Source organism: Stenella coeruleoalba (assembly GCF_951394435.1).
Source record: "Stenella coeruleoalba genome assembly, chromosome: 17".
Taxonomy (NCBI): Eukaryota; Metazoa; Chordata; class Mammalia; order Artiodactyla; family Delphinidae; genus Stenella; species Stenella coeruleoalba.
In genome coordinates this window covers 1190145-1250235 of record NC_137163.1, presented here as the reverse complement: position 1 = coordinate 1250235, position 60091 = coordinate 1190145, and the positions used below count along the sequence as shown (strand labels likewise).

At 55.3% G+C, this 60091-nt stretch overlaps 2 protein-coding genes and 2 long non-coding RNA genes across 21 annotated transcripts; 2 read left to right on the top strand and 2 right to left on the bottom strand.

Annotated features, from left to right (window-relative positions):
- The first annotated feature begins 3622 nt into the window (after positions 1-3622).
- On the top strand, positions 3623-17651 carry ZNF696 (zinc finger protein 696). 9 transcript variants are annotated; one of them, XM_079902099.1, is made up of 4 exons: positions 7907-8264; positions 8946-9006; positions 9244-9347; positions 14988-17651. In XM_079902099.1, the coding sequence occupies exons 3-4, from the start codon at positions 9332-9334 to the stop codon at positions 16091-16093; spliced, it is 1122 nt and encodes a 373-aa protein (XP_079758225.1). In that variant the 5' UTR covers positions 7907-8264; positions 8946-9006; positions 9244-9331; the 3' UTR covers positions 16094-17651. The 9 variants fall into 9 exon arrangements, with proteins under 9 accessions (XP_079758218.1, XP_079758222.1, XP_079758226.1 ...); XM_079902095.1 differs by having other exon boundaries at positions 8887-8999; positions 13672-17651; XM_079902092.1 differs by lacking the exons at positions 7907-8264; positions 8946-9006 and adding an exon at positions 3623-3774.
- A 5262-nt stretch (positions 17652-22913) lies between these two features.
- LOC307176181 lies at positions 22914-35554 on the bottom strand. Its single transcript, XR_013824635.1, has 3 exons — positions 33079-35554; positions 32521-32615; positions 22914-23119 (listed from the first exon to the last, which is right to left on the bottom strand). It is a non-coding gene; the product is annotated as an uncharacterized lncRNA (long non-coding RNA).
- Positions 35555-37471: 1917 nt separating this feature from the next.
- LOC307175970 lies at positions 37472-43313 on the bottom strand. 2 transcript variants are annotated; one of them, XR_013824576.1, is made up of 4 exons: positions 41962-43313; positions 41457-41556; positions 40924-40970; positions 37472-37920 (listed from the first exon to the last, which is right to left on the bottom strand). It is a non-coding gene; the product is annotated as an uncharacterized lncRNA (long non-coding RNA). The 2 variants fall into 2 exon arrangements; XR_013824577.1 differs by having other exon boundaries at positions 43038-43313.
- A 6708-nt stretch (positions 43314-50021) lies between these two features.
- RHPN1 (rhophilin Rho GTPase binding protein 1) lies at positions 50022-59753 on the top strand. Of its 9 annotated transcripts, XM_079901900.1 has the most exons (15): positions 50022-50143; positions 53049-53164; positions 54178-54306; positions 54651-54726; positions 55334-55411; positions 55722-55846; positions 55945-56111; positions 56364-56557; positions 56903-57059; positions 57134-57247; positions 57594-57788; positions 58146-58222; positions 58435-58581; positions 58680-58841; positions 59210-59753. In XM_079901900.1, the coding sequence occupies exons 1-15, from the start codon at positions 50063-50065 to the stop codon at positions 59372-59374; spliced, it is 1983 nt and encodes a 660-aa protein (XP_079758026.1). In that variant the 5' UTR covers positions 50022-50062; the 3' UTR covers positions 59375-59753. The 9 variants fall into 9 exon arrangements, 8 of the variants coding, with proteins under 8 accessions (XP_079758026.1, XP_079758031.1, XP_079758030.1 ...); XM_079901905.1 differs by lacking the exon at positions 50022-50143 and having other exon boundaries at positions 52908-53164; positions 56900-57059; positions 57594-58222; XM_079901904.1 differs by lacking the exon at positions 50022-50143 and having other exon boundaries at positions 52908-54306; positions 56900-57059.
- The last annotated feature ends 338 nt before the right edge of the window (positions 59754-60091 follow it).

Here is a 60091-nt window from a genome sequence, read left to right as displayed (position 1 = left end):
GCGCGGCGCGGGGCGGGGCTCCCTGTGGGCGCGTCGCGCGCTTCCGGCTCTCCCGCCGGGGCCCTGGGGAGCGGTGGGTGAGAGGCCCCGCGGTGCTGGTCGCTGGGCCCTGCAGCCGGGCCGGCGGGGGACGCGGCGTCGCGCCCGGCTCCCTCAGGCCTTCCCTCCCGCCGTCAGCACAACCAGCCAGCCGCGCCCCCTGCCGCTTTCGGTACCATGGCCGGCGGCCTCGACCCCCGGCGCCCGAGCTTCGTCCGTGCGCGAGGAGGGCGCCCCCGGCCTGCTGGGCCCAGGGCCTGGACGGCCACAGGCCAGGTTCCCAAACCATGCTTCTCCCACTCCTTATTTTAGGGAGTCCGCTGGAAGATTTGAAAATCCCGGGAAAGCCCGGGTTTCCCTTTCAGAGAAGCTCATCCTGGAGTGTCCAGGTGCACCTTGCTAAGTCCAGGCCAATGTGCCCTTGGGGAGAGCATCTGGCTCTGGGCACGGCCCCGTCTGCACAGCTGGGGTGTGTTTTCCCCAGGACCTCTCCACGGATCAGCACGAATCCTCATCTCACCGATGGCAGCGCCGCCACCCGCTGCGACCTCACCCCCCCCACTCTGCCTGCCGAGGGGACCGGGCCAGGCTCTCCCCTTCCGGAGGCGGGGACCCAGGGACATGGTACACCCCTCTCGAGCCCCAGTCTTTGTCCCTTGGGCCACAGATCCTGACCTTAACATCTGTCATTCAGTGTGCAGCCTCCTCGGGCTGTTCCCAGCGCCCCCCCCCCCCCCCCGGCGCCTTGCCACAGGGATCAGCGAGGCCCCGGATCTCAGGGGAAATGGAAGGCTAGTCCTCAAGGAGGACAGGTTTTAACAGAATTCTTTTCTTTTTTTAAAATTTTGTCTTAACTTTAAGAGTTTTTGAGCAAAAATCGTTTGGAATCAGAGAGCACCAAACTGGAAGTGGTTAGGAGCGCTCCCAGATTTCTTTTTCTTTAAGAGTGTTTTGGGAGTTTGTGTCCTTCTAACACCCTTCCGCTCCCTGACCTTGATCCCTGCATAACCCCATCCCAGACAGAGGGCCTAATTTCCTTGTTCCCGCCCCGCTGATTTAAATGAGATGATGCGGCCTTTGTCGAAGTCTCTCCGTGCTCTGGTTCAGAGTCTGGTGTCATTTGCTGCCTCCCTTTCTGGTTTCAGACCATGAGGACGGAGTTCAGAGTGAGGAGCAGATTCCGGGCAGAACCGCAGGGTGTCCCGGGGACCAAGGTTCTAAGGTCCGGGCCACAGGTCCAGGGACCTGCCGGGCCGTGCAGAAGCCATCGGGGTTCACAGGGGCGGGCAGGGCTGCCACACAAGGCCTGCGTGCACCAGGCAAGTCCCGAGGAAGCCAGCCTGGTGACCCGCCAGGAAGACCGCGCAGGAGGGAGCCCGGGTAGCTGCGACCCAGCTGGAGGAGCCGCTCAGAATCCAGCAGGCGTGGGGAGCCCCGGCGGGCGAAGCAGCACTGCACCGGGCCGTGCGCCCCGAGGCCGCCCCGTGAGGGGCCCACATCCTGGAGCAGTGGCAGCCTCCAAGCAGGGAAAAGCCTCCCCAGTGCCGCAAGTCGGACCTGGTGAAGCACCAGCGGGTCCACACTGGCGAGAAGCCCTACGCGTGCGGCCACTGCGGGAAGACCTTCGTGCAGAGCTCTCACTTCACGCAGCACCTGCGGTTCCACAACAGCGAGAAGCCCCTTGCGTGTCAGCAGTGCGGTCAGGCCTTCAGCCAGAGCTCCAGCCTCGTTCAGCACCAGCGGGTCCACACCGGGGAGAAGGCCTACCAGTGCGGCGAGCGCGGCCGCGCCTGCAGGGCCCTGTCGGGCTGCTTCTGGCACCAGCGCGTCCTCACCCGGGAGAACCCTTTCCGCTGACTGGGACCGCAGGGGTCCACCGGGGCCTGTGCCGCGCCAAGCCGACCTTCCACTAGAGGGCGCTGTGGACGCCATGGATGCCTGCCGCGCGCTGCTGGGGGCGCGGGGAGAGCAGCACGCGGACCATCGCTGAAGGTGGCCCCTGCACCCCAGTTAAGATGCCGGCGCTCGCCCCCTCGCCCGCACGCTCCCCCAGCCCTCGCCGCCCCAGGGCCGCCCAGGGAAACAAGTGCGAACAGAGTCCCGGTCGCGGGCGGGACAGAAGGTCGACGCGAAGCGGCCACGCCCTTTCTCTTCCTGGGAGACCTAGCGGCTTTGCTGCTGACAGACACGAAGGGAAATGTAGGGCCTGAGCGCCCCGTGGTCCCCCTAATGGTAGCCCTGGCCGAGGCCTACAGGAGAGCTCAGGCACTAGGGAAGATGGTGTACAGCTGTCAGGCGACCAACGGACTTGCATGTTAAGGGTTATTTTAAAAATAGGATTAATATGCCCAGAAGACATGTACGAACGAACACATGTCCTGAACGAAATATTTGCGGGCTTGTACTACGGGTACTTATCCCCGACCCGAAACAGTCTTGTCCCTTTCAAAAAAATGCACGGGGTTAACCGACACTTGGCAGCGAGCACTTTGCGCTCTGAGGCCAGGGCACGCGCGGGGGCGCCGCAAGGGGCGGGGCGCCGCAAGGGGCGGGGCGCCGCAAGGGGCGGGGCGCCGCAAGGGGCGGGGCGCCGCAAGGGGCGGGGCGCCGCAAGGGGCGGGGCGCCGCAAGGGGCGGGGCGCCGCAAGGGGCGGGGCGCCGCAAGGGGCGGGGCGCCGCAAGGGGCGGGGCGCCGCAAGGGGCGGGGCGCCGCAAGGGGCGGGGCGCCGCAAGGGGCGGGGCGCCGCAAGGGGCGGGGCGCCGCAAGGGGCGGGGCGCCGCAAGGGGCGGGGCGCCGCAAGGGGCGGGGCGCCGCAAGGGGCGGGGCGCCGCAAGGGGCGGGGCGCCGCAAGGGGCGGGGCGCCGCAAGGGGCGGGGCGCCGCAAGGGGCGGGGCGCCGCAAGGGGCGGGGCGCCGCAAGGGGCGGGGCGCCGCAAGGGGCGGGGCGCCGCAAGGGGCGGGGCGCCGCAAGGGGCGGGGCGCCGCAAGGGGCGGGGCGCCGCAAGGGGCGGGGCGCCGCAAGGGGCGGGGCGCCGCAAGGGGCGGGGCGCCGCAAGGGGCGGGGCGCCGCAAGGGGCGGGGCGCCGCAAGGGGCGGGGCGCCGCAAGGGGCGGGGCGCCGCAAGGGGCGGGGCGCCGCAAGGGGCGGGGCGCCGCAAGGGGCGGGGCGCCGCAAGGGGCGGGGCGCCGCAAGGGGCGGGGCGCCGCAAGGGGCGGGGCGCCGCAAGGGGCGGGGCGCCGCAAGGGGCGGGGCGCCGCAAGGGGCGGGGCGCCGCAAGGGGCGGGGCGCCGCAAGGGGCGGGGCGCCGCAAGGGGCGGGGCGCCGCAAGGGGCGGGGCGCCGCAAGGGGCGGGGCGCCGCAAGGGGCGGGGCGCCGCAAGGGGCGGGGCGCCGCAAGGGGCGGGGCGCCGCAAGGGGCGGGGCGCCGCAAGGGGCGGGGCGCCGCAAGGGGCGGGGCGCCGCAAGGGGCGGGGCGCCGCAAGGGGCGGGGCGCCGCAAGGGGCGGGGCGCCGCAAGGGGCGGGGCGCCGCAAGGGGCGGGGCGCCGCAAGGGGGCGCCTGACCCTGGGAGAGCAGGAGCAGAAGACCGGTCAAGAGTTTGGAGCTTCCAGCTTAGTTGAGACTAGTGGGTGTTTTCTCTGGTTGTGGTGCCGTGAGAAGAGGCTAGAGCACAGGCCCGGACATGGATAACGTTCGTGGGAAGTGGCCGCAGTGGCTCTCCGGATGCCTGCGCTCAGGTGAGTCCCCTCGACTGCCTCGTGGCTTGTGGGAGCGAATGTTCAGGAGCGGAAGTCGGGCTGGCGTTTTCGGAGTGTTGCTTTTGCTAAGAGTAGCCCTCACGATACTGGAGGTTTTCCCTTGTGATGCGTCGGCAAGCTTATTTCTAGTTTTTGGATCATTTTTTTTTTAATATTTATTTATTTATTTACTTATTTGGCTGCGCCATGTCTTAGTTGCAGCACACGGGATCTTAGTTGCCTCGTGGGGGATCTTTTTGTTTCTGCACGGGAGATCTCTAGTTGCGGCTTTCCGGCTCTTAGTTGCGGCATGCAGGATCTAGTTCCCTGACCAAAGGTCGAACCTAGGCCCCCTGCACTGGAAGTGCGCAGTCTTAACGACTGGACTACCTGGGAAGTCCCTAGATCATCTTTTTAAGATGTTTTAATTTTTATGTGTGCTTTATGATTTTTATAATTTGTTACAAATAAATGCAGTGCGTGGTGGGCATGTACTCAGCGTTTACTGATGCCTCTGCAGTGAAAAGCCTCAACACATAGGGTGGGCTGGCAGGAGACTGGTGCGGGGAGCCCCGTTTGGGCGGGATTGCGGGAGAGGCTCCAGAGGGGCCCCGGGGATGGCGGGGAGTCCAGAGTTGGGAAGGTTGCGGCTTGCAGGTTGCAGGTACTGAGGAAGCTCAGGGCTACTCCGGCATCAGCTCTTGCATTCTGAAGCTGCTTTTGGTCCCAAAGAGAAAACTGTTTAGGCTGTTGGTGGGGGTCCAGACTACCTGGTTCCTCCCCTCCTGGCCCTGCTGCTGCCACCCAGCCGCCCGCTGGAAGGCCTGTCCACTGTGCTCGGCCCTTCATCTCTCCCCAGCTGCTCAGGGCAGTAAAAGGGAACTGGGAAGACCCAGCGGGCTTTGTCCACCTTTCTGTCCTGCACCCGCAGCGACCAGCAGCAGCATTCCAGTGGCACCTGTTTTGTTGGCCCTGGATGGAGGAAGACGGGCAGAGCAGAGCCGCTGACCAGTGGTGAACAGGGACCCCTGGCTTCCAGCGAGGAGATTCAGTGCCCATCTGTCAGCACAGCGCAGTCAGGCTTGACTGAATGAGGTGTGGTGATTGCCTTCTCCATGTCCCAGCTCCTTCCTCTGGAAACACAGCCTCTCTGGGGGTTAATATCAGAAGAGGAGATGAACACAGTGCAGGGCTGTTCAAGGAGAGTGTGGCTGGGAGCAGGCAGACTGAGTGGTATCTGCACCGTCCCCCTGGGGCTGTTAGTGGAGGGACAGACCACATGCGCGCTTGGGGCCTCAGGCCAGCTTGAGTTCAGCCCTCCGCACCTCGTGCCGGCCCAGCCCTGGCACCACTGAAGCCTGTCCGGCCCTCTGGGCACCGGCCAGGGCCTGGTCCTGGAAGCTGAGTGGTCCCACTACCCATGAACAAAGCAAGCGACAGAAGCCCCTCGGCACTGGCTCGGGCAGCGCGCAGGATTAAGGAGCTGCTTCAGGACCCCCAGGAATCTGGATTTTCTAGGCTGTCTGAGAGGTCTCTGGCCCCTCCCTGCCTCTCATCTCTGCAGGCCCCATGTGGCCTCGGGCTCCAACCGCTGACCGGCCTTCCCCAGGTCTGACACCATCTCAGCCCGGGCTGCAGAGTACAGCGCCCTCTCTCGCCCCAGCTCCTGGAGAAGCGGGTGGTGGGGGTTCCAGAGTGACCTAGGGGAAGAGAGGGAGAGGAGCATTCCCAGAAGGAAGGGGTCCCGAGCAGAAGCAAGCCACAGGCCCCCAGATGCACCCCTGAACCTTTCGGAAAAGAAAAGCCAGTGTGTGTCCCATGAGGAAGCCGTCGTCGTAGCCTCTGAACAAGAAAGCTCCCTCCGGGCACCTGGTTGTAGAAGCGACACGTGCGTGATAGGAAACTGGGACACGTGGGAACATCTGGAGAAAAAAACCTTTCGCCACCTGCGTCCTGGGGTGTGGTTGTCGGCCTCATCTGCACCATCGGAAAACAAACTCAGTATGCAATTTATGATCTGCTTTGGGGCTTAAAAACAAAACAGGCTTCTCCGTGTTTTACAAGATCATCAATGACTGCTGTTTGTCAGGATTTCACTTTTTGAGAAGACTTTTGACAAAGCCCGTTTTCCCTATTGTATAAACAGAATATGTCGTAGAAAATTTGGGAAATGGGGAAAAGTAGAAAGAAATCACACTAGTTCACACCACAGGGCAGAAATGTACCTTTTAGTTTTTTTATATCTATACAGATTTCTTCCCCGAATCTTTTTAGAATGGATTGCATCCATTATGTCTCTTGGTACCGTAACCCTTTAGTGTGTATTTCCTATATTCAACGACATTCTCTTACAAAACCACAGTGCAGGTACCAAATCCAGGTAATTGGACATTGATACAACGCTCAGCAAAGCAAGCCTTCTCGTTGTGCTCGTGGCATTTTCCCTCCAACCCAGCATCCATTCTGGGATCCTAGCCTGCCTGTGGTCACTGTGTCTCCTGAGGAATCTATAGTGTGGAGCAGTTCCTCAGCCTTTCTTTTCTCCCGAGATGATTTATTCCTTGCAAGGGGAAAATGGTGCCCACATGGTCAAAAAACCAGAGGACACTGACCGTGTGATCAAAATGGTCACTAGCCAGTGAAGAGCCCGTGGACACCATGTCCCTCCACGTGACGCCCAGAGGACACGTGGTTGCAGGATTCCAGCTGGAGAGGTGCGACCTGTGTCCAGTGATGCGGAAAGGGAAGGGAATGGGCAAAGCTCAGAGGGAGGCGAGAACGAGCCTGGCGTGTTCAGGGAGCGGTGACTGGTTTCACAGTTGGGGGGAGCTGGAGGAAGAGGTGACACTGGACAGGTGGGTGGAAGCTGATGGAGGTAAGGTCTGCTGCCATCCGGGCACTGGGCCACCATCAAAGGCCCAGCCCAGCTGTGAGGGTGCCAGTCTGCACCCGTGCTTCTGTCTGGGCTAAGAACCCGGGGTGGGTGCCAGAGCAGCGACTTCCGTAGAAGGAGACTCTTGCGGAGGGACATTGTCAGGGAGCAGGGAGTCATTTCAAGGGCTCTCTGGGCTGTGGGGTTTCTGGAAGCAGGTTAGAATGAGGTGGCTGAGGAGAGACCACAGGAGTCATCTACAGGAAAGTGCCCAGAGCACGGAGAGACAACTCAGCGATGGGCTGGGGACAGGACATTCGTCGCCTAAGCCCCACGACACGTGTTTAAGGCAGACGCTGTGAAGGTTCCTCAGCCGGGATTAAACACAAGAGTACCCACTCTGCAGAGGACCCCAAGGCCACCGTTCCTGTGGGAAGCCTGCAGCCCCACGTCACGTGTGGAGCCCAGAGAACTCCCGACCTTGGGAACTGAATCCTGCCCACCGCCACGTGAGACCCCAGGGGAGACCCCAGTCGTGGCCAACACCTTGCCTGCAGCCTAGGAGAGACCCCAGCCCAGGACCGGCCAGGCTGTGCCCGGACTCGTGCAACACAAGGAAGCCGTGAGATCATAAACGCACGATGCTTCAAGCCCTTAAGTGTGTGGTCACTGAAAACCAGCGGTGAGGGAAACCCGGAGAATGTGGCGCAGCGGCCCGACGCGCGGGAGGAAGGGGATTTCTGCGCTGCCCCCGGCTTAGGAGGGGGATCCACCTGCGGAGGACCAGCCGCTGTGAGGCTCTGGCGCCCAGGCCAGGCAGGCTCGGGGCGCCCTCCCCTCCCCCCTTTCTCCACGGGTGCTGACTTCATGCGTCCGTGCATTCGCTTATTCCGCAGTCAGCAAGGTCACCTAACCCGGCTTACTCCCCGGACCACAGGCCTGGACCTGGTGGAGGCCACGCGGCCCGGGGCGGGGGTCCGGGAGGCGTCCCAGAGGTGCGGGAAGTGAAGCCCTGCAGGGGCGGGAGCGGTCGGTGTGAAGGTGGCCGGACAGCAACCGAGGGTCTTGCATGCGAAGCTAGGAAATCCGCGCATAGCTCGCGAAGGCAGGCCCACCCCCACCCCCACCCCGACCCCGCGGCCTCCAGGGCAGCTGAGTGCGGGTCCTCCGGCGCCCTAGAACGTCACCGGAAGTGCCCGAGCCGCCCGGGAGAGGGAGGCGGCGCTTCCGGCGGGCGGCGGGGGCTCCGGGTAAGTGGTGGCGGACCGGGGCTTGGGCAGGGGTTGGCAGACGATGGGCCGCGCCCGCGAGGGAAGTAGAAATATGGGCGCAAGGACGGGCCGTCCCTACGGGGCATGGGGCCCTTATCTGTCCTGGGCTCTCCCTGCGAAAGGGCTCACATCCGGGAGGAGAGCGGAAGCGAGGGGCGGCCCTACTCCCGCCGTGTGACGGCCCCGGGGACAGCCTTCCCCGCCCATTGTGACGACCGGTGTGAAGGCCCCGGGACAGCCTCAGACAGTTCCCTGAAGTGAAATCACAGTTTAATTTTAAGGCCTTTGTAAATCATCGAATTATCCGCCGTCCAGTGCACTTTTTCTTCTTCCAGCGGTGTATGAAGGTGCCTGTTTCCCCTAATTGTCTGTATGCTCATAAGGTGCCACTGTTTTTAAGCCTTATTGTTTTTTTTTAATATTTACTTATTTTAGGCTGCGTCGGGTCTCAGTTGTGGCTTGGGGGAACTTCCGCTGAGGCACGCGGTTCCCTCGTTGTGGCACCTGGGCTTTTCTAGTTGCGGGCGCATGGGCTCCGGAGTGCATGGCTCCGTACTTGTGGCGCTCGGGCTTAGCTGCTCCGTGGCATGTGGGATCTTAGTTCCCCGATCAGGGATGGAACCCGTGTCCCCTGCACTGGAAGGCGGTTCCTTAACAACTGGACCACCAGGGAGGTCCCAGCTACTTGTTTATTTTCTTCTGCTGGTTACCTGTCCATAACTTTAACTAGTTTTATCGTGCTTTTTCATGTATATATAGTGGGTTTTTAGATATTGAGGATATGAATCTTTGTGTTGCAAATATCCCTCCGTTTTTTTTTTTTTTCCTTTTGTTTTTGACAGTAAATATCCTTGTGTAGTTAGATCTGTCACACTTTACCTTTGGTGGCAAGCTTAGCAAAAGCGTTCCTCAATCCAGAATTGCGCCATTCAGATCGTTACTTTTTTGGTTTCATATATTTATATTCAGATCTTTTGTTATTATCAAGAAAAAATATAAATGCATAGAAATTTTTCCACACATCCGAGGACTGACTAAAGGTGCTCGTTGGTTCCTGGTGGAGCTGAGACCACAGTGGGCAGGTAACAGGTGCTGCCACCTCTCTCTCTGCTCCTGATCTGCTGGGGGGCGGGGGTGGGGGAGCCAGCATGGCCTAGACAGTTCCCAGAGGGTGTCCCGTGGAACACTAGTTTCTGGGATGTTTGCTTATTCAGACCTTGGTTTATAGTGAGGTGGCTCCTTCAGGGCCCTCTGGGCAGGCTCTGAGCCTCCCTTCTCTGAAGGCACTCTGACCTCACCCCCACCCTTCCTTTCTCTTTCTCCCAGGCAGGTGTCCTACTACTGGTGTTTCTGCGGCAAGCAGCAAGCAGAGCCCCAGCCTGAGTCCACAGAACGCCCCAGAGAGGCGACCCTGATGGACACGTGCACAGGTGAGGGAGGCAGGCAGGCCCAGAGGGCCATCCTGGGGTCAGGGACGTGGGGACAGCTTAGGAATCGGGGCTCCCAAGTCCATCTGCCTGGCTGCTACTAACCATCACAGCTTCTAACCATCACAGCTCCCCACCTCCATGCCTGCTGTGCTCCCTCAGCCCCTCCCTCCTTTGTTCTCCTGGACACACTCTATACCCTGCTCTCTCTTTCTCTGGTTCCCCCCACCTGGAGATCTCTGAGAACAAGAATTTTATTTTTTAAATTATAGTTGACTTACCGTGTTGTGTTACTTTCAAGTGTACAGCAAAGTGATTCAGTTATATGTACATGTTCTTTTTCGTGTTCTTTTCCATTATAGGTTATTACAAGATAATGAATATAGTTCCATGTGCTGTACAGTAGGATCTTGTTGTTTACCTGTTTTATATATAGCAGTGTGTAGCTGCTGATCCCAAACCCCTAATTTATGCCTCCCTCCGCTCCCTTTCCCCTTTGGTAAACATGTTTGTTTTCTCTGTGTCTTTCTGTTTTGTAAATAAGTTCATTTGTATCATTTTTTTTAATTTAATTTTATTTATTTATTTATTTATTTTTGCGGTACGCGGACCTGTCGCTGTTGTGGCTTCTCCCGTTGCGGAGCACAGGCTCCGGACGCGCGGGCTCAGCGGCCATGGCTCACGGGCCCAGCCGCTCAGCGGCATGTGGGATCTTCCCGGACCGGGGCACAAACCCGTGTCCCCTGCATCGGCAGGCGGACTCTCGACCACTGCACCACCAAGGAAGCCCCATATTTTTATTTATTTTATTTTAAAAATTATTTTGGCTGCATTGGGTCTTCGTTGCTGCGCGCAGGCTTTGCTCTGGTTGCGGCAAGCAGGGGCTACTCTTTTTTTTTTTTTGCGGTACGCGGGCCTCTCGCTGTTGTGGCCTCTCCCATTGCGGAGCACAGGCTCCGGACGCGCAGGCTCAGTGGCCATGGCTCACGGGCCCAGCCGCTCCGCGGCATGTGGGATCTTCCCGGACCGGGGCACGAACCCGTGTCCCCTGCATCGGCAGGCGGACTCTCAACCACTGCGTCACCAGGGAAGAGGGGCTACTCTTCGTTGCAGCGCGCGGGCTTCTCATTGCAGTGGCTTCTCTTTGTTTTGGAGCACGGGCTCCAGGCACGCAGGCTTCAATAGTTGTGGCACTTGGGCTCAGTAGTTGTGGCTCGTGGGCTCTAGAGTGCAGGCTCAGTAGTTGTGGCACACGGGCTTAGTTGCTCTGCGGCATGTGTGATCTTCCCAGACCAGGGGCTCGAACCCGTGTCCCCTGCATTGGCAGGCAGATTCTTAACCACTGTGCCAGCCGGGAAGCCCCTGTATCATTTTTTTAGATTCCACATATAAGTGATATTATGTGATATTTGTCTTTGTCTGACTGACTTCACTTAATATGATAATCTGTTGCTGCATGTTGCTGCAAATGGCATTATTTCATTCTTTTTATGGCTGAGTAGTATTCCATTATATATATATGTACCATATCTATTCATCTATTGATGGACATTTAGGGTGCTTCCGTGTCTTGGCTATTGTGAATAGTGCTGCTATGAACACTGGGGTGCATGTATCCTTTCGAATTAGAGTTTTTTCTGGATGTATGCCCAGGAGTGGGATTGCTGGGTCATATGGAAATTCTATTTTTAGTTTTTTAAGGAACCTCCATACTGTTCTCCATAGTGGCTGCACCAATTTACATCCCCACAAACAGTGTAGGAGGGTTCCCTTTTCTCCACACCCTCTCCAGCATTTATTATTTGCAGACTTTTTGATGATGGTCATTTTGACCAGTGTGAGGTGGTACCTCATTGTAGTTTTGATTTGCATTTCTCTAATAACTAGCAATGTTGAGCATCTTTTCATGTGCCTGTTGGCCATCTGTATGTCTTTGGAAAAATGTCTGTTAGGTCTTCTGCCCATTTTTTTGATTGAGTTTTTTTTTGTTATTGAGTTGGATAAGCTGTTTGTATATTTTGAAAATTAAGCCCTTGTCAGTCGCAATGTTTGCGAATATTTTCTCCCATTCCATAGGTTGTCTTTTTGTTTTGTTTATGGTTTCCTTTGCTGTGCAAAAGCTTTTAAGTTTGATTAGGTCCCATTTATTTTTGCTTTTATTTCTTTTGCTTTTGGAGACTGACCTAAGAAAACATTGCTACAATTTATGTCAGAGAAGGTTTTGCCTATGTTCTGTTCTAGGAGTTTTATGTGTCCTGTCTTATGTTTAAGTCTTTAAGCCATTTTGAGTTTATTTTTGTGTGTAGTGTGAGGGAGTGTTCTAACTTCATTGACTTCCATGCGGCTCTCCAGCTTTCTCAGCACCACTTGGCTGAAGGCACTGTCTTTTCACCATTGTATTCTTGCCTCCTTTGTCTAAGATTAATTGACCATAGGTGTGTGTGTTTATTTCTGGGCTCTCTGTTCTGTTCCATTGATCCATATGTCTGTTTTTGTGCAGATACCATGCTGGGTTTTTGTGGGTTTTTTTGAATTTTATGTATTTTTTGATACAGCAGGTTGTTAGTTATCCATTTTATACACATCAGTGTATACATGTCAATTCCAATCTCCCAATTCATCCCACAACCCTCCCCGCACCCCCACCACCGCTTTCCCCCCTTGGGTCCATACGTTTGTTCTCTACATCTGTGTCTCTATTTCTGCCCTGCAAACCGGTTCATCTGTACCATTTTTCTAGGTTCCACATACATGCGTTAATATACGATATTTGTTTTTCTTTTTCTGACTTACTTCACTCTGTATGACAGTCTCTAGATCCATCCACATCTCTACAAATGACCCAATTTCGCTCCTTTTTATGGCTGAGTAATATTCCATTGTATATATGGGCCACATCTTCTTTATCCATTTGTCTGTCGATGGGCACTTAGGTTGCTTCCATGACCTGGCTATTATAAGTAGTGCTGCAGTGAACATTGGGGTGCATGTGTCTTTTTGAATTATGGTTTTCTCAGGGTATATGCCCAGTAGTGGGACTGCTGGGTCATATGGTAGTTCTATTTTTAGTTTTTAAGGAACCTCCATACTGTTCTCCATAGTGGCTATATCAATTTATATTCCCACCAACAGTGCAAGAGCGTTCCCTTTTCTCCACACCCTCTCCAGCATTTATTGTTTCTAGATTTTTTGATGATGGCCATTCTGACTGGTGTGAGGGGATACCTCATTGTAGTTTTCATTTGCATTTCTCTAATAATTAGTGATGTTGAGCAGCTTTTCATGTGCTTCTTGGCCATCTGTATGTCTTCTTTAGAGAAATGTCTATTTAGGTTTTCTGCCCATTTTTGGATTGGGTTGTTTGTTTTTTTAATATTGAGCTGCATGAGCTGTTTATGTATTTTGGAGATTAATCCTTTGTCCGTTGATTCATTTGCAAATATTTTGAGAGTTGTCTTTTCGTCTTGTTTGTAGTTTCCTTTGCTTTGCAAAATCTTTTAAGTTTCATTAGGTCCCATCTGTTTATCTCTGTTTTTATTTCCATTACTCTAGGAGGTGGATCGAAAAAGATCTTGCTGTGATTTATGTCAAAGAGTGTTCTTCCTGTGTCTTCCTCTAAGAGTTTTATAGCGTCTGGTCTTACGTTTAGGTCTCTAATCCATTTTTAGTTTATCTTCGTGTATGGTGTTAGGGAGTGTTCTGATTTCATTATTTTACATGTAACTGTCCAGTTTTCCCAGCACCATTTATTGAAGAGGCTTTTTCTCCATTGTATACCCTTGCCTCCTTTGTCATAGATTAGTTGACCATAGGTGCGTGGGTTTATCTCTGGGCTTTCTATCCTGTTCCATTGATCTATATTTCTGTTTCTGTGCCAGTACCATATTGTCCCTTGATTATTGTAGATTTGTAGTAGAGTCTGATTCCTCCAGCTTCGATTTTTTTCCCTCAAGACTGCTTTGGCTATTCGGGGTCTTTTGTGTCTCCATACAAATTTTAGGATTTTTTGTTCTGGTTCTGTAAAAAATGCCATTGGTGATTTGATAGGGATTGCATTCCATCTGTAGTTTGCTTTGGGTAGTATAGTCATTTTCACAGTATTGATTCTTCCAATCCAAGAACATGGTATATCTCTCCATCTGTTTGTATCATCTTTAATTTCTTTCATCAGTGTCTTATAGTTTTCTGCACACAGGTCTTTTGTCTCCCTAGGTAGGTACCGCGCTATTCTGATTACTGTAGCTTTGTAGTATTGTCTGAAGTCAGGGAGGGTTATGCCTCCAGCTTTGAGGAACAAGAGTATTAATTCTTGGCTTTGTCTCACCAGGGCCCAGCAGTGTCAACTGGCCTAGGCTCAGGGTTGGTGACCAGGAAGTGTGTGGTGGATGACAATCTGGCTGGCCTCCCGCCCACTGGCCACCTCCCTCTCGGGCTCCAGGCCCCTCTGTTCTGAAGATTTCAGGCCACATTTGGGGGAGGGCTCATATTCAGTTGCCTGTTGTTGCTGTTGTTGAATTGTCACATGACCTGTGCTAACAACCAGGCCATGTTCCCTTGGCAAAGACACATGCCATTTCAAGCTTTTCCCCATCATACTCTACCCTAAGGTTCTGGTTCAGCAGTGGGAGCCTGGGGAGAACATGACCGTGGCTCCCCAAACACGCCTGGAACTGCTCTCCCAGGAAGTCACAGAACCCCCGTGTCGGGTGGTTCAGCCACCGTGTCCCTGCACCTCATCCCTCAGGGTGTGAGTTGGGATGACCCAGAGGTGCAGCCATGGAGCCACCCTTCAGGCCCAGTACTTCCAGGCCACTGTCTCCCTCCCTTGTCTGACCCTACTCCTGACCAGATCTGGCCCAGACAGCACTCTTCAGTCTCACAATTTGGGGCTAGATTTTAGCAAGTGCCACCATACACAGTGTGTGGAGGAAAAAACAGGTTACCAAAAACATCCCATTCAGAAAAGGAATAAAGAGAAAGCACCCTGTCTGGGTTGCTGGCCTGAGCATATAGTATGAGATGTACGGCCTGAAGGGAGGTGAGGCTGAGGGCTGGGCCCCAGTGTCAGAGTGGTGACCAGCATCTGTGCCAGGGGACTGAGCTTCTTGGTTAGGACGTCTGGCAGCCCAGGTTCTGCCTTCTGGGCACACTCCTGGGCACTTGGGCTGGAGGTGCCTCTGTTGGGGGCGGCCTCCCTGGCTTTTCCCCACTAGGTGCCAGGAGTGCCCCTTGCCCACTGTGACACCGGAAGTGTTTTCAAACATGGCCACACGTGCCTGCTCTGCTGCCAACCACTTCTCTCTGCATTCCAGGCCATGAGGCTGTACCAGGGTGTCACCAGAGCCTGGGGGTCTGTCTGTCTCCCCCAACTCGTGAGACCAGGCAGACTGAGGTTAGAGGCTTGGGCCTTTTCTGGAGTCACAGGGAAGCCTGCTGATTAGCTCTCTCCCAGTCCCTTGTCCATTCCTGCGACCACAGGTGTTAGAAGTCGGGGAGGAGAGCTGGGCAGGAGGAGGACAGGCGGGATAATGGGTTTCTGCTGCCCAGTGGCGTCTTACTGTTCCCTATCATCACGTGGCTGTCCCGTGCCATCCATGTGTCGTCAGCAGAGTTCTAAGTTGTGCATCTCTCCCCCTTTTCCAGCTTTCCTAGCGCAGGCACCGAGTGGCGGCCCGGCTTCCTGCTACGCTGCTTTGGTGGCTGAGCAAGGGGCTCAGAGCCCAGGGCTGATGCTACGACAGGCAACCTTAGAAGAAGGGGGGCGCCGTGGACAGGCTGTGCCAGGACTGTTACGGGGGCCTCCCCGGACACTGCGGTTTCCAGACCCTTGTGGGAATGAGGAAGCTAGAGAGAGGCCCAAAGGTTCCCCTCGGGGACCAGTTGTTTATGAGGAAACTGGAGGGCAGAACGGCCATGAGGACAGTGTGTCCGGGTCAGAGGTCACCCTGAATGCAGCCTCCACAGCCGATAGGAGAGGCCACTGGAAAGGACGGCCTTACCGATGCAGCACCTGCGACAGGAGCTTCAAATGCTATTCAGATGTGGTGAAACACCAGAGCATTCACTCTGGGGAGAAACCCTACGAGTGCAGCGACTGTGGGAAGGCCTTCATCCACAGCTCCCACGTCGTCAGGCACCAGCGCATTCACAACGGGGAGAGGCCTTACGTTTGTAAGGAGTGTGGGAAGGCCTTCAGCCAGAGCTTCAACCTCATCAGACACCAGAGAATCCACACGGGAGAGAAGCCCTACGAATGTGCTGAGTGTGGCAGGTCCTTCAGTCAGAGGTCAGATGCCATTAAGCACCAGAGAATTCACACTGGCGAGCGGCTGTATGAGTGCAGCGAGTGCGGGAAAACCTTCATCCATAGCTCAAACGTCGTCCGGCACCAGAGAATTCACCACGGAGAGAATCCTTACGAATGCAAAGAGTGTGGGAAAGCCTTCAGCCAGAGCTCCAACCTCATTCAGCACCAGCGGGTCCACACTGGGGAGAAGCCCTACGCCTGCCAGGAGTGTGGGCGCGCCTTCAGCCGCAGCTCCTTCCTCAGTGAGCACCGGCGCATCCACACCGGGGAGAAGCCCTACGAGTGCGGCGAGTGTGGCCGCGCCTTCAGGGCCCTGTCGGGCTTCTTCCGGCACCAGAGGATCCACACTGGGGAGAAGCCTTTCCACTGTGCCAGGTGTGGCAGGGCCTTCCGCCTGAGCTTTCATCTTATCCAGCACCAGCGAGTTCACGGCACGGAGTGAGCCTGTTGGGGGGTGAACATGGAGTGGAAAATTGAGTAAAGAAGATTGGAGTGTGGGTACAACACCCTTCACTTTTTGCCCACTCCCCCAGCTTTGTGTACTTTGCCCCACAGGAAGAGGATAAAACTGTCTTGCTGGTCTCCAAGCCTGCCCGTGGAGGCCTGCAGTTTGTCTGCCGCCGCCTTGCCAGGAGCACTGGAAAGGAAAGAGGAGCCTTGGGGAAGGAGACGTGATGGCAACGTGTGCCTCGGAAGTTAATTTATTTCATTTTCACAGCACTGGGTTTTTTCCTGAAGTATAATTTACATATAGTGGAACACATAAATCTTAAGTGTTTGGTTTTATGAGTTTCAACAGTACAATGTGCTTTGACCTTTACAACCACCACACTCTGAAGATGTAGACTATTTCCATCACCCCAGAAAGTCTCCTTATGCCCCTTCAAGTCAGCCCCTCATCCTGAGAGGCAACCAGTGATCTCGTTTCTGTCACTATAGTTTTGCTTGTTCTAGAACGTTATATAAATAGTGATATAATTTATACTCTTTTATGTCTTTTTCCCTTTGCTTAATGTTTTTTGAGGTTTATCCATGTATCAGTAGGTTTTGGGGGTTCTTTCGTGTTTTTTTTTCAGTTTCATAGCTCTTTTGAAAAGTCAAGAATCACTTTCTACCCTGTATCAAAGCTATATGCTTATGTCTGTGTCTTTTATCAAAGTATGAGCCCCTGTAGCTAAAATTATTTTAGCACAGCCCCGGATACAGGATGTGCACTCCACAAAAAAATAAGTACGTGAAATATGCAGGGGAGTTTATGAAAGACAGGCATAGAGGAGAGACCATAGGCTTGGCCGGAAGGAGGAGGTACTGATTCACTTGTTTTCATGCCATTTCGGAGTATACAGAACTCTTCTCAGGCTTAGGAAGGTAGTATAAGATAAAACAAGTTTAAGATGTTTGTGCTTCCAACAGACATTTCCTAAGCACTTAGCTGTCCAGGCTCTACGCCACTGTTGTAGGAAACACAAAGCCACTGTGCTAGCTGCATTCAAGGACTGTAGGTAGAAGTCCAACAACAGAAGTATATAGAGGGAACTAGTGACACAGGAGGGCAGGAAACAAGACTGGGGCAAGGGGAAAACGGGGGTGAACACCCAGGGGAGGGGATTCCTGAGCAGATGGATTAAATGTGTACAAAGCAAAGGTAAGGGCACACTAGCAGACTGTGAAGAGCATGAGAAGTGTGCTTACCCATAGGACCTTCCAGTTCGTAGCTGGGAGATCAGACAAAAAGTGTATGTAAAACAGTAGTCTAGGTGAGCTCACTGCTCATGATCTGATATTTCATATCACAGTACGGTAGTGTTACAGATTCCTACAAATGCTATTTGCCAGATAGGAAGCGACAGGTGTCTTTGTTGGGGATGATACTCTGTACATGTCATAAAACGGCTGTAACAAATTGAGTGAGGTCATGTTATTGAAAGTTTACTGTAATGACTAAGACAAATCTGAGCAGTCACCTGGCCACAAGTCCTGGGGGGTCCAGCTGCAGGACCCAAATCCGTCCTAGTCAAGCTGTGGTTTGGTGCCACTTTGTGGGAACTGTCTGCTCTAGTTTAACTACTGACTGAATTATTTGGGTCCTGTAGCTGGCTGGGACTTCCAAAACAGTAGCTCAGTTCTAGGGCTCTTGTTGGCACCTTGTTTCATTTATGGTGTGAGCTTAGGCTACAGGGTTGCGCAGCCTGTAGGGGCAGAGTTGCCCACAGAGTGCATTCAGGCACCACAGCTATTGGGCCAAGGTAACGTGGAAAGCTAAGCCTGGAGCTCCCATGCTAAGCCAGGGCCCAGGTTTGTGCCTCGCAGGTAGCTCTTTGGAGGAAAATTTTTCCTACTTAGACCCTGTAGTGTCCCTGCTCATGAGATCAAAGCAGTGAGCTTACAGAAATCACCAAGTACACAGGAAGGTGAGTCTCATTGACTGGGGGTCTACAAAGTCAACAAAGAACAGATATAAAACCACAAAAACTGCAGATACTGAAATTGCCAGATAATGCAGGCAAGAGAGTAGTTACACATGAAGTGTTTGAAAAACCAGACACCTTCCCGCTAAAATCTGGACAAGACAAGGATGCCCGCTGTCACCATTTCTGTTCAACATAGACAGTACTGGAAGTCCTCGCCCCAGCAGTCAGACAGGAAAAAGAAATAAAAGATCTAGATTACAAGGGAAGAGATAAAATTGTCATTATATGCAGATGACATGATACTGTATATAGAAAGCCCTAAAGGGTCCACACAAAAACTACTAGAACTCATAAATTCAGCAGGGTAGCAGAATACAATATCAACATACAGGAACCTGTTGCTTTACACTAACAATGACATATTGGAAAGGGAAAGTAAAAAAAAAAAAAAAAAATCCCTTTTAAGATCGCATCAAAAAAATAAACAAAAATACTTAGGAACACACCTGACCAAGGAGGTGAAAGACTCATATGCTGAGAACTATGAAACATTGATAAAGGAAACTGAAGATGATTTAAAATGGAAAGACAGGCTGTTGGGTTGGAAAAATTAATGTTGTTAAAATGGCCAGACTACCCAAAGCAATCTACAGATTCAATGTGATCCCCATCAAATCACCCATGACGTTTTTCATAGAACTAGAATAAGTAATCCTAAAATTTATACGGAACCATGAACGACCAGAATTGCCAAAGCAGTCCTGAGGAAAAAGAACAAAACAGGAGGCATAACCCTCCCAGACTTCAGACAATACTACAAAGCTACAGTAATCAAACAACATGGTATTGGCACAAAAACAGACATACGGATCACCAGAATAGAGAGCCCAGGAATAAACCCACACACTTACCATCAGTTAATCTTCGACAAGGGAGGCAAAAATATGCAATGTAGAAAAGACAGTCTCTTCAGCAAGTGGTGTTGGGAAAGTTGGACGGCTGCATGTAAATCAATGAAGTTAGAACACTCCCTCACACTATACACAAAAATAAACTCAAAATGGCTTAAAGACATATAAGACATGACAACATAAAACTCCTAGAAGAAAACACAGGCAAAACATTCTGACATAAATCATAGCAACGTTTTCTTAGGTCTCCCAAAGCAAAAGAAATAAAAGCAAAAATAAACAAATGGGACCTAATCAAATGTAAAAGCTTGAAAGGGCAGCAAAGGAAACCATAAACAAAACAAAAAGACAACCTATGGAATGGGAGAAAATATTTGCAAATGTTGTGACTGACAAGGGCTTAATTTCCAAAATATACAAACAGCTCATCCAACTCAATTAACAGAAAAAATAAACAACTCAATCAAAAAATGGGCAGAAGACCTCAACAGACATTTCTCCAAAGAAGACACACAAATGGTCAACAGGCACATGAAAAGATGCTCAACGTCGCTAATTATATTAGAGAAATGCAAATCAAAACTACAATGAGGTAATACCTCACACTGGTCAGAATGACCATCATCAAAAAGTCTACAAATAATAAATACTGAAGAGGGTGTGGAGAAAAGGGAACCCTCCTACACTGTTGGTGGGCCTATAAATTGGCTTCCATACTGTGGAAAACAGTGTGGAAGTTCCTTTAAAAACTAAAAATAGAGTTACCATATGATCCAGAAATCCCACTCCTGGGCATATATCTGGAGAAAACTAATTCCAAAGGATACATGCATCCCAATGTTCATAACAGCACTATTCACAATAGCTAAGACATCGAAGCAACCTGAATGTCCATCAGCAGGTGAATGGATAAAGAAGATGTGGTATTAGGTTGGCCAAAAAGTTCATTCAGGTTCTTCCATACATCCAAATAAACTTTTTGGCCAAACGAATATATATATCTACGTGTACATATGCACACATACACAATGCAATATCACTCAGCCATAAAAGAGAAGGAGATAATGCCATGTGCAGCAACATGGGTGAACCTAGAGATTATCACACTAAGTGAAGTAAGTCAGGAAGAGAAAGCCAAATACCATATGATATCACTTACATGTGGAATCTAAAAAAAAAATAATATAAATGAACTTATTTACAAAACAGAAATAGACTCACAGACATAGAAAACAAACTTATGGTTACCGAAGTTGGGGAGTTAAATTAGGAGTTTGGGATTAACATACACACCACTATATATAAAATAAACAACAAGGTCCTACTGTGTAGCAGAGGGAACTGTATTCAATATCTTGTAATAAACTCTAATGAAAGATAATATGAAAAAACATATATGTGTGTGTATATATATATATATATATATATATATAATGTAAATCACTTTGCTATACACCAGAAATAAACACAGCATTGTAAATCAACAATACTTCAATTTTAAAAAAAGAATAAAAAAGAAGACAGACACAGTGACAAGAAAGCAATAAGAGACTACCACTCATGAAAAGGCAGGCTTTTAAAGTAGAACGTTTAGAAATGAAAATTATAATCACTGAAATAGAATTCAATGGGTAGGTTAAGTAGCAGATTAGACACAGCTGAAGAAAGCATTAGTGTAGTGGAAGAAACATGCAGGGAGGCCCAGAATACCACAGGGACGAGGAGATGGGGAACATGAAGGAAATGTTCAAAGATCTGTAGAAGATAATAAGGTCTGACATAGATGTGACAAGAATCCCAGGAGGAGAGAGTGAGGAGAGGAGATACAGCAAAACCCTACACTGACCCCCATGAGTATGCAGATCCTCTCCCACAGGCCATCCAGGCAGAGAAACAACAGCCAACCCCATCTGGTGAAGATGAGTGTCTGCATCCCCAGTTTTAACCTCAACCAGTCTCCCCGTAAAATCAGGCCAATGAAACAATCAATTAAAGGAGAGATTGTTGAAATTGTTATCTATGTCCTGGAAGTTCCAGCCATTCTCAAGACCCAGAATCAATATCTTCAGTGTTTAAGCCAGAGTGGACAACTGCCAACAAGTCGTGCCAACCTACAGCTGAGAATGGAGGGCCTGACTGCTTGGATGGACTTCCGCAACTTCTGGTGGCCCCTGTGCCACAATCACAGTACTGTGACTCTGCAGTTTACACCCCACTCACGGTGTTCCAGCAAGGCGTCTCTGTATTTAATGAAAAACATAAATTCACAGATGCAGGAAGTATAATGATATGCAACAGCACAAATAAAAAGAAATCCACACCTGGACACAACACAATGAGAACACAGACCAGCAAGACGAAGACCTTGAGGAGCCAGAGAAAGACGCCATCACCAGCAATCACAGTCACGCCATCACCACCATCACAGTCACACTATCACACTGCTCAAGGCAACAGTAAGAGACAGAAGACAGTGGATTCGTGTCTTCAGTGCGTTGAGAGAAAATACCTGTCCATCTAGAACTGCACGCCCAGCAAAATTATTTTTTATAGATAAGGCATTTATAAATAAGTAATTTATAAATAAGTAAATTAATATATAAAAGTTATATTAATATATAATACATAAATTATATAATATGTATTATATATGATTATATATAATATATATAATTATATATTATATATAATATGACATATAATTATATAAAATAATATAAAAGATATTAATATATAAAATATATATGATTATATATATTATATATAATATGATATATATAATTATATGATATAATATAAAAGATATTAATATATAAAAGTAAAGTAAAATATAAATAAGTAAAATCTGAGGCAGTTCTTCATTAAGCAATTTTCACTGAAAGGACTTCTAAAATTTGTACTACAAAAAGAAAATTATTTCAGGGCTTCCCTGGTGGCACAGTGGTTGAGAGTCCGCCTGCCGATGCAGGGGACACGGGTTCGTGCCCCAGTCTGGGAAGATCCCACATGCCACAGAGCGGCTGGGCCCATGGCCACTGAGCCTGTGTGTCCAGAGCCTGTGTTCCGCAACGGGAGAGGCCACAACAGTGAGAGACCCGCATACCACAAAAAAAAAAGAAAAAGAAAATGATTTCAGAATGACAGCCTTCGATACAAGATGGAATTGGAGCAAAGAAGAAGATCGATGTGAGTGTAAACCCACACTGTGTGTGAGGACGTCCACTGGGCCCTGCACGGGTACAGAAGGGACTTTCTAAGATCCTCCTTTGTTGGGAAGGGCTGTAACACACTTTAATTTTAGACTTTAAATATGCGTAGCATACTTTAAGCTTAATTACTAAATATAAACGGTGTATATGTTTCCAGTCCAATAGAAAAAAATGCAATAATTTAAAATGAACAAAAACTTACTATATCAACTAAAAAATAAATAGGAAAAGAAAAATCTGAAAAAAACTAATCAGAGTAAGATGGTAGAAATCACCCAAATAGGTTCCTAATCACGGTAAACCTAACTAGATGCAATGTCCAGTTAAAACAGTAAGGTTGGCAGGAGGAGCCTGTAACTAAGAACCACAGTACCTGTGAAGATAAAGTAGGCAGAGGCAGGAGTCCACCAAGGGGCCAAGGGGCCTCCGGAGGTGAGACGCCCGCCAGTTTGCTGTGCGAAGTTCTGGGAAGGCTCCGTGACTGGAGACGGCGGGTCTGCAGGGTCCTCACCAGAGAACAGGAACCATCTCAGAGAAACACCAAAGTCCTGCCATAAAGACCAACCTCAGTGGCAACCACATTCAGCTGCTCCAGAGGCAGCAAGGCTCCCCTGGGTTCAGAACGCCCCCACCCCGTCCCCATGGACGGAAGGCCAGCACCAGACAGCTGAGGAGGTTCTCGATGCGCATGCGAGGTCAAACCAGAAGAGGAGCTTTGTACAAACTCAGAGGAAACAGAGATAGTGCAAGAAACGTAGAAAAGGTGAGCGAGATGGTAGGTAGTAACTTCAGCGAGATCAAGAAGGAACTGTGTCCACTAAAAGAGAACAGAATAGGGGACTTACTTGGTGGTCCAGTGGTTAGGACTCCATGCTTCCACCGCAGGTGGCACAGGTTCAATTCCTGGTCGAGGAACTAAGATTCCGCATGCTGTGCACTGCAGGAAAAAAAAAAGAGAGAACAGAATAGTATTTTAAAAGGAACAATTCAAAATAAGGAAACAAATCTTAAAAACATGTGATAAGCAAAATTAAAAACATATTAGGGGGGACTTCCCCGGTGGTCCAGTGGTAAAGAATCTGCCTTCTAATGCAGGGGACGTGGGTTCGATCCCTGGTCGGGGAACTAAGATCCCACATGCTGCAAGGCAACTAAGCCTACACGCCACAACTACTGAGCTCATGCGCCTCAACTAGAGCCCATGTGCCACAAGCTACAGAGCCCACACACCCTGCAGCCTGTGCACCACAACCAGAGAAGAAAAAACCCACACGCCACAACTAGAGAGAAACCCGTGCACCACAACGAAGAGCCCGCACGCCACAATGAAAGATCCCACATGCCACAACCAAGACCCGACGCAGCCAAAAATACAACTTAAATAAATAAATAAATAAATCTACAACACACACACACACACACACACAAATTAGGGGACTTCCCTAGTGGCGCAGTGGTTAAGTCTCTGTGCTCCCAATGCAGGGGGCCCGGGTTCGGTCCCTGGTCAGGGAACGAGATCCCACACGCATGCTGCAACTAAGGAGCCCTCGAGCTGCAACTAAGATCGGGTGCAACCAGATAAAATAAATATTTTTTTAAAAATTAGTAAGACAGTTGAGAGGTAAAGTTGAGAAAATCTTTTTAAAAGAATAAAAAGACAAGGAGGTGGATGATAAGACAGAAAGATTAAGACTAACAGGCGTTCTAGGGGGAAGAAAAGGAAACAAAATGGTGAGAATGAAATTATCAGAGAAATAATCTTAACTTTACCCCAGAACTAAGAGACATGAATCACCAGAGCGAAAGCCCCTCCCAGTCCCTCCACAAACAACAAAGGAACATGATGCGGAGTCTCGACATGGAGAACACACGAGGATCAGTGACGCAGACCTCAGAGGCGGCAGGCCAGACGGCAGATCCCACGCAGCACTGGGCATCAGATCCCGGGGAACTTCCCAACAGCGCGTCCCCAGTCGGAAGACAACGGAACAATGCTTTGAAAGTTACAACTGAAAATAATTTGCAACCTGTAAGTTTACACGTATGGAGTCGTGAGTCCAGCGTGACAGTCGGATGACAGTATTTTCAGACATGCAAACTGAAATTTTTTCACTGCTGTTCATGAAACTTTTTTTTTCAGGAGGCCACAAAAAGAAGATCCCCTAACACACTAGGAGCTGGGAGACAGGGGTGGGTGGGGCCTGCAGGGAGTCCACTGCAGACAGTGGCGAGGGCCCAGAGAGCCCCAGGGAATGACAAGGATCTGCAGACTTGGGACCACTTAGTTTTCTACACTCCACGCTGTAGCCACGCTTACTTACTTTTCCTTCCACACGAAACATGCCCGCCCCTAAGGCACCCGGAAGTCCCATCCAAAGGCTCTTCTCTGGTGAGTTTCACCTGGTCTGGGTGTAGATGAGATGCCTCTTGAGCCAGAGACGTATAAACTACAAAGAAAAATTATCTGCCCCCCCAAACCTAGAATTTGAAAAGAGACACCTCCCAGCCCCTGCCCACCTCCAGCTCCAGGAGCCTGCAGGCAGACCACAGGCCTGGCTGCGGCAGGGATGTCCCTCCCACCCCACATCAGTGACGCTCCCATCCATCGTCAGCCACGCCCATATGTCCCTGGCCACTGAGTGCCACACACCCCCCCGAGATCTTTCCCCGTGACTCCGAAACCAGCCCCTGAGGGCCTGTGCACCGCACCAGGTGGCCTGAGGGCACAGACACCCCAGCTCCTGCTGGCCTGGAACTCAGGACAGCCCCACATGCTGCCAGCTGCTCTCCTGGGACACGTGGATCCCACCCACCCACCAGAGAGAGACAGGCTCAATGGGCACTCAGGGCCCCGCCGCCCCATCTGTTGAGGTAACAGGTGCAGCGTGTCTCGGGGTCCCTGCCCGGTGCTGGGGCAGAGTTTGGGAGTGGGGAGGCATAGGCCTCTACGGGACAGTCGGGCCCTCCCCAAGTCACGGCCTGGGACCAGGCACGCTGCCACACCAGCTCCCAGCCAGGCCAGGGGACACCTGATGGGGGAGGGGACACGTGAAAGCACCCGGCCGGGCATCAGCCACCTTCTGTGTGATGACACTACTTTGTACAAAATTCCCCAATCCGCTTTAATGGTGAAAAAAAATAAGTTCCGACGAGGCACAGAGACGCTCATTTAGAATTCAAAGTCTTCGCCTGCCATGTCGAGAGCCCAGGCGAACTTCTCCCTCTGTGTCTCGTTGTAGATCTTCTCCACGGGCACCCCAAACCTCTTACACCTGCCAAGAGGAGACCGGGGTTCTTGGGAGGAGCGGGACAGAGGTCAGGACACCAGGCTACCCAACCTGCTCCTCCTGGGCACAGCACCCACAGCACGGCCACCAGCCCAGGGCAGCAGGGAGGAGGCCGTGTCCCCCAGTGCAGCCCAGCTGTCCTCCGAGCGGGGTGCTCAGGGGACGCTTACAGGGCACACAGGCGACCCAGTCACCCCACCCCCAGTGGGCAGGCTGGGCTCTCTGTGGCTGGTATGCGGCTTGGGGTCCCACCCCAGCCTTCCACTGCCCCAGAGCTCTCGGGCAGAGAGGACCAGTGACCCAGGACTCAGCATTAAACACACCAGCCAGTCGGGTCCCATCACAGGAAGGACCTGTGCTGACCACAGGGCCCAGGGGACTGAACTGGGGCCACTCAGGGGTCCAGTCCCCTCCTCGAGGCCACGAGTGGGCGCGGCGGCCTGGGCCCACGCACCAGGAGACACTGATCCGGGGGTCCAGGTAGTTGAGCTTGGACGTGCCCAGGGCCACCTGCTTGCTCTCCTCCTCGTCTGTGGCCTGCGTGCTCAGCCTCCCGAGCTGCTCCTGCAGTCTCTCCAGCAGCCGTCCCCTCTTCTCCAGGAAGCTGGAGAGAAGGAGGGGCACAAGCCCCCGTGCTGGTACCCCCCAGCCCCACTCAGGCCAGGCGAGCCCAGTGACGGGGGAGCCCCCGGAGGCTGGAACCCCCTGGGCACGAAGCAGGCACCATCCACCCAGACCTGACCTCACAGGAAGCGCCCGAAGGCCACAAGCAAACAAAGGGGGCAAAGGACAGAATCAGATACGAAAGCCTTTCCACACCTGTGAAAGATGCTCAGTCCTGACCCTACTGCCTTAGAGAAAAGCGGATTCATCACGGCAGGAGCCTCCTTTCACCCTCCACAGGCCCTTCCCGAGACGCCAGACAGGGCACCCTGCAGAGGACACGGGACAGGCACAGCCACGACATCCACGTGCACGTGAACTTCGACCCCAGTCCTTGTTCCGGGAGCTCCGGCTCCGAACCCACCTGGACACGTGTGGAAGGACCGCGGGTGGAGGAAACGCCGCTCTCAGAGGCTGAGCGGCCCCGACAGACACTACGGCGGAGCGTGTGAGGCCGGGTCTCTCCCCAGGCTGTGCACAGGGTGGGCCGCAGCCACAGGCACCGCTCTGCAGTGGCCACCAGGGCACCAACCGAACGCCAGGGCGCCAGCGGCAAACGGCAGGCGGCTGCTGGTGCCACCAAGAGCGGAGGGGCGGGGGGCGCACGCGAGTCCTCCCGGAAGGCACAGGAGGCTCCCCTTCCCAGCAGCTGCCTCTGAGCACGAATGCCCTTCGGTCTAATGGCCGGACTGTCTCACACACTCACCCCACGACTAAGAAGCACCTGCCTGCACCTGAGGAATCTTTCATGCTTTCACAGCCACAGCAGCTGCGAATAAAAGGGGCACCCCGCTAGAAACCAGGAAGATGAGGGAAACCACAGACGACCGTGTCCTGGTGGGGCAGACCAGCTCCCGGGAGACATGCCACCAGTGCTGACGCGACGGGGAACACAGGCAAAGCGATCACTCAGCAATTTTAAAACTTCCCACAAAGAACAGCCCAAGCCCAGAGGCGTTCACTGGTGAATTCTACCAAACGGTTAAAGAAGAATTAACTCCAACTCTTCACAAACTTTCACAAAACAGAAGAGGAGAGACCGCTTCCCATGTCCCTCCAAGACCAGCGTCACCCTGACACTGAACCAAAGACGTCACCGGAAAGCCACACACCATTATCCAGTGTAAATACAGAAGCAAAAATCCTCGTCACGACAACAGCAAGCCTAATCCAGGACGCATAAAAGAGATTCTGCACCACGAGCGAACAGGATTTATCCCTGGGATGCAAGAACGTGACACCCGAAATCCAACTAGTGCAACACTGCATCGTCTCAACAGATACAGAAAAATCATCAGACAAAATCCAGCACCTTCCAGGAAAAAAACAAACCTCGACAAAAGCAACAGAAGGGCACGTCCTCACCTTGATAAAAGCACCTAAGAAAACCCACAGCTGACGTCCTCCTCAGCAGTCGAGCTCGGCCCGTCAGGTGGCAACAAGACGAGGGGGCCACACACACCACCTGTCCTCAACCTGCGCTGGAGGTTCCAGCCAGAGCACCAGGCAGACGAAGAAGTAAAAGGCGTCCGGGCTGGAAAGGAAGACGCGAACTGTCTGCTTGAGGACGACGTGATCTCAAACCCGAAGGGATCCGCCAAGCAACTGCTAAGGCTAACAGGCGAGTTCAGTGGGGTGCAGGGTGTGAGGCCAGCCCACACGCATCAACTCTACTTCTGTGTGGTCTGCAGAGGACGAGTCAACACAGCAGGCCCGACCAACCCTGGAGAGAAAGGCCTGCCTACGAGGCTGGATGTCGGGAGGGCGCCCGCCTCCCTAACCAGTAAGGAGAGAGAGGCTCACGGAGCCCGAAGCTGTGTACTGACAGTACAGGTCGCTGAACTGCTTTCCTCCGGAGTCTGGAAGGTCGGGATGTGCCAGGCAGAGGGTGCCCACGGGACCTTTCACTGTACGAAGTCACAGCCGTGACCGTGCAGGGTCCTGTGAGTCCTACGGAATCACTGAACCTACAGGTGGTCTGGGGAGTCAGCGGGAAAGTGGGACTCGCTGGCACTCTGACCCGTGAAACACGGCATGAGCTCTGTTCTGGAAAGGAAGGACGAAGGGCTGGGGCAGGACACGCTTGGCCCCTGAGTGGCCCAGAGTCTCACCCAGTGTGCACCAGCAGGAGAGCTGCTGCCTGCTGTGAGAAGGCGAGCCTGGAGATGACAGGCCCAACCCCAGCTGACGGGGCTCAGATCCTCAGGCTGCTTTTGACCACCACGGCTGAAGTGAGGGGCGAAAATACAGCCCAGGTGATGCCTGGGCTTCTGTTCTCCAGGTGGGAGAAAGGACCCAAAGATTCCCAAAACTGAGCTCTGGATCGGCCAAAACTGTTAGAAGTTTACACGGCTCTCCCCTCCAAGCAGAAAAGCCTGGAACAAAGTTTTAGAAAAGACTGCTGCTCTCCCCTCTCCCTCCCCAACCCCCGTTCCAGCTAGGATCTTCCCAGGCAGCTGTAACGTTAAAACCCTGTAAAGGTTTACCTGCTAGGGATTTGAAAAAATTAGCAGTAAGAAAAAGCAGGACAGGGACTTCCCTGGTGGTCCAGTGCGTAAGACTCTGTGCTCCCAATTGCAGGGGGCCCGGTTCCATCCCTGGTCAGGGAACTAGATCCCGCATGCGTGCCGCAACTAAGAGTCTGCGTGCCGCAGTGAAGATCCCGCGTACCACAACTAAGACCGGAGCAGCCTAAATAAATTAATTAATATTAAAAAGAAAGAAAAAGAAAAACAGTACAGTTCTTGAAATGGCTCTGTATTTTGTGGCGACCGCAGCTGGACGCAGAGTAAAAAGCTGACACAAAATGTAAAATGGCTGGAACTTCCCTGGCGGTCCAGTGGTTAAGACTCCGCACTTCCACTGGTCGGGGAACTAAGATCCCACACACCGCATGGCACGGCCAAAAGAAGAAGGAAAATCCGTGTAACTTCATAAATGCCAGAGGAATCGTCCCAATCAGAAAGGATGCGCAGGAAAAGTGTCAAGCGGACTCAACAGCCGTGTTCTGCAGCCTGTGGGAGGGTTAGAATCCAAACTCTGAGTGCAGCGAACACATCCCCATAAACGATGGTTTCTTACTCTGAGTTTCCTATTGACGTCTCTGGGGAAGGAGTCCACGTGAGGAAGGGGGTTCTCCCGAGAGGGAGACACGTCCTGGAGTCTGGAGAGCTGGGTGGATTTCTAACGAGCTCTCGTGAGATGGGACCCAGGCTGGTGACCTGGCCTGATGTGTGCCCTTTGGAGCAGATCAACTTCTAACCTCCGGATGGACAAGCGACTGAGGGCTCAGGGAAGCCTTGTGACTTGGACTTGCGGCGTCTCCACTTTGCTGCTGCAGGAAAGCGACCGGTCTGCTGGGAATCTCGGGTCTTGCTGCCTGGGCCTGACTCTAGGCAGAAACCCAGCACCGTCTGCAGCAGGAGAGCGAGTGGGACGGAGGCTCCAGGACTGGACCTCAGACCCCAGGGTTTTGGCAGATTTAGGACATCGCTTCGTGGGACCCTAACCATGCAGACATAGCTGCTGGCTGGACCTTGGGGCCACCTGCAGATGCCCCCAGGAAAAGGCCCGTTTTTCTGGCGGGGCAGTCAGAAGTCAAGTGCGCCGGGCCGTGTGTCTCTGATGCAGAGACTGCCCGCAGCCCAGGCTGTGATCCTGCACGTGTGCCAGCGGGGGGCAGGGGGGGCACATCACAGGGACAGCCGCCCCAGGGATGTCTCGGCGCTCCACCTGAGACTCTCCAGGTAAGGGGAGCTCGTAGCAGGGGAGGGGGCTGCCCTGGCACACAGCCCAGTGGGGCAGGTGGACCCCCAGATGCAGCCCATCTTGTCTCTGCTGCTCACTGGATCAGCAGGAGGATACAGCCGTACACACGTAGACGTTACATGAACATGAGAACCTCTGAAAAATCCAGCGTCCGTCCTGCCAGCGCCTGGATGTGGTGTGTCTTTCTGGCCCAGATGCATACAAACGTTTCTCTGCGGCAACACTTCTGCCCCTTGTGCACAAAACCCAGATGAAAGGTCTGGGAAAAAAAGCAATGCAAAGTTATGATGACTGACCACGAACATGATTTTGTAACAACAAGGGGGACACTCCTGAGATCCTGGTCCCTGGGGAAGAGGGCGGAAGCGCCGGCTCTGAGCCCAGGGAGTGGGAATGAGTCGTGTGCAGCGGCCCGCGGGCCTGAGAACCGTCCGTGTGTCCTGACACTGTGAGGGATCTCAGCTCAGTGCCGAGTCCTGGAAGTCCTCCTGGTGAATCACTGAACCTGTGGGTGGGCTCGGGGACATGCAACAAAGCCAGCAGTGAACCACCCAAAAGTGAAATGAAGAGAACAATTCCATTTACAACGGCAACGAAAATAAAACACTTTCAAATAAACTTAACCCCCAAAAGTGCAAAACTTGTCCTCCAAAACTTTGCTAAACGAAATGAAAGAAGAACGATGCATCTAAAGAGACATCCCAGCGCTCACAGGCTGGAAGGCTTGGCCTGGTTACGAAGGCGGTACTTCCCAAACGGACCTCCAGCGGCTCCGCACCCCAATCAAAACCCAGGCTGACTTCCCTGCAGAAAGTGACCAGCCAACCCTCAAATTCATCTGGATTTTCAAGGGACCCTGAATAGCCAAACAATCTTTAATGAGAAAACCAAACCGGAGCTCACACTTCCTGATTTCAAACTTACAGGAATCAAGACTGAGTGGTACTGGCAGGAAGACAGACAGACAGATGAACGTGAACAGAACGGAGCCCAGAAACACCTGCCATCAGCTGATCTTCCACAAGGTGTCAAGACCATTCAGCTGGTGGGAGTGGAGCTGGGAAAACCGGGTCCACCTGAGAAAAAAGGAAGTGGAATGCTTACCTCACACCATGTACAAAAAATAACTCCAAATGGATCAACTACCTAAATACAAACATTGAAACTATAAAACTCTTACAAGAAAACCTAGAAATGCATCTTTATGACCTCGGGGCAGGCAAAGCCTTATTAGACGTGATACCTGAAGAATAAGCAACCGGGGGCTTCCCTGGTGGCGCAGTGGTTGAGAGTCCGCCTGCCGATGCAGAGGACACGGGTTCGTGCCCCGGTCTGGGAGGATCCCACGTGCCGCGGAGCGGCTGGGCCCGGGAGCCATGGCCGCTGAGCCTGCGCGTCCGGAGCCTGTGCTCCGCAACGGGAGAGGCCACAGCAGTGAGAGGCCCGCGTACTGATAAAAAAAAAAAAAAAAAAAAAAAAAAAAAAAAAAGAAAAGAATAAGCAACGGAAACTAGACTTATCAAGATTTCTGTGCTTCAAAGCACCCTACCAAGAAAGTAAAAAGACAACACACAGAATGGGAGAGAGCCTTTTCAAATCATGTATTTGAGGACTTTCCTGGTGGTCCAGTGGTTAGGACTCCACGCTTCCACTGCAGGGGGCGCAGGTTCAATCCCTGGTTGGGGAAGTTCCGCATGCCACGTGGCACGGCCAAAAAAAACAAAAAAATCATATATTTGAAAAGGTACTCGTATCTGGAGTGACTAATGAGCTCTTATAACTCAACAGTAAAAAAACCAAAGAACTCAACTGAAAAACGGAAAAAGGACTGAACAGACATTTCTCCAAAGACCACACACAAACAAACGCCCAGTAAGCAGAGAACAGAGCCTCACACGTCGTCAGCCAGCGGCGAAGCGCAAAGCAAACCCACATCCACCGGACTGTAACCAAAGCGAGGGAAGACGAGAACAGTGCCAGCCAGGGTGTGGAGTAACTGGGCCCCAGCGCGCGGCCGGTGAGAGCGTGAGCGCGCTTTCTTAAAACGCTAAACCTCGGCGCTACAGAGTAACCCGACAATTCTACGACAAAAGCCACACCGCGGGAACACCCAACGTCCAGACACAGGGACAGCAAAACGTGGTCTGGCCACACACGGAATATTCGGCGACTGAAGCACTGACGCGCTGCAACGCGGGTGGACCTCAGCAACATTACGCTGAACGAAAAAAGCCAGACAAGGTCCACAGATGGTGGGATTCCATTTGTGCGAATGTCCAGGGGCTGGGGGAGGGGAGGGGGTTTGTTTGCAGCGATGGAAACGCTCTAAAATGTACGGTGACGACGGCTGCGCAGCTCTGTGAACGAGCCGGAACCGCTCGCCTGCAGCCCAGAGCCGAGAGCCTCTGAAGGAGAACCGCGTGGCCCGGAGCTCAGGGGCCCGAGGACAGGCGCTTCTCCTCCTGCACTTCTGCACTGCTTCACGTTTGGGCGCAAATATAGTTTGTATCTTTTGAATCAGAAAATACGATTGAAAAGAAAACCAGAGAACTGGTGAAGACAAAAGCAGGCTCACTGCCAACCCCACGACTTGGATGGGCCGAGGCCTCCGGACACTTGCCTCTTGGACCTGCCGTCCCCTCTGCATTTGTGCTCGGCCCTTGCCTCCTTCAGCTCTGCCTTGGCCTCGGCCACCTGCTTCTTCTTCACCTCCATCTGCAAAGAAGAGGGGCCCAGTCAGGGCTGCTCCTGCCTACCCTAGTCCAGCCCCAGGGACCACCGTCCACAGCCTGCAGGCCCTATGCCCTGAAAGGGCCCAGCTGACCAGGTCCCCTGGGTTCTGCCCATTCAGGGTGCTGGAGCGCTGGTCCTGACTGGTCACTCTGTGGCCAGGGGACAGGGTGAGGCCAAGCGGCCCCAGACATACCACCTGCTCCAGCCAGACCCGGCCCCCTTGCTCCGCTGACCTCCCTCCTGGGCTAGAGGCCCTTCCACACCAGAAGGCCGTGCAGGATGGCCTCTGGCCCTCCCTTAGCCGGTTCTCCCTCCTGGCCAGCACCTGGCCCCGGGCAGCCCTGATGTGCCCAAGCCCCTCCGAGGGCCGTGCGCTCCCAGGGAGGGAAGAGGAGGGGAGCCGCGCAGTCGCCCCAGAGGCCCTCCCGCCGTGCCCGCCGCGCACCTTTGACCGAAGCGTCTGCATCGACTTCTCGAAGGTCTTGGGAGTTGCCCGCTGATGGTTGCAGAGAACGGCAACGGCCCGATTTGCTCGGTTGTAAGACAGAATCTTAGCGGCTACGCTGTCCTCAGCTAGAAAACAGGAGTCTGTTACGCAGCGGCAGCCACAGGACAACAGCCGCTGCCGCCCCGAGGAAGGACCTCACAGGACAGGACTCAGGGTCCACACCTAGTCCAAGGGCCTCCCAACAGAGGCAGAGAGGAGGCCTCCCCAGATCCCCCCTGGGCCCATGTCCAGGAGCCCCCGCTGGGGGTGGGAGTGGCAGGAAGAGGGTTCCCGCACACAACGGGGGGACACGCAGAGCTGGACAGGCGCTTCAAAACCGACTCTGCCGAGGAGCAGACGCAGAGACTGGGCAGGGCCCTGACCGTGGGAGCAGAGACTGGGCAGGGGCCTGACCGTGCAGGTGGCCCCGCGGGGATGGCTTGGCCTGGGGACCTGCGCATCCCTGACCCGTCCCCGCAGGCCAGGGGAGCTCCACTCTGCCCTGGACACCGGCCACGAGGCATCCCGTACCAACCCAGCAGGCAGGCACCAGCCCACAAGCGGGCGCCCTGTCCCCACACCAGGTTCTAGCCAGAGCACACGAGCAAGAAAGCGACGTAAAAGGCATCCAAATTTGAGAGGAAGAAGTAAACTGTCTTTATTTGCAGATGGTAGGATCTTGTGTGTAGAAAACCCACCAGATTCTACAACAACAACAAAAAATTATTAGGGCTAATAAATTAATTCAGCGAAGTCGCAGGGTACAAGATCAATATACAAAAATTGGTTTTCTTTCTTTACACCTGCAGTGAATTACCTGAGAAAATTACAAAACAACTGCATTTACAGTAGCACCAAAAAATGAAAATAGCTAGGAGTGAACTTACCCAAAAAAGTAAAATATTTGTAAACTTTAAACTACAAAACATGCCGAAAGAAATTAAAGAAGCTCTAAGTAAATGGAAAGTCATCCCATATTCACGGATTGGAAGACTCATTTTGCTAAGATGGCAATATTCCCCAAAGTGATCCACAGAAAAACCTAATCCCCATCAAAAGGTTGGCTTCTTTGCAGAAACTGACAACAATCCTAAAATTCACATGGAAATACAAGCTATCCAGAATAACCAAAACAATCCTGAAAGAGAAAAACAAGGTTAGAGGACTCACATTCTGATTTAACAGGGACTTCCCTGGTGGCGCAGCGGTTAAGGATACGCCTGCCAATGCAAGGGACACGGGTTTGATCCCTGGTCTGGGAAGATCCCACATGCTGCAGAGCAACTAAGCCTATGTGCCACAACTACTGAGCCCACATGCCACAACTACTGAGCCCACATGCCGCAACTACTGAAGCCCGTGAGCCTAGAGCCCGCGCTCTGCAACAACAGAAGCCACTGCAATGAGAAGCCAGCACACCACAACGAAGAGTAGACCCCGTTCGCCATACCTAGAGAAAGCCCACACACAGCAACAAGGACTGAACGCAGCCAAAAATAAAACAATTTTTTTTTAAAAGTACAAGCAAGGAAAAATAAAACAGCTAAAGTGGACTCATCAAAATTTCAAACCTTTTGTGCTTTAAAGGACACCATCGAGAAAATGAGAAGGCAATCCACAGGAAGGGAAAAAATGTTTGCAAATCATGTATCTGGTGAATCTAGTGTTCAGAATATATAAAGAACACTTACATCTCAACAATAAAAAGACAAATAACCCAACTAAAAAAAAAATAGACAAAGAAACTGATCAGACGTTTCTCCAAAGATATACAAACGGTCAATAAGCACAAAAGATGCTCAACATCCTTACCCATCCGGGAAATCCAAATCGAACCCACAATGAGAGGCCACTTCACACCCACCCACTTCATAAGCCTTCACGTCTCCTCATACTAGCAACTCCACAAAGAGCACCCCATTTCACATACAAGAAAAAAGAGGCTCAGAAAATCTAATTTCCCCAGAATCATATCGTTGCTGATATGGTATCAGGATCTGATACCAATAAAGACCATTCTGATCCCAAAGCTGGCAGCCCCTCCTGTGGTCTCTGCTGCACCCCTTCACAAGGTGTGAAACAGCACTGACCAGCAGAAATGTGACACAAGCCACAAGTGAATTTTAAACCGATTTGATTTTTTGCAATATACTTAATTTCAACCAAAATATCTAAAATATTGTCACTACAATGTGTGATCAATATAAAAAATGAGTTCACATTCTTTTTCCTACTATTTGAAGTCAGCATGAACTTTTCACCCACAGCATGTCCCCACCAGGACCAGCCACATCTCAGGAGCTCACAGCCACACGCGGCTGGTGGCTGCAGGCTAGACGGCCCAGGAGGAGCGGTTAAGACGGCGGTGTCCACTGTGTGCTCCTCTGCTTAGTGTCCCTGTGACACGGCCAAGTTGCTTAACCTCTCTGTGCCTCAGTTTCCTAACCTGGTAAGTGGAGATAACAGCACCTACCTCGCCAAGGACTGGCCAAAAGCAATGGAGACAGAGCCAAGTGCATCACGGACGCTGGTTCTCACTAGCACCCGGTAACACCTACATTTCAAAGCTGCCCCTGCCCTACAATATTTTGGCGTTACCCACCACGCCTCCCCGACAGGCCCACAGCCGCAGCAAAAGCCAGCACTTACAGCCACCTTCTCTTTATGCCCACACGTGGGCGTGAGAGACCGCGGGTGGGGGTGGGGCAGAGGCGGGCCGTGAGCCCGGGGCGGGGCTACAGGGGTGGTGACCGGGTGAGGGGCGGGGCACGGCCTGCAGTGGGTGGTGATGGGCAGTGGGGGCGGGGCCAGGGCAGGGGGCGGGGCCAGGGCGGGGGCGGGGCCGGCGCGGGCGTACTATCTCCACCTGCCTTCTCCCTCCTCCTCCGGCCCTTTGGTGGCCTCGTGGTCCCTTTTCCTGTCTCTCCCTCGGGACGTTGCACCGACGGCTCCTCCTCTTGGCCTCTGCCCTGCTCCAGGCCACACCGACTTACCTCCTCTCTCCGTCGTTTCTCCCACCGTACGTCCTTCCCGGGGCGGCCCAGTCCACACCTGATGGCCCTCTCCGCCCGCCCATCCCCCCCCAGCTCCCCATCCCCTTGTCTCTGTTCCTTTGCTTCCGGAGCCCCTGCTCCGCCCACGCTGTCCTTCTTCCTTTTTTTGACTTTTCTGGAAACCACAGTCTCTGATGCGGACTCGTTACCAGCACCACATTTTCCATTTTCTTCTTAGTTTCTCCAGCCTACATGTCTTTCCCCTCCTCGACATTCCCTCGTAGCTGCTTCCTCCCCACCAACTCTCCCACCTTTTCGGTGTAGGCTAGCTGCCGGTCGTGGACGTTCCCCCCGCCTCCGCCTGCGCGTCTTCCCTGCGGCTCTCGGCTCCCGCGTCCCCATCGCCTCCATGCACCGCCTCCCCGCTAGGCCTGCGCCCCCTCTCCGCAGGCGCCCTCCTGCTGTGGCCACATGCACCCCTCCAGTCCCCGCTGCCCTCCTCCAGCTTCGAAGCCTTGGTCTGTCTCCCAGCACCTTTCTCCTTAAGCCCTTCCCGCCTTTGCTCTTCCGATATGTTCTCCTTTTTTTTTCTGTTTGCTTTTCACTTTCACCCCATCCTTTCCCTGGCTTGCGTCCACTTGCTCCTTGTCTCCCTCTCCCAGGGTGCTGGGCCACACAGCCTTCCCACCATCCTGGCCGCTGGGCACAGCCTGCAGTGCCCCATCCTCAGAGGACACCTGGAGATCACCAAGGGCCATCTTCCTCTCGTCCCCAGGGCCTTGCAGCCTCGGAACCTTGTGCAGGAGAGAGAGCACACTGTGAGTGGGCCACACCCCACAGGCAGCACCCACCCAGGTCGCAGACCCCAGTGACTGCTTTACTCACCACATCCTGCCCTGCCCTTCCCCACAGAGGCTTCCATCAGAGGAGCAACAAATCCAGACTGTGCGCCTCTACTGCCTCCAAAGGAGCTTCAGAAAATAGCTTCTGTGTCTCAGCCCTCCTGGCCCTTGTCAGAAGTGGAACCCAGGGCAGTGCACTGCCCCCGGGCACAAACCCCACTGGGAAAGGGCACAGGAGCAGCAGCTATTCCAATGCCACTTCCCCCACCCAGGCTCCACAGACTCATTTCACAATACATTCCTATTAGGAAGTCAGACAGGGGATCTGCCTGGTGGTCCAGTGGTAAAGAATCCGCTGTCCAATGCACAGGACACGGGTTCAATCCCTGGTCGGGGAACTCAGATCCCACATGCCACGGGGCAACTAATGCCACGTGCCACAACTACTGAGCTCATGCGCTTCAACTAGAGCCCGTGTGCCATAAACTACAGAGCCCACGTGCTCTGGATCCCACATGCCACAACTAGAGAGAAGCCCGTGCACTGCAGCAAAAGATCCCGCATGCCACAACTAAGACCTGACACAGCCATAAAAAATTAAAAAATAAATATTTTTTTAAAAAAAGAAAGAAAGTCAGACAAGTCAGACAGTAAGGTCATTCATTGTCTTTTTTTTGCCCACGCCGCACGGTACCAGGGATGGAACTCATGCCCCCTGCAGTGGAAGCATGGAGTCTTAACCACTGGACTGCCAGGGAAATCCCCATTCACTGTCTTCTTACACTTGCAAGAACAAACACGCAAGCATGCGCGCCTAGAAAGCTGCTCACGAGAATCACCCCTGAAGACGTCACCTGGCCTTGTAGCTGCTCACGAGAATCACTCCTGAAGACGTCACCTGGCCTTGTTTCTTGCAAAGCTTTGCACTGTTACGCGTCCTCACAGGCTTGGCGGTCTGTGCAGATCTGGAACACAAAACCATACGTAAATACATAAATCTGCTGCTCACTTAGGAAGCCTACCATTCTGAAAACAGATAAATAACCTACCTTACAGACTACAGAGTCTCCAGTCTTTCCAGTGGACTCTCTATTTTTCACAACGTGTTTGGTGAACATGAGCATATTCACAGGACATCTGTGGGCGGGGGCGAATGAGCGCAACTCCAGTCTGACACTAAGGAGCTGCTGGCAGCTGCAAAAGCACCCCTGGCGCACGTCCTGCCGACAGGAGACCCGCGGGGGCTGCAGAAAGAGCGGATGGCACAGCCAGCCCTGTCACCCACCAGGTCCACCTCTGTCCACCCCCGGCCCCTGTCAATACTGTGACTGCCATGGGACTTCCCTGGTGGTCCATGGTTAAGGCTCCACGCTTCCAATGCAGGGGACGCGGGTTCCATCCCTGCTTGGGGACCTAGGATCCCGCGTGCTGCGCAGCCAAAAAAATTAAAAATTAAAGAAAATAAAAACTACGACTGCCAGGAAATCATCAATTTAGAAAAACGGTCCTTCAAGAGTAGCCTTGAAGAAGCAGTAATTGCGAGAAACACATTCAGAAACAAAACCCAAACTAAACAGAGAGATCAGACACAACAGGCCCGAGCAGGAGCGCGGGGCAGCCCCTGCAGCCGCCACCCAAACACCGCCACGGGGACAGGCCCTGGGGGGCCAGGCACTGGGGTGCCAGGCACTGGCTTATGGAGGGCAAGGGAGGCCCGCGACCAGGCGACTGACCAACTTCACACCCACTAGGACGGCTACAGCGAAAAGATGGACGATAACAAGTGCTGGCAGGCGTGTGGAGAACTCAAGCTCCTCGTACGCTGCTGGTGGGAATGTCAAATTGTGGAGCCGCCCCGGGAAACAGTGCGGCAGTGCCGGAGCGACGCAAACAGCTACCACGAGACACAGCAGCTCCACTCCTAGGTGTTCACACAAATACTGTGAGGGAATGTTCACAGCAGCAATACTGACAAGAGCCCAAAGGTGGAAACAACCCAAAACGTCCATCAACAGATGAACGGATAAGCAAAAGGCGCTACACTCAAACAGTAAAATATTTTCAGCCATAAAAATGAAGTGCTGTGGCTTCCCTGGTGGCGCACTGGTTAAGAATCCGCCTGTCGATGCAGGGGACACAGGTTCGAGCCCTGGTCCGGGAAGATCCCACGTGCAGTGGAGCAACAAAGCCCGTGCGCCACAACTACCGAGCCTGCGCTCTAGAGCCCGCGAGCCACAGCTACTGAGCCCGCATGCCGCAACTACTGAAGCCTGCACACCTAGAGCCTGTGCTCTGCAACAAGAGAAGCCACCGCGGTGAGAAGTCCACGCACTGCTACAAAGAGCAGCCCCCGCTCGCCACAACCAGAGAAAGCCCGCACGCAGCAACGGAGACGCAACACAGCCAAAAATAAATAAATAATTTTTTACATAAATAAAAATGAAGTGCTGATACGTGCTACAATGTGGATGAATCTTGAAAATATGTTAAGTGAAAGAAGCTGGACACAAAAGGACAAATATTGTGTGACCCACCTGTACAACATACCCAGGACAGGCCAATTCGTAGAAATAAAAGGCTGATGAGAGGTCGTCAGGGGCTGGGGGAAGAGGGAAATGAGGGGTATGGGGTTTCCCTTTGAGGTGATGAAAAAATTCTGGAATTAGATCGTGCTGACAGCTGCCCAAGATTGTGAATGTCCTTAGTACCAAGGAATTGTACACTCTGAAATGGTTAAAATGATGAATTTTACATTATATGAATGTTATCACAACAAAAACAAACACAAAAGGAAAGTTTCCCAAAATTTCTGACATTTTCCATGAGAGAAAAAGAAGAGTTGGGACAGAACACCAGGCACAGGAGAAATCCTGCCTCTGTTCACAGCACGGGGGCCGCACGATGAGGCCCACAAGCTAGACCTAGGTCGCACACGTTTCTGTCTGTCTGGCCAAGCAGTTCTGTAAAATTTCAGCAACATTTAACATCTGAGACGCTTCACCATAACGATCCCCACGTCGATGGTGTGTGAGCTGCATACCCAGGGGCCTGCTCAGAAGTTCATCCACCACTCACGGCGGGGGTCCAGCAGGGAGGGAGGGAGGGAGGGAGCAAACGGCAGCCAGAAAAGGGAGGGGCCCGCCCTCCCCCACCCCACTCCCCCCCACCCGATTACGGGAAACTAATAAACATGATTTGACATGACTCAGAGAAAACATCAAATTAAACTACTCCTGTACTCCGAGGCCAGGTGCTTCACCCAAAACTGGAAATACTATTTAGAACAACAGCTTCAACTGCCTGATTCTGAAGCCTGGACTCCTTTCACCATGAACTGATACGCAAATCCTGTCATCAAGCCACACGTGTTTCCAACACCAAAGTTTCCAAAAGCAAAACCTACCACGGTTTTTTTCCATCAGGTTTTTTCTTTGTTCTACTGGACAAAGAGAGCTATTTATACTGTCCTCTGAGACAAGAAAGTGGTAGAAAACAGGAGAGGTAAAGAAAGGTCAGAGACAACCATATGCCTAATGCCTTTTAAACAATTTTTGGTTCTATTCTTTGAAAAAGATGTGGTTACGTTGATTGTTACCTAGTTTACAATTATTTCTGACAAGATCCTTTATTTATTGATAAAATAAAAACCACAAAAGAGAGGACCGACAGCAGATGAAGGGGGCCAGTCCTCGGCCTTCACAGAAGGCCTTCACAGAACGCGCAAAAGACTGATTTCCTGCGCAGCAGCCAGCAGCTCCCATTACCAATCGTTCTGTGGTTCTACCAGATTCTTCACTTCTGCTCAAGTGAGAGCAAAGACTGGATAAAAACAGGGAGTGCAGGTCCCAATTCCAATGCCAAGGCCGGACTCAGGACTGAAGGTGATGTCGCTGCCCCTCCCACAGCTGCATCCTCACCACCCTACCTCACCTCCTGCACAGACGAAAGGGACACAGAACAAACCCTACCTGATATCTTCTGAAATGGAGAACGTACTTTCTTCCTTCAGGCACTGCTACGAGTCACAAGAAGACAGAGAGTTTTACTGAGAACATTTCCATGTTGCAGTAATGGTTAGAACTTCTGTTAAAACACTAAAGAGACCACCACCAATGTGTCCTGAAGTGGCCCCTGGGAAGAGCAAACGTGACCCTCAGCAAGTGAGCAAGTTAGGTCCAGGACACCACGACGCCCCCAGCCGGCAGCTTCCGGGTCCTTAGAACTCAGCAAGAGGGTGGCAGCCACTCAAAGGATTCTGAGTAATGCGTAACCGAACCCACCCCTCCCAGAACTGATTCCGAGGCCCAGGCACAACACAAAGCAGCGCGCCTTCCGAAATTAGAAATAAATGTACTTTACACACAAAGTGTACGTTTTTAAAACTATCAAAATGCCATAGAGACTAAGAAAGGCTTACAGATTTAAAAAAATGAAGAATTTAACTTACTGAAGCCCGTTAAGTTTAAAAACAGGACATTAACAGTAAATGAAAGATTCAAACCTGGTCTTTCCCACATCTTCCCTGCTGTTTTTGGTTTGGCTCCTTCACTTTCTGTTTCTTCAGGTTTTCTAGGTTCATGTGGTCAGTATTCTCCCTCTTCCTTTAATGAAAAACAAATTTTAATGCAAATCCCAAGGGAGGAAATGTAAAGCCAACATTGAAACGATGTCTCTGGCTTGAAGAAATACAAACTGCACAGAAAAGCGATAGGATCACCCCGCCCTCTCCCTCTCCAGCCTGACACCAGACTCCTTGCTCGACACCACCTGGGCCATGTCTGTGTGCACACACTCTTCCCATCCCATTTTCCACTAGTGCAGGGATGGGGTCAATTAGACTAGGGCATTTCAAGAGGTGAGCCAGCTCGTTAATAAAAATCACAATCCACTAAGCAAAGGCCGCTTCTTCCCAAAAACATTCAGTTACCCTGTGAGGGCAACCTCACCCTTCACCGAGAATGGCTTCAAATCGGACATTTGACCATCTCCCATAGCCTCTTCTTTACCTGTAATCGCGTGTCTCCAACTGTGAGAAAACAGAGCTGAGATGCATCAAAGAGGACCCCAGGTGAGGAGCAGGTCAGGCGGAAAGGAGGTGAGCCTGGGCCCATGTGCAGGGACATTCTATGGCCTGTCATGCTTGTGGCTGGTGGTCCCACTGGCTGAGTCTACATCTAAAACAGGTCAACAGCTAACTCACATCAACCCACGACTAAGAGCAAAGGCCCACCGTTCACAAGGTCTCTATAGAACAGGCGCACCAGGAGATGCGTGTCACTCTTGACCTCATTACTACAGAAACAGTCTCCAAGAACAGCTTCAGAGCTTCCCTGGTGGCGCAGTGGTTGAGAGTCCGCCTGCCGATGCAGGTGACACGAGTTCGTGCCCCGGTCCGGGAAGATCCCACATACCGCGGAGCAACTAGGCCCGTGAGCCATGGTCGCTGAGCCTGCGCGTCCAGAGCCTGTGCTCCGCAACGGGAGAAGCCACAACAGTGAGAGGCCCACGTACCGCAAAAAAAAAAAAAAAAAAAAAAGAACAGCTTCAGTTAACAGGTCCTGAGCATTTTGCCGCGTTTTATGTATCATCTTCTTTACATTTTGAAACGTCACAATTAACTATCTTGAAGGCAGGCAACAACTGCCCTGAAAATAGCCTGTTTGCCAATTCCAGCTGAGTACTTATGGCTTTAGATGCATCAGACCAAAAGGAAAAGAAAGCTGTAAACTCGTGGTGTTAACGAGATGAACGCCAGCAGGTGGTAAAGACAAAGAAGGCAGATCAGAACTCAGGCAATGGGGCGGGCGGCTCCACGAGGAGGGCAACCCAGGCCCTAAGGCGGATATTCGGGTTCCAGGGCGGCCTCCGGCGGGGACTGGAGCCCGGGCACCGAGGGATTTGCGTGCGTCCGCGCCGGTCCACGCCCATTTCCTAGGGAGCTGGTCAGGCACAGGAGGCCCCGCGGGCCACGCTGGATCGTGCGGAGAAGGGGAGACTGGGGAAAACGTCCCCCTGGAGAAGGGGAAACTGGGGAAAACGTCCCCCTCCGGGCCCCACCCGCCGCGCGTTCCGGAAGTCCCACCTGCGGCTCCTCGAAGCCTCGGACTCCGCAGCGAGCGCACCGTCTACCGACGCGCCATTTCCTGCCGTCAGGTCCGCGCGTGCGCGGCGCCGCCACCACCACGTGCCGCGCCTCAGCGGCGCGGGGGCCGCTGGGAAGGCAGGAGGCGCAAGCGTGGGGCGGGGCTCCTGCGCGGCACTGGCAGCTGGGGGTCTGGGGCGCGAACTCCCAGCCGCAGGCGGCGCGGGAGGTGGGGGGCGCAGAGCTGGGCCCTGGCAGGGTGGGTAGGAGCGACGAGGGGGCAGCCCAGGGTCAAGGGCCCCGCGGGAGATCTTGGCCCGGGTGTGTGAGCGTGCATGTGTGAGCGTGCACGTGCACCTGCGTGCGCGGGTTGGGATTGGGGAAGGACCGGCAGGGCGTGGATGTGATGGTGCCGGGGGAGGGGGGCGGGGACTGTCAGGTTAGGAAAGACAGCGTGTTCCCATTGCATTTAGAGGGATGAGTGAGCCTCAGTGGGCAGGACAGTTCTTGGGGCAGAGAGGCCTGCGGGAGACGCAGTGCCTGGTTTCCTGGGAGACGGCAATGAGGTCGGCCAGCGGAGGATAGTGGAGGTGGGGACAAGAGGAGTTGAGGATGACACCCAGGGTTCCAGTTTGCATGGTTGCGTGGGTGGGGCTGTCCTCTGACCCTAAAACCCCATCACAGGAAAACCGTCTAAAAACATACCTCTGGTGAAAACAGAGGAGGCTATTACAAACATGCTCCTTACTTTACAATTTGGTTGTTGTTTTATAAGTTCTGGTGCTTTTGTTTGACGTTATTAAAGATGCCATTTTCCTGCCTTCTTAACAAACGGACGTTAGGTAAATGGCTGTTTTCCTGCTTTGGTGAATAATGGCCAGACGGAAGCCTTCTGTCGTGTCGACGGCCTCTCACTGCCAGCCCAGTGTGTGCTGCGGCAGCTTTGCATAAAGGTGGCATCGAATCTACAATTGCGCCTGGATTTGCTGGAGCCCACGGAGGCGGAACTCATTTTATTCAGAACGCCGCGGAACGATAACCAAAAAAGGATACCATGAAGGCAACATCCATCATATGCTTCTTTAAAAACCCCATTGTCAGCATCAGTGACGATGGCATTACCGCTCAGTCACTGAGATTAAAAATTAGTCATACGTGGAAAATAGAAACAGGTTTTCAGGGAAAAGGAAGCTTTGGTTCCACTGAATTATGCCTCTTTTTTGCTTGGTAAATAAAGGATGCATATTTTCCAATGATATATATTTTCGAGGTTAGCTATGTCTAGGTGGTCCCAGATTTGGGGTAAGAGCCTTGTTGTCAGTTGACTGACTGGGCAGGTGTCAAAAACACTTTATAGGGCTTCCCTGGTGGCGCAGTGGTTGGGAGTCCGCCTGCCGGTGCGGGGGGCGCGAGTTCGTGCCCCGGTCCGGGGGGATCCCGCGTGCCGCGGAGCGGCTGGGCCGGTGGGCCGTGGCCGCTGGGCCTGTGCGTCCGGAGCCTGTGCTCCGCGGCGGGAGGGGCCGCGGCGGTGGGAGGCCCACGTACCACGAAGAAAATAAAAAAAAAAAACTTTATAACTTATATCCAAAACCGTCTGACAACAAGGTATTCAGTTGTGACATCAGAGTTACCGCCATCCAGAATCTGAATCTTTCTGGATTGGGTCACGAATGAGTCCTTGGAATGACGGGTGTCTTCCTTCTCTTAGGTGTCACAGCCCATCAGTGAGGCTGAGTGTGCAAAGCGTCACTCGGCTGCCTGCGCCCTCTCACCCCCTTAAACCCTGGTGAAACCGAGCCCTCTGCCTTCCGGGCAGCCACACGCCAGCTGGGGCCCCCGCCCCACCAGGAAGCCCCACCCCCCGTCCTTAGCCATCCTCCTCCTTGCCTCCTGTGACCTCCAGCACCCCTCCTCGGCCCACTCTCAGCGGGGGCCTTGCTTCCTATGTCATCGACACATGGAAACAGCGCACAGGGAGTGTCCGCATCCTCCCAGCCCCACGTGTGCCCTGCCTGTGTCTGCCGTCCCTCTGCCTCCTCCTGTCGCTGTGGTTGGACTATTCGAACCTCTGTTGAAGGCTCTCAGCCCTCCCATGACCCCACAAGCACGTGTCCCACCAGTTCTCTGCCCCCCGCCCCCTGCCAAGCAGAACTCCCCAGATGTGTGTCCACTTCCCGTCCTCTGGCTCACTTTTGATCCCCGTTAAGGCAGCCTTCTGTCCCCACACCCCACTGAGACGGCCCCCAGCAAGGTCTCCAACACCCACCACCACCTTCCCTGGCCTTATCCCGCTGACCATCAGCAATGTGGGATGATGCCTCATTCACGGGTGCTCCTCGGACCGTGTCCGTCCCCAGGTTTCTGGGGGGCATCTGGCCCAGCTGCTCCTCCTCTTCCTGGCACTGCCATGAACTGCCAAGCTGTCTGCCCATGACTGCCCCACCACACGTGGCCCTGCCTGCAGCGCGCTCCCCACCTGGCCTCACCTGGCCTCCACTCCTCCAGAGCCCAGGGTGGTCCTTCGGCAGCGGGATTTTCTGCAGAAGGTCGTGGGGAGGCCTCAGTGGGGGAGAACATGCAGGTGCCTTCAGCCGTCTGCCAGGGACCAGACCAGTAAACACCACGCTCTGGGGAGCCCTGGGCATCCTCACCTCGCACTGTTCAAAGGATAAAGCTAGTTCCCCAAATGGCCAGAAAAATGTCCATGGAGCCAGGCCACGATGCCAAACTTACAAGGACAATAATTTGTACCCACCCCCTTTCCTTGGACCTCATTCCCGAAAAGTGCCGTTTCCCCAGAAGCCACCGTCCTTGCTTGGAGACAGACCTCTCCCTCCCTCCCCACGTGCACCTCTGCGTCCAGGAGGGGCGAGAGCACAGACGTGGCTTGGGAAGGGTCCAGAGTGTGGTGGGTATTCAGGGCCCACAGAGCCCCTCCCACCAGGGCCCTGGGCTGGGCGCCCTGAAGAAGACTCTTCTAAGGCACTCTGTCTGCTCCCAGGTGGCTTTTCCAGGTGCCCTCTGCAGCCATTGCTCTCAGTGGCTCTTTTTTTTTTTTTTTTTTTTTCCCCAAATGACTCTCAGCTTGCCTTCAAATAAGAATAAATATGTGTGTCTGTTCCCTGGGCCTTTGACAGCCCTGAGCTGGCCCCATGACTCGGGTGGGATTGATGGCCCCGTCTCACTGAGAAGCCAGGTGCATCTTTTCCAAATGATGAATGGCTTTCTCACGAACACAAAATTGTTGATTGTATTTACAAACAATTCCTTTTTCACGTTCCGTTGATTCTTCTCCAGCGTCGGTCCCTCAGTGACACCCGCACGGCTGATGCATTGGTGGCCATTACCTCCATTGATTAAGGCTTCCTGTGGTCCCGCGGCGCCTGGTACGCCATTTGTCACAGACAAGCGGCTTGCACACAGCAGTATATCATGCTCCCTTCGGGCTTCACGGTTATTTATTCTTCAATTTATGTTGCGTACCCTGTAAGTACAGGCGCACACCAAAACTCCAAAATCTTAGCATGCCACAACAGTGAGCGAATACAGGAGTAAAGGAATTCTTTGCCAATCCCGTGCCTCCAGAGCCTGACTCCTCTGCCCCTCATTCTGAAAAAATGCAAATGTAAATAAACAGTGTCAGCACTGTCCCTAATTGAGACTTGGGACCAGAGAGAAGGTCGACGGAAGCGCCGCCACTTTTCACCAAGTCATTCAACACTTAGCATGGAACCAAAAGACCCCAGACCCAAATTCTTCAGCACCTCCTGGGGACGAGGCAGCCGTCAAAATGGCCCAATCCAGGCCAGGTGGGAATTTGCTAGAATCAGCTGCTTTCTCTAGGTTCCTCTGTCCCACCTCCTCCTCCTGATGGCATTTTGGGCTCACCCGGGGCATTCCCCACGGTCAGTCCCTACCAGGAAACGGGCTGTGTGCAGAGAAGGTGCTGGACGCTGCAAGGGTCCTGGCTTCTCTCCGGCCACTGGGTCTTGGGCAAGCCGGTGACACTCCAGATGGCCAGGCCCTCCTCTGGAACTTGCAGAGGCTCAGAACAGAGCCCAACTTTCCTCCCAACTCGAAAACCTGGGTGTTCACGTTCGCATCGATTGCCTATCTGGCTCATAGTTGCAAAGTGTCGATCAGTATAAAAGTGTAAGTCAGAGCCCATCAGCACTTACCGTGTACTGCCGTGGAGAGAAATTTATCTTCTCACAGTGCGGGAGGCTAAGTCCAGGATCAAGGTGCCAGCTTATTCAGCTCCTTGTAAAGACTCTCTTCCTGGTTTGCAGATGGACGCCTTCTCACTGTGTCCTCACGTGGCTAAGAAAGCAAACTCTGGTGTCTCTCTTTCTTTTTTTTTGGCCATGCCACTCAGCTTGTGGGATCTTAGTTCCCTGACGAGGGGTCGAACCCAGGCCCCCGGCAGTGAAAGCAGGGAGTCCTAACCACTGGACTGCCAGGGAATTCCCTGGTGTCTTTTTCTCTTACAAGGACACTAATCCCATCATGGGGTCCCCACCCTCATGACCTCATCTAACCCTCATCACCGCCCAAAAGCCCCACCTCCAAATCCTATCACATTGGAGGTTAGGGATTCAACATAGGAATTTGGAAGGTGGAGAAAATTCAGTCCATAACGTAGCTTAACACTAGCTACCTTACCAAATTATCTAATTAGTTCTAATAGGGTTTCTTTTTGGTTGAATTTCTTGGGATTTTAAATTATGCAATCATGTCATTTGCATATAATTTTGTCTTCTTTCCCCTAGTATTTAGTTTCCCTGCATTATTTCCTTAACTAAAAGTTACAAACTACTCCTCCTGTGGGGCTCTCCCAGGGGCCCTCTGAAGATCCCCCCCACCCAACTGGCCACAACTACATCCTGAGCCCATGCGTGTAGGCCTATGGATGGCTAACGGAATGGGACTAAGATGACCACTGTGGGTCACTGTGTCCTGCCGATGTTTGGGGCTGGACAGTGACTGTGCAGGTGTGCCCTGGCGTCACGGGCATTTATTTATTTATATATATTTTTAATGTCTCTTTTCTTGCTTTGCATTTTTTAAGATGATCTGGGTTTTTTAAATTTTATTTATTTTTATTTTTGGCTGTGCACAGGCTTTCTCTAGCTGCGGCAAGCGGGGGCTACTCTTCATTGCGGTGAGCAGACTTCTCATTGCAGTGGCTTCTCTTGTTGCGGAGCACGGGCTCTAGCCGCATGGGCTTCAGTAGTTGTGGCATGTGGGCTCAGTAGTTGTGGCTCGCGGGCTCTGGAGCGCAGGCTCAGTAGTTGTAGCGCACGGGCTTAGTTGCTCCGCGGCACGTGGGATTTTCCCGGACCAGGGCTTGAACCTGTGTCCTTCGCATTGGTGGGCAGATTCTTTAACCACTGCGCCACCAGGGAAGCCTTCTAGTTATTTTTTAGGTAATGTGAAGTTTGTGTTCTTTCTTCTATTTCAAACCTTGTTTAGAAATATCTTTTCACTTCCAATGGTTACCTTTTATTTTGGATGTTTTTTGTTGTCCATTTCTAGACATCCACTCTTCCAAAACGAAGCTTTGGGATTGCTTTGTTATAGAAGGTGCAGAGTTTCACCAACCTTAGCTCTACAAGACCCGATTAGCCAAACAGGAGCCTCCTCCAGTGCCCTACCGCCCCCCCCAGGGGCGACCTCTTGTAACTCTTTGAGCTGCCGATTTGGTATTGAATTCCACAGTTCTGAACAACATACTTCTGCATCCGGAACTCTGTTTTCTAACTGAGGCCTTACCTACTGACTTTGCCTCAGGAGGATGAAGCTTCAGCTTCTCTCACCCACTTCTTCACTCTTCCCCTCTCCCCTCTTCCTAACAGAAACTCGTTATAATGGTCCTGAGGTCAAGATGCCAGGACATCCTGAAATACACAGCTGAGTCAGGTTATATTCTGTGGTTACTTTTTATTTTCCCGGGAGTTAACAATTACCTTATTTTGGAGTTGTTATTGTTGCAGATGGCCAGGGTGGGCCAAGGAGCTTAGTTTACAGGATTTAGCGCTGGGGAACTGCCGGATCAGGCGCACACGTTTGGAGAGAAGGAGCCTAGGGCTCTGCACGGAGGGGAGATGGTGAGGACGGACAAGCTGGAACTTTATCGGAACTTGATAAACTAGGGCTACTTATTACTCTGGTGTTCCTGCCCCTACAAACGGTGTGTTCTTAGGTGAGGTGAGCCCCACATGAAATTTGAGTGCATTGCAGAGTCACCATAACTAGAGAAATTATGAAAGGACCTGGACAGAGGCACATCGCTGGGGCAACCCTGCAGGGAGAGCAGGTTACGGAAAGAGTCCAATTCTGGAAGCAGGCTGGTCCTGGAGGCAAGTCAGTTCTAGAAGTAGGTTGTGAAAGCAAGATGATACTGGAAGCAGGTTGTGGAGGTGGGTTCTGGAGGAGGATTCTGGGGTGTGGGCTCCAGAGGAAGGTTCTGCAAGCGGGTTCTGGAGGTGTGACAATGGACGGCCGACCATGGCACCTCACTGGGGCCAGGCCGGAGCCTGGGTATCCGCGCGGAGACAGGAAAGCGGACCTTAAGAGCTGCACGGGCGCTCGCGCCAGCAAAACCGTTAACCCCATTGCGGATGTTTTCGGACTAGCCCCGCAGAGGCCCCCCAGCCGGTGCGGGTGAAACCCGCGCAGCCCGGGGCCCTGCGCGGCGCAGTGTTTTTCCCTTATCCGCCGGCCGGCGGTTGCCAGGGGCGACCGCATTCCCCCGGGGCTCCGCGGGAGCGGGAGGGCAGGGCCTGGACGCGGACCCACCTCCCTCGCACCCTGGTTGGCCAAGGCTGCTGTCCGTCGGAGTCTCCGCTGCCGCCGATTAGGCAGCGGAAAGTTTCGCACGCTCGGCGCCCAGCGCCCCGCCCCTCCAGCCGACTGGGCCACCCCTCCCACCCCCTCCGGGAGAGGGCAGTGCGGGATCCCGTGCGCCCGGGGTTCCTGCGCCAGCGTTGGCTTCCAGGCGGGCGCGGCCCGAACGGCGGGCGGCAATGGTCCCTGAGGGGAGGCCGGACGGTGCGGGCGCCGGCGAGGAGAGCGCCCGGCTGCAGGCGGCGGGCAGCGTCCGCAAGGTGGGAGTGCCCCAGGGCGGGGGGCGCCGGGAGGTGGGGTGCCAGATCCGACGTGCTCCTGTCGCCATCTGACTCCGGCGGGCGCGGGACTGCCGGGTCGGCGCTGGCTTCTCCCGTCCGAGCGCGCCGCTAGACTCCGGGGCGAACCCCGCATCTCGCTCGCCCCTAGAGGCAAGGTGGGCTTATCGCTGGGGAAACTGGGGCCCGGTGCGGAGCCAGAGCCCAGCTGTCTGCCTTTGCTGGGCTCCTCTCTAGCCCGTTTGGGGACCCCTCCTGTGTCGACCAGGAAAAAGTGGGAGCGCAAGTCCACCTCTTGGTTTTCTCCAACGCTTCAGGACCCCCTTCTGTGACAGGTGTTGCGCTCTGGTCAGTGACAGCCCGTGGCCCTAGTGTTTGTTCCTGGTGCCCATCATTCCTCCTTTTCTAGCTTTGCCCTCTCTCTCCTAGGGCTGTTCAGCTTGCCCTGGGCACCCAGCTCTGTGTTTAATGAAACTTTTAGCAACAGGTGGCTGAAGCCTCGTGGGTACGGGAAATGGCTGGAGGATTGCCCAGCTAGGTGGTTTGTCCCTCCTCACCTACCCGCACCTCTGCCTCCTCCTGAAATCCCTGACCCCACGCGCTGTGGACTGTGGACCATTTCCAGGACGACTGGGGAAGCTCTGGAAGGGAGGGGGTGTGGAGACATTCGAGTCTGTGCCTGGGAAGGAGAGGGTGCTCTGGCTGCCTCCCTCTGCAGCCCGGGAGCCCAGCTGTCCCCAGGTGGTCAGCAAGAGGCTGCCCCAGTGTTTATGCCAGGCCTTGGGCATCCATGTCCCCAAGGGTTTTCAGTCAGGTGCCACCAAGCATAGGTGGCACCTGCACCCACAAGGGTGTGAGGCCTGGCCCTGCTGACCATCTTGCTGATTGTTCCCAGGCCAGTGCTGGCATAGTTGCCCCCACACGTAGCCAGTTCTGGACACTGCCCATGCCATTTCCTCCTGGGCTTCTGGGGGATCCGCTAGACCCATGCCATCAGGGCCATTGCAGGGAGGGTGTGGGGAGCTGCCCCTCTTCTCCGTCGGAGTGGAGGTTCTTCCACAGGTGGGCGAGCTGGCACATCCCTTTACCACCTGGTGCGGAAATGGGGGTGAGTGTGGCTCTCAGCCCGCCCAGCACTGCGGACTGGGCCGTAGGCACACCTCCCATCCAGGTCACACAGCCAACCTGCCTTCTGGAGGGAGCGTTAGGGTCACAAGGCCATGGGGGTGCTGGCTGCGGAGCTCAGAGGGGACCCTGGCTCAGAGGCCGTGGTCTCCCGCCTCCAACACATCTCTCCGGGAGCACTTGACATTGGAGACAAACGAACTGTGTTGATGGGGACAGCCCTGCGGGGCTGGAGGTCTCTGCCCGGCACGTGGACCACCCCTCCCCAGGCAGACAGCTGTGCTGCTCACCCAGAACCCTTAGAACCTGCTGGAGCTTTGCAGTTGGACCTTCAGAGGGATAGGGATGTAGCTTCGGCTGTGGCCTGCCCCTCTGTCCCCGGATTCTCAGGCCTCCTGGAGGGGAGACTGCTCACATCCTCTCCTCATTCCCTTTTGCACCAAGTGGGTATGGGAGGCACCACGGAGAAGAGGCGCAGGCCAGTGGGAAGACAGACACTCAACAAGCAGAGCGGAAAGAGGAGAGCCGTGTTTTGTCTTGTTCCATCCTGGTGCCACCCTGACACCAGCCCCCTTCCCATCTACAGATGAGGGCCTGCCCAGGGTCCCACAGCAGGGAGTCCTCCAAGTTGATTGCTCTTTCTCCCATTGTTCAATGTGGACAAGTCCCCTCTCCCCAGTTACCTTGAAGCCTTCTATCAAGTCCCAGAAGAATGCCTCCTCCTGCAGGAAGTCTTCCCTGATTGATCTCTCCTGAGAATACTGGAGTGTGGAGGAGATGTTGGGCCATAATCCAAGGTGGCTATGCACCAGGAGCCTTGTCTGTGCAAGGGCGTGAGACCTTCTTTAGGGTGCCCCCTGCACAGGGCTGGGACAAACTAGAGCCCCCAGAAGGTGGGAAACTGCCCTGTGTGTGACAGTGGGGGCATGCTTCCTCAGATTTGCGGAAGACAGTGGCCATTGTAGGGAGGCCAGCGTCAGCCCCGCATGAATAAAACTTCCCCTGTCTGTGCCATCAGGGCAGGGTCCTGGGAGGCACTGTGTTCTCGTCCCTGCTCCGTTCGGGGGCCAGGTGATCACCTGAGCCTGAGAGGACGTTGCCCAAGGAAGTACGTTCTGAGAAATCCTTCCCAACTCTTGGGCTGGTGACTGACCCAGACGGGAGGTCCTTAAATGGCCAGGAGGAGGTGTGGCAGCTGCGGCTGCACCAGTCCCACTGGGGCCCTGAAGCCCCTCCCCTCACCAGAGGAAGCCTCTCACCCTCGGAACCTGCCGCAGGGCTCCCTGCTTGGGGCCCGGGACGGGACGTGGGCAGGCAGGCAGGTGGCCCATATGCAGTACAGAACCCGCGCAGAGGCACTTCGGATGGTGGCCGTTGGGAGGCCTGGCCTGCTGCCTGTGAGCAGAGGGACCCTGGGCCTGTGGTTTGGGACGGAGCCCGGCAATGTTCAGCGTGGCCCAGGGGAGCCTCCTGTTAGCGCCCCAGCGGGAGCTGGCTGGGCATCCCCTCCAATTAAACGTGTGTGGCCTGGCATAATTGTGTGGGCGGGATGGGTCGTGGGTGTTACAGAAGGAATTCAAAAGGGCAGGAGGATGTGTGGTGAGTAACTGGCCCTCTCCCGGTGGGAGCTCCAGGCGGGGCTGCTGAGGCCCAGAGCCACACCGGACAGGCCGAGATTCTTCCCGGGGCCCCGGTCCCAGCCACATCTCCCCCTGCCATGTCCTTGCTGGCCCGGCCCCCGTAACCTGTGGCCTGTCGGCAGGGCTGTGACCTCCTGGCAAATTCGCAGCACGGCTGCCTGCAGAGCCGCAGGGCCCAGATCCACCAGCAGATCAACAGGGAGCTGAGGATGCGGACGGGCGCCGAGAACCTGTACAGGTGCGTGCTGGCTGCCTGGGACACCTGCCGCCGGCCGACCCGTGGGAAAACAGTGCCGTGTTCCCCGAGGCCCCTGCGAGGCAGGTGCATCCCGGGGCAGGGCAGTGACCCAGGTGGGTGCCTGGTCTTGTGGTCCACATGTGATTCCGTGACCATGGCCTCCCATTCAGGCTCCTGAGAGGCAGGGCTGGGCGTCCCACTGGGGTCTGGGGCAGTCATGCCGCTCAGCTGAGACCCTCACAGGTGACTCAGGCCCCCACCTTGGTGGCCCAAACTGGCAGGGGTAGGCTCAGGGCCAGCCGAGTTCTGTTCCGTGCGGGACTGGAGCAGGGCTTGAGGGGATGTCCCCACTGCTGTGCAGTGTGGGAGCCTTTGAGATGCACATGGTGACCAGCAGCTGTGTGCTGACCTTCACACACGCCAGTTCTACTGGTGATGGCCCGAGGCCCAGGGAGGAGGCCTGGCCTGCTTGAGTGCAGACTGCCAGTGAGTGCAGAACCAGCCCCAGGGCGGGGCTTGGCTGGGCCTGGGCCACTCCTTTTCCTTAGCAGCCCTGGCCCCCTGTCCCTCCCATCTGTAGGGCCAGCCCTGCCTTCCTGGACCTGTGGCCCCACTGGCAGGCACAGAGAGGGTCTGATCCCCGCCCCTCCAGGGAAGTTGGCTTCCATTCGCTGTGGAGGGCAGGCTGAGCTGTGTCCTGGGGGCGCGAGAGGTGGGGGAGGACACTTACGCCCTGGAAGCTCGGGGACCAAGGAGACGTGCTTGGGCCAGACATACCCGCGACATACCCGCGTGGACAGGAGTCTGCGTGAACCATGGGGGTTTGCAGAGAAGGGGGAGGTCATCTGGTGGGCCCTGGACCCCACTGCTGCCCCCCAAGGGGGCTGGGCCCGTCAGCACATCACTGTGGGAGCGGGCTCCAGAGCTCAGGCTAGGGCAGGGGCTGCAGCGAAGCCCAGGGGCGTGGGCCCGCCTGCAGGGCTGGGGCTTCACCTCAGCCTGGCCTCCCCTAGAGCCACCAGCAATGCCCGGGTGAGGGAGACTGTAGCCCTGGAGCTGAGCTACGTCAACTCCAGCCTGCAGCTGCTGAAGGAGGAGTTGGAGGGGCTCGATGGCAACGTGGACGCCGACCAGCCCCAGAGGTGTGTGTGCACGCGTGTGCAAGGACACGGACTGGCCCCGGATGTGCGTGTGTGCATGTGTGCAAGGACGCAGGCTGGCCCCAGAGATGCATGTGTGCAAGGATGCAGAGCGGCCCCAGAGGTGCGTGTGCATGCGTGCGCAGAACAGCACCCACCACGTGTGTGTGTGGGAGGATGTGATCCAAGACAGGGCGTGGTGGGACGTGTGTGGTGTGCAAGGACATGTACCGTAATCAGAGGAGAGGCGTGTCCCGTGGGGCGGGAGTGGTAGAGGGTGGACTGCGTGGCCACTGGGGACAGCAGAGTCCAGCCTTAGAGCCCAGACTCGATGCTTCTGGTTCTAGCGAAGGTGTCACTGTCCCCATGATCCCCCTGGGGCTGAAGGAGACCAAGCAGCTAGACTGGGCCACGCCCCTGAAGGTGAGTGCTGGCCTGTGCGCCCTGGGCTCGGGGGGTCTCTGGGGCTTCCTGGTCCAGCCGTCTCACGGAGATGAAGACTCTGAGGCCCAGAGAGGAGGGGGTCTGCCCTGGAGCCCCTTGGCCTCCCCAGGCTATGGGGGATTTGGATTGGGTGGGCTTTGCAGAAAGGCACGCACCCTGGGATGGGTGTCAGCAGAACTGGAGGCCCCAAGACGGCTGCAGGGTCCTGACTCTCACTCTGAGGGTCCCTCTGGCGGGGGCCACCTCTTCCAGTCAGAGCCTGTGCTGAGAAAACCCGCTGGTTCCTGGGGCCTTGTTGGGGCTCGTGAGCCCGGCTGCCCTGGCTAGCTCGCCACTCCGGCCAGGCCGGCAGAAAGGTGCCTCGCCTCTCGGCCTCAGTGTCCTTGCCTGTCAAGTGGCAGGTCACTTGCCTCGTGGGGTTAATGAGGGAATTCAAGTAGAAACATCACCAAGTCTCCAGGCCCCATATCTGTGGTGGGGGGCACCCATGTCAGTGTGTAGACCAGGGCCTCCCCTCGCTTCGGGTCTTCACCCGCGTCGGGCTGGGAGACTTCAGGGAAGCCCAGCGCCTGTCCCTTCGAATCAGGAGCTGATCTCAGGGCACTTTGGAGAGGACAGTGCTTCCTACGAGGCTGAAATCCGGGAGCTGGAGGACCTGCGGCAGGTGGGTGGGTGCCTCCCAGTCCATAGGTGAGAAGACAGAGGCTCGGTGCTGCTGGCCCTTTGGGAATGGCTACTCTGTGCCTGTCCCCACCCCAGGGACCCTGCCTGGGTCTCTCGCCCCAATGCCCTGCACAGTCTCCTGGAGTGGCACGTGGTCCACAGCAGCCCCCGGGAGGGCAGGTGTGACCGTGTCTACCCCTAGACCCTGGGGTGCTCTCCTGGGGCTGTGGCATTCAAGGGGATTCCCAGGGCGGTGTGCGTTCCATGAGGTGGGCTGGGGCCGTGGGACCCTGCTGACTTCCACCCGGCAGGCCGCGCGGACCCCTAGCCGGAGCGAGGCGGGCCTGGAGCTGCTCACGGCCTACTACAATCAGCTGTGTTTCCAGGAGGCGCGCTTTGTCACCCCTGCCAGGAGCCTGGGGCTGCTGTTCCACTGGTAGGGGCGGGGCGGGGCGGGGCGGGGCGGGGGGCGGCGGCGCTTCTGAGACCCTGGCTTCTCGTGAGGGCTCTGCCCAGCCTGACCCGACCCTGCAGGTATGACTCGCTGACGGGGGTTCCGGCCCAGCAGCGGGCCCTGGCCTTCGAGAAGGGCAGCGTGCTCTTCAACATCGGCGCCCTCCACACCCAGATCGGGGCTCGCCAGGACCGCTCCTGCCCCGAGGGCACCAGCTGTGCTGTGGAGGCCTTTCAGAGGGCTGCGGGTGAGAGCCGCCCAGGGCTGGCCCCCCAGCTGTGCCTGCGTGGTCCTCGCTTCCAGGCGTGAGGGGCAGAGGCTTCTCTGTGGCCAGAGCTAGGGGCCCAGTACGATGGCCCCCTAGCCCGAGGGGTCACACGCACAGGCCCTCTGTGGGACGCAGAGGGTGTTCCCCAACCAGGGCCGAGCACACGGGGTGGGGGTGGGGTGGGGGTGGGGTGGCCCCGCCGTGCCACCCTGAGCCCCCTCCCCTCCGCAGGGGCCTTCAGTCTCCTGAGGGAGAACTTCTCCCACGCACCCAGCCCCGACATGAGCCCCGCCTCACTCTCCATGCTGGAGCAGCTCATGACCGCCCAGGCCCAGGAGTGCGTCTTCGAGGGCCTCTTGCTGCAGGCCCCCGTGGCTCCCCGTGACTGCCTGGCCCAGCTCCACCTGGCTCAGGAGGCCGCCCAGGTGAGGGCGGGGAGCCCGGCCAAGCTGCGGTGTCTCAGTGAGCAGCAGGGCCTGGGTCGAGGGTGCCGGCTGGAGCTTAGGAGCAGAGCCAGGATCTGGGCGGGGGGTGGGTACAGGGCCTCCTGTAGGGCCCCAGAGCCGGCTGTCAACCCCGAGGTCCTGAGTCCCCGCCTCTGGGGCAACACCAATCAGGGCAGGAACCGGGGCCCTGCCCCTGAGCTCAGCCTGGCATGGGGCAGGGCCGCTGGGACTTTGGTCGAAGCCAAGCCCCAGGGTGGGGAGGGGTGGGGGCCCAGGCCGCTGGGCTCGCGGGAGGCCCCACCATCCTGCCGTGTGCGCCAGCAGGTGGCGGCCGAGTACCGGCTGGTGCATCAGACCATGGCCCAGCCGCCCGTCCAGGACTACGTGCCCTTCCCCTGGACCACCCTGGTGCACGTGAAGGCCGAGTACTTCCGCGCCCTGGCCCACTACCACGCGGCCCTGGCCCTGTGTGACGGCGCCCGTGAGTGCCCCGCCCCGCATGCCCGTGTGCCGGCAGGGCCCCGCCGGCGCCTCACCGCCCTCTCTGACCCACAGCGGTGGCGGAGGCGGAGCTTCCAGCCCTCGAGCAGATCTTCCTCGGGCTCCCGGCCTCGTCTGAGCCCCGGGGCCCCGCCCTGCCCCAGGAGCAGGAGGACCGCCGGAAGCTGGGTGAGGCGGCTGAGGGAGAGGCGGGGCGCTGGGGCCTCCGCGGGCGTGAATGCCCCACTCCACCCTGTCATCCCCAGCCCTGATGCCCCGGCGCTGGCGGGTGGGGTCCCCAGCTCGCCCGGAGCAGGGGCCCCAGCAGTGCGGGCGGCGTCGGGAGGGGGAGGGGGCAGGGGGGGCGAGCCACACACGGCGGCAGTTCTTTCGCGGCTCAGACCTGCCGTCGGGCCCTCAGGATGAGCCCAGAAGCCCTCGCTTGCCCTCCTCTCGCAGCACCTGGTGGTGGGGGAGCTGGGGCCCAGCCTGGAAGGGCCAGGCAGGCAGCGTGTGACAGCTCTGTCCCGTGCAGGCAAGGCCCACCTGAAGCGGGCCATCCTGGGTCAGGAGGAGGCCCTGCGGCTGCATGCCGTGTGCCGGGCCCTGCGCAGGGTGGACCTGCTGCAGGTCGTGCTGGCCCAGGCGCTGCGGCGCTCTCTGGCCAAGTACTCGGAACTCGACCTCGAGGACGACTTCTGTGAGGCCGCCGAGGCCCCTGACGTTCGGCGTGAGCAGCCAGGCCCCTTGGGTGGGTGTGTCCTGGCCCCAGGGGGGCGGGGGGCGGAGGCCTCCTGGCGAGCAACAGCCATTTGCCACAGAGCTATGGGCCCTGGAAGGAGGAGCGGGGCACTTGGCGGGGGATCCGTGACGGCAGCTCCACGCCCCCCTCTCCCTGCACCTGGGACCCCCAAGAACCACGCCCCGGGGCTCCTCCAGCTGGTGGCCCACAGAGGGGCCGGTGTGCACGGGCTGCAGTCGGGTCACCCACTCCGCTCTGGCCGAGCCGCACCCGGCTGCTTCCCAGGGTTCTGGGGCCGAGAGCCTTGGGCTCAGCCACGCCCTCCCTCCCCCTTCTCCCTTTCAGCTAAGACGCAGCGGAGGCCGGAGGGCAGGGCGCCCAGCTTCTCCCGGGTGAAGGTGGCTGACATCTTCCATCGTCTGGTGAGCACCTCCCAGGCCACCCCCACCTCGGCTCTGCCCTGCGTTCTCAGGCAGGCCCTCGATGGCGGCCCAACCCTGCCCGGCCCCCTTGCAGACCCTGCTGGTTTCTGTCCCCAAATGTGGAGATCGGGGCGAGGGTGCTCCAGGCCGGGGCTCCCCCGAGGGCGGCAGCCCAGCCAGGCCTCTGACCTCTGACCTCTGGCCGCCCCCAGGGGCCCCTGTCCGTGTTCTCAGCCAGGAACCGCTGGCGGCTGGCAGGGCCCATCCACGTGGCCCGAGGAGAGGGCGGCTTCGGCTTCACGCTGCGGGGCGACGCGCCCGTCCTCATCGCGGCTGTCGTTCCAGGGGGCCGGGCCGCGGTAAGGGGCCCCGCCCCGGGGCTGACTGCGGGAAGGGGTAAGATGGGACTGGCCAGAGGTGGAGGGGTGCCCGCGGGACTCTCCCCGCCTCCCTGCAGGCGGCCGGCCTGAAGGAGGGTGACTACATCGTGTCAGTGAACGGGCAGCCGTGCAGGTGGTGGAAGCATGCAGATGTGGTAGCCCAGCTGAAGGGCGTGGGCGACGAGGGCGTGAGCCTGCAGGTGCTGACGCTGCTGCCTGGTGCCGAGCCGCCTGGCTCGGTGAGCCCCGGGGCCCTGGGGGGGTGGTCCCTAACTCCTTGTCCCGCCCCGGCCCTGGGCCTTCCGCCAAGCCCCCAACATCCGCAGATGCCAGGAGGGCACTCGGGTGACCTTCCAGGCAGCAGCCGCCTATGCTGCGGCCTCCACCTGGTAGCAGCTCCTGCCCTTGACAAGGCCCCAGCCCACCCCTCAGCTGGCCTCCACCCTCCTGGAGGCCCCGGGGTGCCCTGCTGCATGGCCGCCCTCCCAGGGACCCCGCCATGTGCCCCCTGAATACCACCCAGCTCGTCCCTGTCGCACTCACCAGGCTGGCCACAAGCAGGCCAGGCCAGGGTGCCGACCGATACCCATTTCCATCCCGAACACAGGGGGACCGCCGGCCAGCCCTGGGGGCGCTTCTGAGGAGCCAGAAGGAGTGTGGCTGGGAGACACCAGGGCCCGCACAAGCCAGCCCCAGGCCCCTCCTTGGCTGGAACCGCAAGGCCAAGAGGGGCAAGGCTGGAAGGAGGCTGTCCCCAGCCCCACACCCCTGAGCCGGGCTGCCCAGGCCGGCAGTGAGGGGCCAGCTCTCCCCACACCCCAGCCCCAGCACAGGCTCCAGCTGACTGGGAGTGAGGACCCCATGCACGCCTTCCTGACCCCAGAGCACCTTCGGGCCAGTTTGCTGCCCCACCCAGTGCCCAGAGCTGCCCATTAAAGACATTGTGAAATGAGGTGTGTCCGAGCCCAGTGATGTGGGCCAGGTGCTGCCCTCCCCATACGGGAAGTGTCACAGTCGCCTCTGGACCCCAACTCCCAAGTGCCAGGAGGCTGCCCCTGGGCTGCCCTGTCCTCCTGCGCCCCGGGTGCCCACTTGAGGGCAGCTTCCCGGGTGGGGGTGTCCGGCTGCCCTTCTTGGATCCTGAAGGAGCCGTCCCCAGAGAGCCAGGCAGGCTGGGGTGACGTGTTGCCAGCGGGTCCCTGCAGCCCAGATGCCCCCTGCCCCCCGTGCTGGGCTCCTGAGGCCCCTCAGCTGAGCTCTCCCCATCCCCCCGCCCCCCCAGCATGCCATATCTTGTCCACACCCTCCCTCAGGACTGGCTGCGCCCCAAGCCAAGCTTCTGTCTGGCCCCCAGTGATTCCTTCTGGGCACCCCTCCCGCTGGCCCACCTGGCGCCCAACAGGCTGGAGGAGGCTCAGCTGCCTTCCCGCCCTGCCCCTCCCTCCTGCCCCTCCCTCCGCACAGCAGCCTGGAGTGCCCACAGCGCTGC

Coding starts and splice junctions, on each gene's coding strand:
- ZNF696 (XM_079902092.1), top strand. Junction 9,348..14,987: donor CCTGATGGACACGTGCACAG/GTGAGGGAGGCA, acceptor CCCCTTTTCCAG/CTTTCCTAGCGCAGGCACCG.
- RHPN1 (XM_079901901.1), top strand. CDS start 53,600: ATGGCCCGAGGCCCAGGGAGGAGGCCTGGCCTGCTTGAGTGCAGACTG. Junction 55,847..55,944: donor CTGGGGCTGCTGTTCCACTG/GTAGGGGCGGGG, acceptor CCGACCCTGCAG/GTATGACTCGCTGACGGGGG. Junction 58,842..59,209: donor GTGCCGAGCCGCCTGGCTCG/GTGAGCCCCGGG, acceptor TCCCGAACACAG/GGGGACCGCCGGCCAGCCCT.